The following is a 54,168-nucleotide window of genomic DNA, read 5'->3' on the forward strand; positions in this document are numbered from 1 at the left end:
TGTGTTATGGCATGCACTTTTATAGACTCGACTCCACTTCACCAGCTGCAGAAGAACACAGGTATCATCCCTCTGAAAGTTATTAAAGGGGAAGTCATCTCTCTCTGTGTTCATATCACTTACACCCCACTTCTGTATGTGGCTCCAGTGATCTCCCATCCCAGTTTCCGTCTGGTTTCATGCCTGCTTATCTTCAGTAGTGTACTGCAGCAACCTCAGCTGCTCCCAGACCATCACTTGTCTTCTCCCCAGTCCCCCCACCCCCTTGCCGCTCTGCCTCAGGAAATAAATCTGTGCTTAGCAATCTCAAGTCAATTCCCCAGGAGGCAGCAGCCATTGCAGAAGAATTAATGTAGAGTCCAGGCTGCACATGATCTAATGGGTGACGTGGTGCCTACCACCTTGGAAAGCAGCGCTCGCCTAGGATGCCCCCTCTCTCTGGCAGACTACAACTCCCATGGCCCCTCGGGTGGGAGGGGGTGCAGCGAGCATGCTCAGCTTCCCTGCTCTGCTCCCCCCTCCCCTCCCTGCATCTCTCTCTCCCTCTCGCTCTCCCTTTCCTGCATCTTCCCACCCTGCTCTGCTGCATCAGCACCAACCTCTCTCCATCCTTAGAGCATCTTCCTCCTCCCAGCTTGGCTGAGCAGGGAAGGCTCAGTTTATCCATTACTGCAATTACCAGTAGCCCTCCTTCCCGCCGCCCTCCTCCTCCTCCTCCACCACCACCCCAAAGAAGAGGGGTCTTCGCCAGCCACCGTGTCTGTCTGTTGAGCCACACGGAGGGTGGGGGAGAAGACCCACTGAGGACCCGCAGCCTCGCCAGGAAGCAAGCGCAATGAAGGATCGCACCCAGGAGTTGAGAACTGTAAGATGCAATTTTCTTTCCTCCCTTCCCCCACCCCCACCACCTTGATTTAATGCCTGGGGGCCTTGTCTCTTGTTTCCCCGCCACCCAGCCCCCAACCCTGTAGAGATGCAAGTGGGGAGATGAGCAATAGCCTTCCGATGTATTTCTTATATTCCCTTCCTTCAACTCTCCAAATTGCACAAAAACAATTATTTCAGTGAGCAGTCACTAATAGGCAAGGATTTAATGGTAGGAGGAACACTCTATATCTAAATTGTGGGGGGGGGTTGAGAGAGGGGGGGAGGTAGCAGCCAGATTATTGGGGGGGGGGAGAAGCGATCCACTGCGGGATCTGTCGAGAAGGATGTCTCAGGTTTCCAAGATGGGGGAGGGTTGGACTTGGCATGGGGAGAAGAGGGGCTCATGTCTCTGCAAGACATGGGAAAAGGCTGCCTGGTTGCATTTCAAGAGCGTTGAAATCTCTCCAGCGAAGAATTACATAGCCATGTATCTGAATGTGGGGGAGCGGGGAGAAGGTTTTATGAGGTTGTTCCATTCCTCCAGAAGTATGGGGAGGAATTGGGAATGCATTCTGTTAATGTACATGTACGTGTGTATATTAAGGCAATTTTCTTTCACAGTAAGGGGAGAGGGTGTTTAAATATCTCATTTTAAGTCTCTTATCATAGCCAGTGTAAGTCTACAGAAATCTGTGTGTGGGAAGACAGTCAATTTTTATAGGTCATCCGATTCCTCCCCTCCCCAAAGAGGAAGGGGGGTGGGTTGGAGAGAAAGGAATAGCCTTAAGGCGTCAAATATTTCAGGAAGTGTGAGAATGGAGGGGGGGGGAGAAGAAGAGGAGGAGGAGGAACTTTCTCCCTCCTCCCCCTTCCACCAGCTTGTTGGGAGAAGGACTGTGGTAGATGGTTTTTCTCCTTTCACCTCTTTGCTTTTATTTTTTGGGTGGGGGGGAGGGGGGATGGCTGAAGCTTGAGCCAAATTGGATGTGACAGATTCTGTCTCAAGGGGAGAGGCATTGGGAGGCAAAGAAGTGTTGTGGGATGCATGTGTGTTTTATAGCCCAGTGTGTTAATGCCAATTCCTTGATTAGCACAAAGCACACACGCACCGATATTTTAAGAGGGGGGGGGGTGTAAGGGGAGATCACCGAAATAATTTCTAAGAACCCCCTCCTCCACTTTGTGTAAGACCGCCCCTTACACACGAACTGCTGTGCTCCAACCTGCCTCTCCCCCCTCCCCATCCGTTTTCTGGTTTGCTGAGATAGGATGTGACTCTCATTTCCATTTAAGCCTGGAGACACACAGCAAATCTTTGGCTCCCCTCTTCCTCCCCCCACGCCGCTCCTTTCCCTCCCTCCCCCCACCCCACAAGGGGATGGAGTCATTCATACAAAATGTTTTCAGTCTGTATGTAAAGCAACAAGAAGTAAGGAAGGGGCTTTCTGTGATCTCGCTATGCCAAGTGGGCTGACGGAATCGGAGTGATCTACTTTTCTCAGATCCGTCTAATTTCTCGTAGCTCTTTTTAAAGTTGGGATTGTCCGCGATCTGGAAAAATAAAACAAGATTCGTTTTGTTTTATTTGGACCGAAACAAGAATCACAACAAACTCACCATCTCCTCCTCTCCTCCAAATGAGATGTACTTTTTTTTAAAAAAAAATAACAGTGCCTGCTGTTACATGGTCTGTTCTGTTCAATTTTAGCACCTGTGCAGTTGTTGTTTTTCTGGCCAGTTTCAGGGTCTTTTGTGTGAAAATGAGGAAATGTGCGCTTTTTAGTATCTCTCTGTGTGTGTGACAGAGTATCACCGTGTGCGCGCGTCCCTGTGTGTATAGGGACAGGGCTTTTGTTACATATTCATCTCTCTCTGCGTCTTCAACGCTCACCCTTCTCCGACAGAACAAACATTATTTTTGTGTGTGTGCAAAGCTAGGAATTGCTGGAGTTGCACATCCTCTCTGGAACCCTTTCGCCCCAATGGCTTGTGTGCATTTGTGGGAAGCAGGAGAAGGGGCCCCTGCCTTGGCGAAATAATCTTTGCAGAAGGAATATGTGACACTATCACCCAGCGACAGAGAACAGAAATTCAGCCATCCCCCTTCCATCCCAATTCCACAATTGAATTGCAACCCCGAAGAAATAATTCAGTGACCTTTTCAAGCGTTGGAAGGATTTCTCTCTTTCTCTCTCCCCACCCCCACCCCCAGCCTCAGTTTCTGTTTTTCTTATCAGAGTGGAGCAGAGAGAAAACAGTTATAATCACCATTCCATATGCTTCCATCTGCAGCAGCAACAAAATCGAGCTATTCCCTTCTCTTTTAAACAATTGGGGGGGGCAGATGCAGTGACAATAAAGGAATGTGTGTGTGTGTGTGTGTGTGTGTGAGAGAGAGAGAGAGAGAGAGAGAGAGAGAGAGAGAGAGAGAGAGAGAGAGAGAGAGAGAGAGAGAGAGTATACATGCTCCTCTCCTCTTGCCTCCCCTTTATTCTGCATGGATGGATTGGGGGGGGGGGGGACCAGACAGAAAAATTGTTGGAAAATTGTGCAGGCTCCCGATCTGGGAATAGCTTTAGTGACTGTTTATACAGGGTGCTGGTGATGTGCCCCATCAGATCTGCTCAAGAGGCAGATTTCTTTAAAAATGCCTTCTCCATCTCTCTTTCCCCCTCCCTCCCTATGCCCCCTGCAAAAAAACCCCCATTTCTTTGCCAGTTGGTGGTGGGGGGGAGAGAGACTGGGTTCCAGCATCGCTTCCTATCCTCCTGCCCAGGCAAGAGAGAAAATGGCATTTGCTTTATCGTTTGCGCATTGTGCGTTTGGGGGGGGGGTTATGATGGAGGAGACGGTTTTGCTGCAGGAGCCAAAGGCTTGTGTGTATGTGTCTGTGTCTCTCTGAGTGTCTATCTATCTATCTCTCTCTCTCGCTGCTCTCTCTCTCTCTCCCCCCCTCACTCCACCCCAGTGTTGATAGTGTTAGTTGCTGAATGCAGCTGAAGAGAAGGTAGGCGCGCAATAAAGAGAGATGTGGGGGAGATTATAAAAGCAGGTGTGTTGGCAGGAAGGAGCAGGGTGCTGCTGGGCTGGCATCACCACCAAGTGTGGTGGCGGCGGCGGCAGTCGATCTTGAGGGGGGCGAGGAACCCGCAGCCCTGAGGCAGTGTGTGTGTGTGTCCGGGGAGTGGGGGGGGGTTGTTGCAAGCGTTGCAAAATCCTGCAGTCTAGAGCCGGGTTAATAAGCCCACAGACAGACATAGAGAAGGGCAAGATTTCTTTGCAATGATGATATATGCACCGGAGGCGCCCAGGCGAGGGACTGTGGCCCCGTTGTCTCAAGCCTATTTGTTTATCTCTTCGCTACTTAAACCCATCCAGTCTCCAGCTGGGGGAGAAACATCACAGTCAAACAAATCAAATGGGGAAGGCTAACCCTCTGCTGAACTTCCCTCCCTCCCTCCTTTCAACCGCACACAGCGTACCCCAGCCAATTAAAAGCCAAACCGAGATTTGCTTTTGGTTTGTAGTAGTCTATCTTAAAGTTTTTATGTGTTTATATGCCTACCGCATTTTTAAACTTTAAAATCCATTGTTGTATATTGCTTTGGATGTTTGTTTTGCTTTGGGGATTGTAGTTCCATTTGTGTTTCCCAAGCTGGTCTTTGACCGTAATAAATTTCATGTTCATATTCTTTTGGTTTATTTGTTTGGGTTTTGTTTTTTTAAGGAGGAGGAGGAGGAAAGGTCTTCAATACTCCTAAAAAGATGCTCAGGTTCAGACTCTGGAGTGTCTCTGAAGAAGGAGAGTTGTGCGAGACAGGCTTGTTGTATTTAAAATGGGTTGGATTGTAATGAATGGGAGCTGATAGCGGCTGGGGCCAGAGAGAAAAGATGGACGGACATCCCTCCTAATTCTGCATTTGATTCCCTAGATACCCATAAAACAGACTCCACAGACACAGCTCCCTCCGTCCGAACAGTTTATTAATTGCCGGCAGTGTTCAGGGAGCATATCCAGAGGGGTTGGCTGTGTGTGCATTAAACGGGCAGGACAGGGCTGGAGGGGCTGAAATATGAGGCTTGAGGAGGCTGAGAGAACTCAGGCGGCAGGTGGAGACACAGGTAAGCTGAGATTCTGTTGAAGGTCTTGAAGAGGAGGAGAGCCAGGGGCTATTCTGGAGCATAGCAGATGATTTGGGAGAAAGGCATGGAGGGAGGGCGCAAAAGACTGCGGGCGAAGGTGTTCAGGACTGAGACAAATGTGAAGGGGAGCATAAGGAGTCAGCGGCGGAATACGGTTCTTTCTGCCTCTTTCCCGTGAAATCAATTTATACCCCACTTTTCTTGACTGATTGTGAACTCAAAAGCAGCCTGCAATTAAAAACACAAAAGCAACCGACTGTGCAAATTAATAAATAGTAAACAAGCGGCAATAAAAGAGCTAAGTCCCAACTCGACAAATAAAGCGGGGGTGGGGTTTGGAGAGAAACCAATCACAGTAGCAATAATGATTATCAGTCTGTAGCTGCATGGTGGGGATAGGCTAGACAGACGACATTCTTTTTTAAAGGCAGGTGGGGTTTTGGGGGGGGGGTTTGCCTGGTGTCTAAAAAATTGCAGCCTGGGATATTGCCTGCGTGGGGCGTTCTATAAATGTGGCACCACTACCAAAAAGGCACAGTCCCTGCTTGGTGCCTGTGAAACTTCCCCTGAGCAAGGCCTCAGATGCTGAATGGAATGTATGTGTGCAGACAAAAGTGGTCCTTTAAGCAGCCCAGGTCCCAAGCTGTTTGGGGCTTTAAAAGTCAAAGCCAGCACCTAAACTTGAGCCTGGAAACAAACAGGCAGGCAAATAATATCAGATTAATATCACATGCTGCAATTGGCTAGCTCTGTTCAATAAGCTGGCAGAGGCATTTTTTTTTGCACCAGCTGAAGTTTCCAAATATATTTTTTAAAGGCAGTCCCACATATAAAGTATTATTACAGTGGTCTCGTTCCTTGGGCATGAATGGCTGTGGCAAGGTCTGACTTAGAAGGGAATGGCTATGGCTAGCATGCCAGCTGAAGCTGGTGAAAAAAGCTCACCATTGCCACCTCCCATATTAGAATCCAGGCTCCCGGTTCATACAGCAGATTTCTAATCTCTAGGGTGGTCTGGCTGAGCTTTTAAAATGAGGACTAGTAGCTTGAACAACCCAGAGGTAAGATATAAGTCACAACAATGAGTTAGTACATACTGTAACTATTTGTTCCCATACAAAGCAACAGGGGAAATGGAAGTCCTCCCTCCCTATAATTGCTTGAGGTCTGTTTTGTGCATTTGGTTTAACAGCTGAATAGTGTGTACAGGGTAGGACATAAAGGGGTGTGTGTGTGTGTGTGTGTGTGTGTGTGTTCATTTGTTCTTCAGCATCTAAAATGAGAACTCACCTCTGTCATGAGTTTACTTGACAGCCTTAAGCAAGCCACTCACCCTCCAGCCACCCTTATACTATATGGAGATAATAATATTGGCCTCCCTTGCAAGGTTGTTGTAACGATTGTTGAGACCACAGCACAATGCGCTATAATTCCTTATTTCTTCTTGACTGGTTCTTTAAAAAAAATCCAAGGGGAGGATTTGAACTCGGTCCCACCAGTCCAAGCCCAGAGGGGTTCCCCCCCCCACACACTATAGTTCACAGTTTCTGCTTTATTGAGGTTTGGAAGTCTTGAACTGAGAAAGGCTCCTCAAGGCCAATTGCAGCAGAGTCCTTGCAGGATGTGAAATATACTGCTCAGTTTACCATTCTAAGTTGCATGTTGTAGAGTTAAGGCGGGGAGATACGATTGCTCTTGCTTTCCTCTGTTTGTCTCTTTCATCCTCAACTCAAGGGCAGAAGAGACATTTTCATGAAACCCTCACAACCTGAAAGGCACCATTCGGAGCGAGCTCAAAAGTGCCACCCTAAAACATACTTGTTTAAGGATGTTACCCACATTGAGCTCAGCAGAATTTGCTTCTTAGTAAACATTCCTAGGATCGCACTTCTTAACAGCGCAACCGCTGTATAAACTGAAAGCAGGTTGGCATAATGTTGGGAGATGCAGCGCGTTAAGAGGTGGACAATAGCGTGTTTTCAGCACTTCACAAAAACTACAGTTTCAAGAGTTGCTTTGTGGGCACAAGGAAGGAGAACCCACAGCACTCCTGCTGATTTAAAAAGCATGTAAATTTGCTGTAGAGATGTGCCTTAAGGAAGGACATGCACCAGATTAGCTGTTCCACTTTCCAGGTAGGCGGAAAGGAGGCTTGAGCGATGCGTAGGCTTGAGTGATGCTTGATTTTTCTTGCTATGTGGAGAAGGTGAGGAGGACTTGGTGCTAAGAAGGTTGCTGGGCTGGGAATCTTGTTACAGTCAGGGAGTGAGGAGAGGAAGAGTTTACAACTGGGGTGGGGGACATTTTTGGCCCTGTGGGCCAGTTCTTTATCTTCCTCCTCCACCCACTTTTGGCGTTACCCACCTGTCTATCACCTGATGTCAAGTGATTGACAAGTGGGCCATCCCACCTGCCTGTCGGATTTGACCTGTGGGGGGAGATAGCGCCTAAGCAGGACTGAACTCCTCACACATCATTTGAAGCCCCCTGCTTTCTGTAAACTTTACAAGGAATGGCGACATCTCAGGAACCCCTCTGCTTGACTGTTGCAGAACGTCTTAGGTTATTCCAGTAAGAGCTGTTATGTCAGAGAGAGGTGACTTACGGTAGGTTGGAAGGACCCATTTTGGGGAGGAACGCTCCAACTTCTGCTTTGGAAGCCCTTATCGCTAACCCCAGACTTGCAGAGAGCTAGTTGTAGCCGGGGGAGAAAGCATCAACTTCTTTGTTAACTCTTCCCATGTTCTAGGCTTGAGACCAGCCAGGATCTAGGGCTAAACCCTCAGTGAGATCCATCTCCAATTAAACCGATCCGTCACAGCTCTGCAGTTTCGTACACAAAAGTTACTAGCCCAACAAATGACAAAAAGACCTGCTGGACCAGCCCGAGAGTCCATCAAGTCCCACGGTGGCCAGCCACCAGGTGTCTCTGGAAGCCCCCAAAGAGGACTTGAGGGCAATAGTCCACTTGTGTTCTTGCTCCTACTAGTTATATTCAGCTGAATGCCACCTCTGAACCTCGAGGTAGCTGTTGCTATCATAACTATTAGCCATTGATAGTCTTGAGTGTGCTAAGAGAGATTCTGAAAAGATGAGGAATTTTCATGAGGCTTTTTCTTATATATATATATATATATATATATATATATATATATATATATCAAATTGCTTCAGAAAAGTTTAAGGTTCGAAATGTGAGAAACAGAATCAAAACTGATAGAGACGTTCACATTTAGTCAGGACTGCGCTAAATGGTTGACTAGGTTCAAGGCAGGTTCAGAGAACCAACTTTGACAATTGTTTTCAATCAATTTGTTACATTGATATCCCATCTTTTGTCCGTGACGGAACTTTTCAGCAATGTACAGCAGCCTTGCATTTAAATACTCACCTAGTTCCCAAAGGAGTCCAGGAATTGGAGAGGGGACTGTCAGAAAAGGGTGGCACACACACCCCTCCTCTGCACCCCATCTAGAAACCAACTGGGCTTCTAGAGAAGGGAAGCCCCATCCTCTATGCTGCAGCATAGAACTAGCCCCCCTCCATCCCTTTTCTGCCCTAACCCCCCAACAGGCTAGGGAAACTATTTTGCCAGTTAGGAAGTTTTATTTGTTGTATCAATTTCCTTATTTAATCGGTTTATATACAGTGGTACCTCAGGTTAAGGGACCCAGGTGGCGCTGTGGGTTAAGCCACAGAGCCTAGGGCTTGCTGATCAGAAGGTCGGGAGTTCGAATCCCCGCGACGGGGTGAGCTCCTGTTGCTCGGTCCCAGCTCCTGCCCACCTAGCAGTTCAAAAGCACGTCAAAGTGCAAGTAGATAAATAGGTACCACTACAGCGGGAAGGCAAACGGCGTTTCCGTGTGCTGCTCCAGTTCGCCAGAAGCAGCTTTGTCATGCTGGCCACATGACCTGGAAGCTGTACGCCGGCTCCCTCGGCCAGTAAAGCAAGATGAGCGCCGCAACCCCAGAGTCGTATGCGACTGGACCTAATGGTCAGGTCGCCATTTACCTTTACCTTACCTTTACCTTACCTCGGGTTACAAACACTTTGAGTTACAGACTCTGCTAACCCGGAAGTAGTACCTCGGGTTAAGAACTTTACCTCAGGATGAGAACAGAAATCATGTGGCGGCAGTGGGAGGCCCCATTAGCTAAAGTGGTACCTCAGGTTAAAACAGTTTCAGGTTAAGAATGGACCTGCGGAACAAATTAAGTTCGTAACCAGAGGTACCACTGTACTGCTTAACTACCACAGTCTCTAAGCAGTTTACAAAGATACAATACAAAGAATAAAAATCAGTTAAAACTATAAAATCAGACTTTTAATAAAAATGCCTGCTGGGGGTACCAGTAGGCACTGGAAGTTCAGTAGTGAGGGGCCCGGTCTGCCCTCAACTGGAAGAGAATTCTGTAAAAATGGACCCACAATACGAAATGCACTGCTCAATGATCGGGGATATAAGGGAGTAGGTGGTCTTTGAGATATCCTGGAAGCTTATTTGCCTTATTTGTATGGCCAGCCTCTATGGGGTTCCCATGCTGGCATTGACTTGCCCCATATCTGCTTAGCTTCACCAAAACTGCAGGACCCAACTGCCTTCAGGCCATGTCTGCTTGAAGTGTTGGGGAGTGTTTTGCCGTGCCCTGATCAAAATTTGGTTACGCTTCCAAGGAACCAAATAAACTTGTGGGGTTTTGGGGGGGGAGGGGAGACAGGGGCAGATTTGGCCTCGTGGCCATCTCTCCTAGAGAAAGGAGCCTGAGAGCTATCATGCCCCAGCCATACTGGGCGCCGAGAATGTCAGAATGACGACAATGGACTTTTGTTTTCAAGTTCCACATGCATTTGTGTCCCTCCACTGGTTATGAAACATCCATGTACTGTAGTCTCTTCCTCTCTTCCTGGTTTCTGGAATCTCACCCTTACAGTCTGAAGCCTGATGCCCCTTAAGGACTAGAAACATTATTTCCTTTCTAATGGAAGCTATTCCCCCCCCCAGTGCTGTACCAAGCAACCAATGACATATTGTGGCAGATTAGGTATACACCAACCTGAAGTGTACTTAACCCGAAGCATGGGTGTAATTGGTTCTGGAAGTCTGTTCATAAACTGAAGCGTTCATTAACTGAAGCGAACTTTCCCATTGAAAGTAATGGAAAGTGAATTAATCCATTCCAGATGGGTCCGCGGCATTCGTAAACCGAAAATTCGTAAACCGAGGTGTTCATAAACTGAGGTTCCACTGTACATAGACACTCAACCCTGCTTGTGATCTAGAGAAGACTAGGAAAGGAGGGTACTGTTGTTGTTTTTAAGGGTGGTGGTGTGCGCTATTTATATAACCATTTTGTGCATTCCATACTTTCGATATTTCCATCCCCATATTTCCTTTCCTTCTCTCTGTCTTTCCTCTGAGGTCTTGGATCAGGCAGCCGCCTCGAATTGTCACAGGACTCACTTAAACAACACCAGATGTTAAAGTGGTCATGAGTTCATTCTGTCTAGTTTGCTTTAATTTCCAAGCCTCCTGGGCCTACTTCACTCATATCTGCAAGCACTTCCAGGAGGGGCAGAATTTTAATCAAAGCTCTCTGGGTGGATACCTTGAAGCAGTTAGCAGTGGGATCCTAGGCATGTCTACACTGAAGCCCCACTGCATTTAGGACAGTGGCCGTAGCCTAAACCTAGCTTCACAAATAACTAGACACCATATTTCTAGACTTTTGTGTAGTGTCTGAAGCCATGCTAAGCGCCTGCAGATTTCCTGTGTGTAGAGAAACAACAAGGAACCTCAAAGAACCTTAAAGACTTAACAAATACAGGTGAAACTCGGAAAATTTGAAAATCGTCGAAAAGTGCATTTATTTCAGTAATGCAACTTAAAAGGTGAAACCAATATGAGATAGATGCATGGCATGCAAAGCAAGATATGTCAAGCCATTATTTGTTGTAATTGTAATTATTTGTCGTTAGGCGGGTCAATTATAAATGGAATGTAATTAATGAAATGTAATAGCGATGTTTATTTTTGTATTATTGTAACTATTTGTTTTATTACTGTGGAATTTCCAAAGGAAAGCATTTGTAAAAATAAAAATAAAAAATAAAAATAAAAAGCTGCATTATTGAAATAAATGCACTTTTCAGCGATATTCTAATTTTCCGAGTTTCACCTGTATATCATGCCATAGTCATTTTCTTAGGCTTAAGGCGCCACTAAATTATGCTGTTTTTGCTGCAAGAGACTAACATGGCTTCCTCTCTGGAACTTCTGCTTATACAAGCTAATTCTGTAGTTTATGTGAAATTTAGCACGTTAAAAAAATATCTTTCATTCCAGTCTAGTTTCTAGGCCTCAAGAGCATTGCTTACAAACTTGTCCAATCCCTCTGCCCTCCCATTCTTTGTCAGCTATTCCCCACCAAACATCGAAAAGATTCAGCGTGGGAAATTATACTACCAGAATGTGTTGTGATGACTGCCTAGCCTCTGCTAGCCTTAGAGGTCTACAGTTGTGGTGTCTGGTGTGTGTGTATGTGTGTGTGTGTGTTGGGGCTGGTGGAGGTTGGGGGATGGACAGCTTTCCAGACTGAGGAACTGGAATACTTGGCTGGTGGAAGGAAATACTGCCAGATCTCAGAGGCGCTATTTGCCTTAAGCAAACGGAATGACTCATATTGTAGCTACTTAGTTGTAGTTTTTATTTATTTCATTGATACGCCACCCACCCAAGAAGTTCAAGGTGTGCCCTTTGTCTTTGCAATCCTGTGAGGTAGGGGACCAGCTGAAAGACAGTGACAGACCTGGGGCACATCCACCTTTCCGCTTGTGCCATGCTTTCTAGGCTCTGGTCCGAGCATTTTTCCAATTGCCCTACTGCTCATAGCTGTCACATTTTCCCTTTTCTCATGAGGAAGCCTATTCAGCATAAGGGAATTTCCCTTAAAAAAAGGGAGAACTTGACAGCTATGCACTGCTTTCCCTGGGAAAATCCCATTCTTTAGTGCTGGATTAGAGCAAATATCAATCCACAGAAAACCCGATGGACATTCACTCTGATTCAGCAGTAAAGATTGGGTTTTCCTGGGGGAAAGCATTGGAAGTCTGGTTGAGCCCTATGATCACTCAACAACGATCAAGGCTGATCCCAGATCTCTTCTGCTGCAGTTCCAGTGCTCTGCCTTGTTTGGAAGCTTTCCCTAGCAGCAGTGAATCCCTGTGAGATTCTGAATTATACTGAAGAACCTCCCAAGAAGTTGCTCCATCTTTTACAGAATCACAGAATTGTAGAGTTGGAAGGAGCCATGAGGATCATCTAGTCCATCCCCCTGCAATGCAGGAATCTTTTGCCTAACGTGAGGCTCAAACTTACAACCATGAGATGAAGAGTCTCCTGCTCTAGTGACTGACTCTGGGGTTGCGGCGCTCATCTCATGTTATTGGCCAAGGGAGCCGGAGTACAGCTTCCAGGTCATGTGGCCAGCATGACAAAGCCACTTCTGGCGAACCAGAGCAGCACACGGAAATGCCGTTTACCTTCCCGCTGTAGCGGTTCCTATTTATCTACTTGCACTTTGATGTGCTTTCGAACTGCTAGGTTGGCAGGAGCTGGGACCAAGCAACAGGAGCTCACCCCGTCGCGGGGATTCGAGCCGCCGACCTTCTGATCGGTAAGCCCTAGGCTCTGTGGTTTAACCCACAGCGCCACCCGCGTCCCACCACTTGAAGACCTACTACACATCAATGCCTGAGTTTGATATTCGGCATCCTTGAATCCAAGTGTCCATGTTTCAAACAAGCAGTTTCATAGTTCATAAGGTTGCAGAAACAGATCTGGAAGTTCAGGGGCAATGATGGGTGATGTCTGAGGGCATTTCCTCAGTGGTGCTGAAGCTATTGCTGTATGCGTGATTTTCCTGTGCTACCTCTGTAATGTAGGAAACCTCCGGCCTCAATTGTGTTGAAACAACCAGGTTACAATATGAGCAGTTCATAAAACAGTGGCTTCTCCCCAAGCCACCGCCCCTCTTCCTGGGAGCTGAGGCAATGCCACTGTGGGAAGGAGCCACATCATGGGTACCTTCTGTGTGATGGAACTGTGTGAGAAGTAAGGTAAAGGACCCCTGGACGGTTAAGTTCCCGCCAAAGGTGACTATGGGGTTGCGGCGCTCATCTCGCTTTCAGGCTGAGGGAGCTGGCATTTGTCTACGGATAGCTTTCTGGGTCATGCGGCCAGCAGGACTAAACCGCTTCTGGCGCAATGGGACACAGTGACAGAAGCCAGAGCGCACGGAAATGCCGTTTACCTTCCCGCCAGAGCGGTACCTATTTATCTACTTGCGCTGGTGTGCTTTTTAACTGCTAGGTTGGCAGGAGCTGGGACAGAGCAACGGGAGCTCACCCCGTCACGGGGATTCGAACCACCGACCTTCTGATCGGCAAGAGGCTCAGGGGTTTAGAAGCAAGATCTGCCATGCCACTCCAGAAAGATCAACAGGGGAAGTCAGCAAGGGCAGCCAACTTGAGGAGGCTCAGGTCGAGGAGAGAGGTTTCCATGCCCTTGCATAACTGAGGCCGAGGAGGAGATAAATTATGCAAAATGAGCACATTTGCATAATTAATGCAGGTTGCATAATCCCAGTATTTCCCTCAGCAGAGGAATCTGGCAGGGAAGGCGCCCCCACCTCCCCCCTGCCTATAATCTTGCCCACCCTGCTGCTTTCTTTCACCTTCCTTCCTCTTCTCCTCTGCCTCTCCTTCAATGTAGCCCAATCATTTTTTATCTGTCCTATCCTATCCTGTCCTGTCCTGTCCATTCCTCATGTCTACCTTTATAATGTGGCATCTGCCCAGCCTGTCAGCAAAATTGGGAGCTTCCTATTCTTAACGGTAAGGAGAGAGACTGCACTCTGTTTGTCTTGTTCCAGCAGAGGAGACTGGAAAAGCCAGCGCAAAGGCTGCTTTTATTTCTTTTTATGGTTTCTGTGCCTTCGGGGCATACACTGCGGTCTTTCCACCCAAGCCTGTCTCTTCAGCTAGGAAGCAAAAATGCTGGGCCTATGTGCTTTCCTTTTTTGCCTGTCTCCTTAATCTCTCTCTCTCCCTCCCCCCTCTCCCCTCCTTCCTTCCTACCCTTCCTCCACACACACACACACACAGACACAGAAACTTAGGTTGTGTTACAGTGAAGGAAGTTACAAAAACAAGGCACCATCACGACATTTTAAAAATATAATTGCACTTCTTTCACTCTTCACCCCACTGCTCCCAGACCAGCCTCGAGTGGTTGCAAAAAGAGACACAGGTCTCCCTCAACCTGGTCTGCAGACAGAAATGAGAAAACAATAATTCAAATTAAAATGCTTTTAAAAGGAGGAGAGGAGAAAGAAAAAGGAATGGCAAGGGACGCATCAGGTTTTTTGGGTATGTGTGTGTGGGGGGGGGGGTATTCAAGGAAAGGAGCTCATCTTTCCTTGCTAAGAACCTGTGAATCCTTTTTAATTTTAAAATAATTAATGTACTGTATTAAATTTCCCTGTGGCCTTTCTTACCAAGGCCCAGTTCCTACATGGCAGGGGATGCTTTCGCCAGGCTTTGCCAGTTCACGTGGCAGGACGCTGCGTGTTGGAACATTCCCTCACCTTGAAATTCTCTCTGCATGCAGAAAATTAGTACTGAAAGGAGAAATGCTCAGTCTAGCCTTCTTGCTGGCAGGCTATATCTCCACATGCAGCGACTTATCCCTTTCCCCCTGCCCCCGCCCCAGGGGTGGATCCAGGCATGAACCTGTAGCCCAGGAGGAGCCAGTTTGGTGCCCTTCTGACATTGGGGAGCCAGGAGGGCCTCAACAGATGGAAGAAACAACTGTGTACTGTCGTAGTGTGGAGGGGCGTTGCACTGCAAAATGCTCCTGTTCAGGGGTCCATTGAGCCAACCCACGTTCTCTTCCAGGATACTCCATTCCATTCTTCCTCCCCCGAGTTTCTTTCTGTTCCTCCCCCAACGCCACACACACTCAGCATGCAGAGTCCTCCTTGGGTTGTTTGGAGTTTTTGCTTTCTCTCTCTCACTTAGGCTCCCTCCCTAAAGATTTTTTAGAAGACTTCTGCAAGTTTTGGGGAGCCCTGCCAATACCTCCTTTTTTGTTTCTCATTCAGCGCTTGAGATCATTATTCAAGGGAATGATTAGACACTTAAGTTCTCAGGCAATTTTAGGGGGCATGCTATGCCTTACCTTAGGGATGGGAGTGGGTTTTAAGAACCCACCAAAGCCAGTGTTGTGGTGGGTGCTAAGGTTTCCTTTCACAAATGCAAATTTTGTGACAGTGTGGGGTACTGTCACCTCTTTCTCTGTTGCCCAAGACAGTCATTTTGTGCTCGAACCCATGGCACTTTCAGCAAGAGATGGGTACCGGCGTGAAATATCAGTATCTAAAACAATATCCTGCCATTTTAGGAATTACTGTTTCAAACATTGGCATAAAATCGAGTGGCCACAAAAACCTTCATTACTCCCCCCTCCCGATGCCTTTGTGGTTCCTCGCTCACTGAAAATGGCTCCCTGTTCAGTGAGAGACACTTCACTGGGAAGGATTCCCATGTTCATGGTGCTACGATGTGTCCACTGAGGGCAGGAGATCGAGGCTCAGGTGTCGACCTGAGCACACAGGTAATTGCAGGTCGCATGAGGCAGTTATTTAGACATCCCCATTTCATAGCTGTCAACCCTCCCGTTTTTAGCGGGGAAACCCCCGAATTTAAATCCGTTTCCCGCTGCAACCCTGGATTGTAAAATACCCCGTAAATGTCCCGGCTCCCGGCTGGCTGCTCGCTCACTTGCCGATTGCTGCTGGAAATCAGACATGCGGACACGGGCAGTCTGGACATGTGCAGAAGTGACTTCTGGTGCCGCGCCACTGCTGATCCCTTATTTTCCAATCCAAGGTTTATATTGCCTGGGCCGGATCAGTCCCGTGGAGATCCCTCCGTGGGCCAGATTGCACACACGCCCGCGATTTCCAGCGTCTGAGTCTGCACAGACGCGATATCCGGCACCGCGGAAGCGAGTCCCGGCGCCCTGCCAGTAGCCCAGTTCGGGGGCGGCTCGTGGGCTGGCCATATGACCTCCGTGGGCCGCTTCTGGCCCACGGGCCTTAGGTTAGTGACCCCTGATTTAGAGCTTTGGTCATCCCGATGGCATGGTCTCCTCTAGGCCTTTAAAAGCTCAAAACCAACACTTTGAATTCTCCCCCGAAATGAATCGGTAACCAATGCCAAGATGGAAGAATATCAGAATGTGTAGTAAGGCCCCAGCTGCAAGTCTGGCTGGTGCATTTCAGACCAATGGCATCTTCGGAACGCATGTCAAAGGCAGCCCCACGTAGAGGGCACAAAGAAAGCCCTGGGGGAAGAAGCACATGTATCTTGAAAGCAGCTAAATAGCACTGCAACCAAGTAGGCTCTGGATCCTTGAAGGATACGGTCAAATACTAAATATTAATATATGCAAATAAATGGCAGAGAGATAGACTTAAGACTATTCAGTTAAACGTTTCAGCTTCCACCTTTTTTATTTGGGATTTCAAAATCCAGACTGTGCTGCTGAGGAAGGCAGAAACAGAAATGTGTAACTGTAAAGACTTCAAGTTACCTCTCTCTGGTCATTCACTCATTTACAAATGTTACATAAACATTTCTCTGAAAGAGGGATGGGGAACCTCTGGCCCGCCAGATACTGATGGACTACAACTCCCATCGCTCCTGATCATTGGCCATGATGGTAGGGACTGATGGGAGTCCTGCAACATGTGGGGAGCCACAGGTTGCCCACCCCTGCTCAAAAAGGTAATAAGACTTTGACATGAATAAGAAGGCAAAGGTAACTCACATGTACGTATCACAGCTTCTCCATGCGAGCCTGGAAGTGACCTCTCCAGACAACAGAACAACTCTTTCTTTTATCTCTGCAAACTGCGACCTCCTTGTTGACACAGACGCCATTAGGCTATTGAATGTGTCTGTTTCCCTCCCTCCCACTCATCCCCTCCGTGTGGCCCTGGGTGCTGGCAACCCACAGTATGCCACTGATCCCTCCCAGCCATATTTTAGCCAACGTTGTTCACCCAACGTTGGCCATGTTGGCTGGGGCTGATGGGAGTTATAACCCAACACCTTATGGAGGGCACCACATTAGTTACACCTGTTTTAGTCCATACAATGTGATTATTTTGCAGCAGCATCTCTGTCTCTGATTTTTATTATAGCCGTGCCAAGCACTCTTAAAATGCAGTGGGTCGTGGGTATCTAGCAGTTTGTTTATTTTGCAATTCAAATCTTCACCTTTGTTGCGAATCCTGTGGTTCCCCTGCCTGAAATCTCTTTCCTCCCCTCATTGAGGCTTTAAATCCTGTCTCGGGGACACGATCCACCATGGAAGTTCTCCTGCCCAAGACTTGTTGAAATGAATGAGATCTATGCAAGAGCAGGGGGCTTTCCTGGTGGATCAAGTCTCCCTGGGTCACCCCTTCTACTCTGCTGCCCTTTATGGCATCCAAAAGACACCATCGTTCTGCTTACAGTCTAGTTTCATCTAGGATTCAAGGACTTTATCTGGGATTTAGAATCATGGTTCCTAAAATAAGAATGTGGATTGTATGTGGGGTAGTGGTGGCGGAGACTTATTTTTGTCGGTGGAAGTATGGAGGTGCAGCTGCATAGAATTTGCAATGTTTTTTGGGTATGTGTGTGTGTGTGGAGAAGCTGGTTGAGGAACCCACACACAGGGAGAAAGAGAGAGAAATCTCAGCCTGCTATCTGGGTAAGAGAGCCGTAGAGGCAGATAGATTTTTATATAACCGGTGATAGTGCTGTCACTGCGTGCTCCAAACAATAGAGCTAGCTGGAGAGGCAGAATTATATAAAACCCCTATCTGTCGGTCTCTGTGTTGCCTTGTGTGTTTAGGGAAATCTGGATCTTTGTGGAAAGGCCCGTCTCTCATGTGACCACTTCTAAAGAGACAGAGAGATGGGGTTACCTAAAGTAATGAGCTGCTGTGACCTGCAAAGCTCTGCTTTCCGGAAATCGTAGGCTGTGGCCTAAAATGCCTTTGAAAACAGGATCGGGAGCCAAAGGCAACTTTGGCCCTTTGAACATAAGACGATTCCCTTTCCCCCCTATATACAGTCAGATGATTTGTCCCTCTAGTTTCCAACTGGCTAGAGCTAATGGAAGTTGTAGTATGAAACATCTGGCGGGCACCCAGTTGGTGAAGGCTGTGTTAGTTCCATGTTGTTGGCATGTCCTCAGAGGCATAGGACTTTCCTGGCACCTGTTGGCTAAGACACCTTTGTAATTGGTGGCGACAAGGGATTGAGCCTGAGGCATTCTCTGGGCACCACCGGTGGTGTATACAGGCCAATCTCATGCTCCATCCATGTATCTCACTGGGTGAGATATACCCTGTTTCTCCAAAAATAAGACGTAGCCATAAAATAAGCTGTAGCAGGATTTTTAAGCCCGAAAATAAGACATAGTGATAGGTGTAGCAGCAATGCCGGCCACGGCAGGAGGAGGAGGGAAAAATAAAACATCCCCTGAAAATAAGCCATAGTGGGGGGTTTTTGAGGGAAAATAAATATAAGACAGTGTCTTATTTTTTTGAGAAACACGGTAGATACAGTAAATAGATCCACACCTTCTCTGAAATCCTAGTGATAAAGGAAAGGACTTAATTCCTGTCAGGCCATACAGACCCAGAAGCAAAAGGTCAAATGCCAAGGAACACACAGAATAATGTTCAAGAAGGGAAAGCAGGCATACAGAGCATCGCCCTTTCCCTTCCTCCCTTGCAGCTGAGTACCGGTAACTACATCTACCCACTGTACATCTGGGATTCGGGAATGCAGCTTCTAGGTCAAGCTGGAGACCTGACACGTCTTTCTTTTAAAAAGGAAAGAAATTAGGTACAATATCAAGACACATCCATCTATATGTTGCGCTCTCTCTCTCTCTCTCTCTCTCTCTCTGTGTGTGTGTGTGTGTGTGTGTTTAAAGCCTTTCTAGGTGTTGTTTAACAGCAGACCTGGAATAAGGGCTATGACCTGAACTTAAGAAAGTACAAGGCCTTCTATAACACGGCACCTTCCCAACCACAGCTATGCTTAGGGCACTTCTCTGCATGACCCCTCTTTGAGGAAGGGCTGTAGCTCAGTGACTGAGCATCTGCCTTACATGGAGAAGGTCTCGGGTTCAATCCCAGGTAGGGATTGGACAGTCTCCAGCCCTGAAAACTTGCAGAGCCGCTGCCAATCAGTGTAGACAATACTGAGCTAGATGGACCAATTATTTGCTGGTTTAATTTGGTAAAAGGTAAAAAAATAGGCATGGTAGAATAAAAGGAAAATTCCCTGGGTGCCTAGATCCAGGTTTGGGGCAAGTACTCTTTAGTGAGAGTTCCCCAGCAGAGATTTAAAATCACAAAACAGTCAGCAAAGTAAAACGTGTAAATAGGGGCTGTTACACATTGAAATATCCCTTTTAAGCAGAGGTTGGGTGGTCATCTGTCATGTATGATCTAGTTGTGATTCCTGCATTGCAGGAAGTTGGACTAGATGACCCTTGGGGTCTCTTCTAACGATTCTATGATTCTATCCTGCCACTCAAATGACAATATTCAGATGTGAGCAGGAAGCAAAGTCTGTTGCTCTTGTATCATTATTTCTCTGACTCTGTTGTTGACTCACAGCATCCTTTTCTTATACATAGCAAGGGCAATACAAAGTGATTTCCCACCTCCTGAGGCGATCTGGTATTTTTGATATATAATCAAATCACAACTGAGAAAAGAGGGAAATGGCCTAGCCCCCTTTCTGGCAAGTGGCCTGAAAGCGAAAGAACCTTATTTTTCTGGCAGTCTTACATGCAACATGTCTTTATCGGTAAGAGCCAGCTCCGCCGCAATGTTTAGCATCAAAGAACGCAAATGGACTTGAATATTTGCTTCCTCATTTTCCCTTCCTCTCTCCTCTTAGTTTTTTTAACGTGTTGGGTTTCCTTAGATTGTCAATATTTGTTTGTTTGTTATTGTAAAAATTTACGAGCAGTACAATTTGAACTGATTAACAAGGAAATATCAACTGTGTGTGTGTGAGAGAGAGAGTTAAGGCATCAGTGCCAAGGCTCAGTCCTTGAAATATGGGAATTAACAGTGGTAACACATAACCCTTCGGTGATAGTGGGTGACTGGCTGTAATTTAAAGACCAACTAAGTTTTTATTTTGGTATGAGCTTTCGTGTGCATGCACACTTCTTCAGATACACTTGAAACAGAAGTCAGACCCTTATGTATACACAGAGGGTGGGTGGGTGGTGGGTGGGAATGGGTGATGGGCTGATGGGAGTGGTAAACCTGTAGATGGCCCACCCTCTGTATATACATAAGGTGCTACTGAAGGATTTTTTAAAAATTTTGTTTCGACTCCGACAAACACGGCTACCTACCTGTGGCTGTAATTTGTTTGTTTGTTTGTTACCTGCCCTTCACTCTGGGGTCTCAGGGCAGGTCATAACCACTGAAAATGCCACATTAAAAACAATGTTAAAAACTTAAAATCCTGAAGAATACAATCACTAAAATATACATGCATCTCAGGTGTTGAAGACCAGTGCAAAGAGGTGTGTCTTCAGTATTCACTTAAAATTGTAAAATGAGCTCAACAGCTTAGGAGCTAGTCCTAGAGAATGCCCTCTCCCAGGCTTCTGCCACCCAAGTTTTTGAACTACCAAGAGGAACCCCTCTGTTGGTCTTAGCATCTGAGAGGGTCTGTAGGGAAGGAGGCGGTCTTTCCGACATTTGGGTTGGGGCCAGAGTCCTTAGGAGTTTAAAATACGCACATCAACACTTTGAATGGGCCCGGAAACAAACTGGCAAGGGATGTGGCTGTTTTAAAACAGGGGTTATATGTGATCTAAATGGAAACCTATCCAGTAATCTGGCCGCTTAATTGGGGCCAATTGAAGTTTTGAGTTATCTCCAAGGGAAGCCCCATGTAGAGTGCCTTGCAGTAATCCAATATGGACGTAACCAGAGCATGGACTACAGTGGAAGAGTCATATCTGTCCCAAAGGGGCTGTAGCTGGCAAACCGATCAGAGCTAGAGAAACACCCTCCTAGTCACCGAGGCCTCCTGCACGATCAATTAAATACCCAGATTGTAGCCCCTTCAAGGGAAAAAGCTAGGAGGCCAGTTCCTGGACAGGTTGACTCAGAGACATGTGCTTCCACTGCCCCAAAGTGGTAGGATGTCTGGAACAGCCTTTACAAAATTAGGCTCTTTTGGAGAAGACTATGAAATTTATAGTGAGTTGTATCCAAACTTAGTCCTGCCCAAAGTACATCCATTAAAATTAATGGCCTTAAGTTAGTCACATTCATTCCTTTCAATGAGTCTACATTGGATGCAACCTAGTGGAGGAACTTTTTGGCCCTCCAGATGTTGCTGAACTATAACGCCCATTGTCCCTGGCTGTTGGCCAGGCTGACTGAGCCTTATGGGAGTTGCAGCTCATCAACAACTGGAGAGCCAAAGGTTCCCTATGCCTGACCTAGCGCCTCTGCTGGCATCTGTTTCTCTAGAGACAATGGAGTGCGCCTCCAGGGTTGAAGCCAAACTACTGCATTAGCAGCACTGAAGTGACCTGCCTGGGGTACAAGCATGGGCAGTGTGTATGGAGGTCCTGGGCTGCCCAAATTACCCACACACCCCCTCGGTCTCGCTGATGTGTCCCAAAGCAACCCAGAGCAATAAGTTTGGCACCCACTTGGCTGCAGGAATGGACGGAAAGAGGCATACAAGGCACCGTCCAACCATCTTAGAGACTCCACTCCTGACCTGTGTAGGATTTACTCCCGAGACTTTTCATCTCCTGAAGATATCCCAACAAGGCAGCAAAGGTTTAGGATCAGTTTTCCCCATATGCTTCCCTCTACAGCACGTGCGGAAACTGCCTTCCTGACCGTGGGATTTTTGAGACCCATTGGCTAAAGCTATTGATTTTAAATGTACGTGTTGTCCAGGTATTACAGGTGGGCGGGGTGGAAGCACACAAGCAAGCTTGTTCACTGTGAGATCATCTCCGAAGGTCCCCCGAAGTCTCCCCGAACTGGCTTTTCCCTCTAGATACCTTCTAGCAGTTTTGCCAACCACCTCCATCCTCACTCTCCTCAAATCCAGGTGTCTCCTGTGCCCACTTTAACCCAGATTGTTTTCAGCCCTTGCTCAGGCAGGTGGCTGTGAGTCATATTTCAAAGTAGCTTTTTCAGCAGCCTAACGACCCATCAATGACCACTCCAAGTGACTAAGACTCATCAGGGCCAGGGAGGTGTGCAGATGACGTTTGCTTCATACTGAATCATCGAGCCCACTACTATCTAATCTTGACTGGCAGTGGCTCTCCAGAGCTTTAGAAATGTGCCTTTCTCGGTCCTTCTGCTTGCAGTATTTTGAATCGGAGAGATCAGGGATTGAACCTGCAACCTTCTGCATGTGAAGTATATTGTTCACCACGGAGCCGACATTCCACCATTCCTAATAGGGCAGTGTAGCTACAGTACAATACATTTTTTAGTATGCCATTAGCCCTGCTTTGAGCAGCAAACTTATCAAGGATAGGTGGGTGCATTTCAAATGAAAATCAGGAATACATTCCAGGTTTGTAAATTGCAAAATACTTTGACAAAGTCCTTCTGTTGATCTCCTGTTGAAATAGATTCTTTTATCCAGATGTCTTGAAAATGAAATTGAAATCTGATCCCCCCCTTTTCTCCCTGGTTCTCCACTCCCCTCTAATAACTCTTTGCACTCTAGACAACCTTCTGTAGGGGACTAGATTTGATGCCCTCTGGGTGTCTGGAGAGAGGAAGAGCTTTCTCCCCTTGAAAGGCAAGGCAGATGACTGGTAAATAATATTTCAGAACACCAGAACAGACATTTTTTTCGCAGTAGTGGTTGTTTCAGAGAGAAAGAGAGGCTGTGCAAGATTACTCTGGAGAACTGTGTATAATAACATTATCTCTGGGGATTCAAGCTTTACTCTGCTTAATTGGCAGATTAATCAACTCCTGCTTTAGTTGATTAAAACTGCCCCCCCCATTATTCAGCGATGGTAAATTTTAAGTGGTTGGACTTAGGAGCAGATGTGTTTCTTTTTGGAAAGCTGTGTGGTACTTAAGACTTTCCTGCCCAATGAATGAAATAGCGAAGGCAAAAATGGCCTCCGTGAGTTGTGACTTTTGTTTACGATTGAGCTGATAACCATATTGAATTGATTGCCAGTGATATGCTGATTTACTTTTCTTCGGCAAATTTGCCAGTTCTGTTGATTCAACCACTTCAAATTCTTCTCAGTGACCGACAGAGTTAATTATATGGAATTTTGTAAAAGACGTTCTGATTTGTTGGAAGTAGGGGGAGGGGAGAAAGAAAACAATTCTTGATTCCAGTCTGATCAAATATGATAGAAAATGGGCACTGACTTAGACCAACAGGCTTTCCAGTGGTTAATGGCAAGTGCGACTGAAGTTATCTTCTTTTCTGAAGCGGTCAAATGGTGCCGTGCCCCTCATTGTCCCTACCCCCAACTAGGATTTTTAAAACTTTAAAAACTCTTGTTTTACTGCTCAGACCCCAGTTCCTGCCTTCATCAGACATTCTGCCACCCCTGCCTCACCTTCAGGTCCTGCTCGAAGTAGGATAATAATAATAATAATAATAATAATAATAATAATAATAATAATAATAATATTTTTATCCCACCCTCCCTGGCTAGAACTGGGCTCAGGGTGGCTAACATCAAAATATAAATATATAGGATGCTCCCCCCCCCCAACAAGAAAGGGGAACCAGGATTCAAGGGTGCCCGGAAGTGATGCCGTTAAGACTGAGGGCCCGCAGCAAGGTCTGGTCGTAAGAGGAATACCCTCTGCCCATGCTCAGAGAATTTTACCTCTTTATGAGAACATGAATATTCAGGGCTGGCTCCTGACTTTGAAAACAATTATGGAGCCACAATTAAGCTTTCGACAAAAGCTCCGGCCCAGTTTAAGATGTGTTTTTCAGTTTCTTAATATCACTTCTTGTTTGACACCCTGGGTTCCTTTGGGATACTGTATATCAGGGATGTCCAACCAGTAGATCCCCGGCTGATCCTGGTAGATCGTGGGATCCCTATCGTGTACAAAAAGTTATGGGGGAAAGCTAAAAAGCTGTGGGCAATCCACCCAACCTATGCACGCTCCTCCTCCCTCCAATGACAATGGGTAGATCACTGCCAGTTTTTTTTATACTGGGAGTAGATCACAGTCTCTTGGGAGTTGGACATGCCTGCTGTATATCACTTCTGTTTTGTACATACACACCTGTCTGTCCTTCCCTTCATCTACTCTCCTTCCATTCATCCTTCTGCCATTATATACAATCCTGTGTTCCATCAAGCATTTATATGCTGCTGAATCATTTGCATTTCTGTGCTGTGTACATAAACCACGCAGAATAAACCAACAACATTATCCTAAAATGAAAACAGAAACCCGAACATGACCTTAAAATGCCTTCTGGAATAAAGGCGCCCTTGCCATGAGGTTCAGCAAGAAGGGGGTCTCTCTCATCTCACTTCAGTGCATCAATCCTACTCTTCCTGTGTTATATATTAATAACAAAGATTCTCCGAGCGTGGATCCCCTTTGCGGTCAAAATGGCGCCATTCACACCGAAGGGGCTCAGCACAATTGGGGTGGGGGTGGGGGATCCCTGAAGTTTCCAGCGCTACAGAAAGCTTCTAGAATAAAACCCCTAAGGGTGGTTTTCATCTAACTGGTACTCTCCACATGTTCTGGACTACAATTCCCATCAGCCTCAGCTACCAGGGCCTGGAACATTTGGAGGTCACCAAGTTTGTGAAGGCTGCCTTAAGGGGAACACACAAATGCACACCCAGCTCAATGAAGTCTGGGATTGCTCAGTGGGCATGAAATGGTACGGTGAGGAAAACAGAAAACCAGGGTGGGGAATGGAATGGAATCTCCCACAAGAGGGCATGGCCGGCTGGAATTCTGGATTTTGCTGCAGTAGTCGCCTGTGCATGTTTGTTCAGAGGCAAGCTCCACTGCTTTCTGTGGGGTTTATTCAGTGGCAAGTGTGTTTAGGACTGCAGCCACCCGCAATTGTTCTCCCTAGCGCTACCCCCCTTCTTTCTCCGCGTTGTTGAAATACTGCTTGCCAGCTCATTATTCATATCTCTCATCCCTGTCTGTCTCCAGCTCCATCTATCCATCAGTCTCCTAGCAAATATCTCTCTGCCCAAACCTGTCCCCATAAATACTCCTTTGTCTCTGCAGCCCCATAAACAAACACACACACACACACACACACACACACACACACACACACACACCCTACTGAGTCTGATGGTCTCCTCCTCTCCCTTATTTTCCTCCACCTGCATCCAACAGATTAAGCATTCTGTTGGGATTCCTCCCCCCCCCCCCGCACTGCCCCTGAGCTTGTCAGATCGGAGGTTCCTCCTCTCGCAATATAGGGGGAGCCCGTATTTGCATGGGGTGTGGATGCGTTCCTAGGGCTCGAATACTTGCATTTCCCTTCCCCAAAAACAGCTGCAATGCAGGAATGATTGTGTGAGTGGTGGAGACGGACGTGGGCTTTGCTCGCCATGTCTCTTGTTCGCTCCCTGGTTCTTTTTTCCCAATTTCCAGCAAATGCTATAACTCATGTCAGCCAGGGTGGTTTATGGGCTGCAGGCAGGAGGCTGGGCTGCAGTGGGGTGAGAGGTGACGTGGGGCTCTGAAGTGCTGGCTTAAGAATGCTAGATCTAGCTCTCTCTCTCTCTGATGGTTTATGTGAAACCAGGATATATATAAGTATCGGCAACCAAGTTCTCTGTGCTTGGACTCTGTCACGCAACAAAAAAAATGTTATTAGTTATGATTAATTGCAAGCGTAATGTCCTGCACCTCCCTGCAAGACTGCCTGTCGGCAGAGTTACCACTGGAAGCTGGGAAGGAGAGGCAGGTGATAGAAAGGGTTGCCAGACCTCCAGGTCTGAGTTGAAGTCTCCAGGTTTGCCCAGCCCCTTTCAGGTGGCGAGCTTGAAGCAGGCAAGAGGTATAATAATAATAATAATAATAATAATAATAATAATAATAATAATACTGTACATGCAGCTTGCAATTGCAAGCTGCAGCCCAACAGGAGCTGGCTGCAAATACTAGCGTAGAAACTCTGGCTGTCTGCCTTCCTCTGCTCCCCTCTCCCAATTAACCTCCGTCACCAGGACCCCACCCATGTGACATCACTATTGGCTGGTTTGGCCCTGAAATCTCTGGGACACTCCTGACGTGGCAGCCATAGTGGCAAATGATGTTAGGGGCTGTGGCAACCGGAGCCAGTGAAGTCTAGTGCAGTGTTTCTCAACCAGTGTGCCTCCAGATGTTTTGGGACTACAACTCCCATCATCCCTAGTTAGCAAGACCAGTGGTGAGGAATGATGGGAGTTGTAGTCCCAAAACATCTGGAGGCACACTGGTTGAGAAACACTGGTCTAGTGGTTAGTGTTGGTCTAGAAACTGGGAGATAAGGGCTCAAGTCCCTGCATTAAGCTCAGTGAGTGACCTTGAGCCAGCCACGGTCCCTCAGCTTAACCTACCCCACACGGTTGTTGTGAAGATGAAATGGGGAGGAACAGAACCATGTGCACTACCTTGAGCTCCTTGGAGGAAAGGTAGGGTATAAATGTAATAAAAAATAACGTATCGGGGAGGACAGTGGCTAAAGCGGAAATCTCCCCCCCACACACACACAATGGGTCACATCTCCAGAACTGCCCTCGCAAAGAACAGCGATCAAAGGGAACCCTATGCAATAAAAGGTAAATTTTCTACAGAGGAGAAAAGCACCACTTCATCACCTTTTGACCTGATGCTGGTTGTCAAGAGATGGCTAAATAATTTCTGTATAACACACCCTCCTTCAGTATCACCTTCATAGTATATTCCTAGGCAAGTTCCACCTGCTTTTTGTTTAAGCGGCAACTTTCAGACTTTGGGGAGCCCTTTGCCTTTCCAGGAACCCCATTGCTGTAGGATAAGGAACACGTCTGAGATGGTGCAAAGAAATTACAGGGTGAGCTCCTGTGTTCACGCAGGATGGCTTCTGTTGTGTTGCTTACATCAAAATTAGCAAGTACATACAAATTAATTTTATGTAACCATATCATGCTTCATAAGAACCAAGCTTATCATCTTTATCTCATTCCACACTCTCTAACGTTCTTAAAAGAGCACACGGCTGAAGATTACCCTGCGTTTTATTATTCCAAAACATAGAAAAAGTATAATTTTTTTCAGTGTGGTTTTCCATGCAATGTGTCTTTCAGGGATCTTGCTGATCTGCTCATTGAGGAAATTCTGGTGCACTCCTGAATGTTGGGAAATAAATGGGGAATACCATTTAATCCTGAAGTCACACATGTGTGGGGAACTATGAAGAAAAATGGCTGACTGCCTGGTTTCAAAAAAGTATTTTCAGGGCTTGATTCCGGTTTAGCCAAAACAGCTCCCAGCAGAGTTTAAAACACTGGTCTATGTGGTGTTTGCAAAGTGTGGGAAATATAGGTTGCTAGATGTCTAAATGTCCCAGTATTAAGCTCTTAAAATGTGCTCCCTCTACCTCTCTTGGAGTGAATACACCACAAACTTTAGTAAGTTTAAATGCTTTACTTACAGATCTCACTCATGCATTGTTCAATGATGTAGCTGAAACAACACAGTCCAAGTACAGGTATTATTGGTTGCAAAATACAGAAAGTATCTTCAAACTTGGAGTCTGGGCATGGAGTGCACCGTACTCTGCTTACATGGTTCAAATAGAGGAGGGAGGGAGGGAGGGAGGGAGGGAGGGAGGGAGAATGGAGCAGGAAACATCCCTTGCTTCCTCTCCCCTTGGAAAAGAGGGGATGTGACACCACAGTCTAATCTAGTAGTTTAGTACTCTGTGGTCCTTAACCCCTGCACATACTAACTAGCATAGATGTGCATTGTTAGCTTTGACTGCAAAAACTCCCACAGTGAAAAACCCCCAAGTATCCTGAAAGACAGTTTGAAAGTGGAAGGAAGGAAGGAAGGAAGGAAGGAAGGAAGGAAGGAAGGAAGGAAGGAAGGAAGGAAGGAAGGAAGGAAGGAAGGAAGGAAGGCTTCTTTGTTTTTAAATGGCTAGGTAAAACCAGTCAGCTGCATAACAGGAACTGTTTTCTAGCATTCAGAGTAGATTTTACCAGTGGGCACCAGGTCTTATCACGAGTAGCTTCAACTTCCTGCTTTGGAGCACTGTTGGGGAAGGACCAAAGCTCAGTGAGTAGAGCATCTACTTTGCCTGGAGAAAGGCTTAGGACTGGGAGAGACTTCTGCCTTAAACCTTGGAGTCCCACTGCCAGTCAGTGTAGACAGCACTGAACTAGATGAACCATTGGTCTCACTTGTCATAAGGCAGCTGCCTGTGTTCCATTAAAGATAGGCAAACCTCTGGCTGTTCCATACCCTCTAACATTTCTCTGGTGAAAATAAAGATGTTGCCTCCAACATTTCTCCCTCACCTTGACTGAGGTACTTTGGTGGTAAACGGAACCAGGCATGTTGCCTCTGTGCCTGCCTGCCTCCAGGAGGTCACAGGAAGGTGTCACTGCGGTCCAGGAACAAGCGATGGAGAAAGGTGTGCAACCTTCTCTGTCGCAAGCAGCCAAACTCATTTTTCAACATCTTGGCTAGAGCACAATCTCCGCCTCCCACCACTGCCACCCATTCCAATTTCTCATTCCACTGTTGTTCTCATCACTTTGCATCTTTTGCTCTTTCTTCCTCTGTCTCTCTTCTTTTTTATTTTAAAAAAAACACCAAAATAAAAATAGTTATGCAGCACTTGCTGTCAGGGAACCTGTCAGGAGAACACGCCACCTCCTTTGCTGCACTGTAGCCCTGCCTTAATGAGGATATTTCTGCCTGTCTAAATGGCTGGGGGTGGGGGAGATTTACTTATTTATCTAGAAGCTCAAATGTGCGGCGTTTGGGGGAAAGCAAAGCCCTGCTGCGATTGCAGTCTCCTCACGTTCCTTTTGACTGCAAACAGGGGGGGGGTTGCGAAAAGAGGCCAAGTGTGGACAGCAAGAGGCCTTTCTTCTGGTGGGCGACAAATCCCTGGAATGCATTCGCATTTGCAGTTGCAGGAAGGGGAGCAGCGAGACCTGCGAAGGCCAGAGGGTGAGGGACGAGGCAGGCCCACAGGGAGAGGCTGGGAAGGATGCATGCATAAGCCATTAAACTAAGTGGCTCTGTATTTGGGCAGCTGTGTCTTTTTTTAGCCCATTATTTTGACGCTGTTGCGCCGGGTTTTCCTCGGCCAAGGGAGCGGAGTGGAAGCCGCGGACGCTGAATGTGGCACTTGCCAGTAGTCTGCGCTCTCTCTCTCTCTGTTCAAGAATAATGTTCATTATAATAATCTCACCGGATTCCACGTCTGCTGGTGTCGCTGTGTATTTGAGGGTTGTTTGCCGGAACTCAGGGGAGCTCTCCCTCTGCCCCCCCCCTGTTGATTGTTTTGGGCTCCAGTCCTTCCAGCTGAGGCTCTAAAACCTGGTGGCCTGGCTCCTAGCCATTCTGCCTCTTAACAAACTAGACCGCGCTTAAATAAAAGAGATGGGGAGGGTAGATCACCGGCTCACAGCTCATCTTCCCCCTCTTAACCCTTCCCTCTGCTTTCTGAGAATCTGCGATCACACCAAGAGTCCTGGTTTCCCTGATTATAACCTCTGGTTTCTAGGGAAAGCCCTGTTTGGTTTGGTTTGGTTTGGTTTGGAATCCAGCAACCCCCACTGAGGCTGAACAGGGACAGAAGCCTGCATCCTTATTACTCTCTGGAATGATAGTTATGCAGACACAGAGCCTCTGAAGGTTACGTTCTTATTTTTCATCCACATCCTGAGCAGATGAGACACCCCCTACCAGCATATAAATCTTGTCTTACATTAAAAAAAGTTGTGGATATGGGGTGGGACAACTTTAGTGTTGCCACCATTCCCTTCCTGACACAGCTTTTGAACAGACTTTCCCAATAAGTGCAGGTGATGAAGAAGGAAAGCTTCACCTGTTGACCTTTTTTTACCTGTAGTGTCATTGTTCAAATCTCAGAGGGTAAGTCGGACACAGACACAATCTTACCCCTAAGAATATATGTGTGTGTGTGTGTGTGTTGATGAAACCCATTCTGGCCAGCTTTGCAGCCAATCTGGTCTCTGCCCTCTGCTACTGCAATCTCATTGGCTAGAAAGCAGCTTAGTCACTCTGGATAGAGCGAGCCTGATGGCCAAAGAGCCAATCACACTTGAAGGAGGCTGGTGGTGTGAGCTTTTCAGGCATGCAAGCAAAGGTATCGGAAGCAGCCAATCATGCCGGAATGGCAAGCCTATGAGAATCCTGAGCTTTTAAGTGAGGGGAAGCAGTCGCCCAATCTGCTGTGAACGCAGGCTTGCGAGGGACCTGGTGGAGGGTGGAGGACTGCCAATCAAATCTCAGTAGCCTGCAGACAAGCAATATAAAAGGCTAAATCATTCCTTCATTCCGGTGAGGAGGTCTGATCTTGCTGGGGATCTGACTTTTCATCTCCAGGTCCTGTTTTGATGTGTGTATGCTTATCTTTATAGTCTGGTTTACAGTGATATTTTCCTGCCTGCCTTTTAAGCTTTTGATAACCTTGACGTCCTTTAAATGTGCGATGACCCTCAAAGACATGCCTAGCAAAGGATATGGACTCTAAAAGCACATTAACACACACGTGCACACACACACACACACACACCTGAGCAAGCCTTGGCTTCCTCAGGGCCTGGATGGGAAAATGCTTAGGTAGCCCTGTGCTAAGCCCTGCTGAGTATGTAACAGATAAATATATACGGTATGTCTGTTAGCTGCAGGCAGCAACTAAAGCTGAGTCCTTCTGAGTGTCTCCTTCGCTCAGAGGAGACCTAGGTTTGAATCCTTTGCTCACTGGGTCACTTTGGGCAAGTCGTCTTCAAATATCTCAAGGGCTGTCACATGGAAGAAGGAACAAGCTTGCTTCCTCCTACTCTGGAGGGTAGGACTCGAACCAATAGCTTCAAGTTACAAGAAAGGAGATTCCTACTAAACCTCAGGAAGAACTTTCTAACAGTAAGAGGTGTTTGACTATGGAACGGTCTCCCTCGGGAGGTTGTGGACTCTCCTTACTTGGAGGTTTTCGAACGAAGGTTGGATGGCCATCTGCCATGGATGCTTTAGCTGAGATTCCTGCATGGCAGGGGGTTGGACTAGATGACCCTCAGGGTCCCTCCCAACTCTACGATTATGAGATTCTAAGACACAACACAGCCTCAGCGCAGGCCCAGTTTTGGGATTAAACAGGGTTACAACTATGATGGCTAAATAAATAGATTCCATTCCTTCCATCACTTGGGTATCTTTCCCCCTATCAACATGCCTAGGAATCCTAGAAAACAGAGGGAGATAGCTTCAGGAGCAGAATGTTCCCAAACTTTGAGCCTGCCTTCTGAATCAAGATAGCCTCTGAAGTGCCCTGTGGCTGCTTCTGAATCATCCAGATCTTGCCACTGTTGCAGCAGGACGAACCATTTGCCTGGCCTGATAGTTTGCCCATTCTTGCCAGGAGATGACCTTGGCCTGCATCTCCTTTTGTCATGCAAATTAGCAACCTGAGCTGCGTTTGAGAATATATGGGGGTGCCAAGAAGGTAGGTTAATTGCCTGAGCCAGCCAGGAGTAACACAGACCATCAATGCAAATGGCTCTGGAGAGGAGCCAGTCATGCGCCCAGCATCCAGCCACATGGTCCAACAGGAAGATGGCTGGAGGAGCCAATAGGCTCACTATAGAATCCTCATATTCAAATAAAAGAGGACAAAAGGAGAGGTGATTGGTTGTACGTGGACTATAAGGTAAAGGCACACGATACAGCAACCTTGCTGAAACTAAATAGGTCTAGTCATGCCTGGATAGGGGATGGTTTCAAACCCTGTGCATTATTATTATGAAACCCTATGTTTATTAGTGTAGTGTAGTGTAGTGTAGTGTAGTGTAGTGTAGTGTAGTGCAGTGCAGTGCAGTGCAGTGCAGTATTGTATAGTATAGTATAGTATAGTATAGTATAGTATAGTATAGTATAGTATAGTATAGTATAGTATAGTATAGTATAGTATAGTATAGTATAGTATTGTATTGTATTGTATTGTATTGTATTGTATTGTATTGTATTGTATTGTATTGTATTATATTCCCTGTCTTTTTCCTTTACAGGGGCTCAAGGCATCTTACAGATAAAATAAAAACAGCTCAACAGATAGAGGGGGAATAATTAAAAATCATTTAAACATTAATAAAATCAACACACACACTCACTCTATATGACCTATTTAAAACATACAGATAATCACAATAAAAACAGCACGGCACTAGCCCTTTCATTAAAAGTCTAACTTCTCTAGGGAAGGAGTTTCAAAGTCTGGGAGCAGCCACTGAGAAGGCCCTCTCCAGCCGCCTTGGGGATCTACAGTTGCAGAAAAATAAATAAATGTGAACTAAAATTAAACTTTAGCAGTGTTTAGGTAACATGCTTACCCACTGTGGTCTCCTAACCTCCCCTGTAGTATTTCCCCAGTGGACCTGCTGTGATTCTGACTTCTTCTCCTTCTTCTTCTTAAAAAGCTGCTAGTCCTCATGACCATGGAAGAAAACGTTAATAATCAGTGGGCAATGTTGCCAGTACTGCCCATGTATCCTCTGCTTCGCTGTCACTCTTTGCTGTCATTCCTAGTTGAGAGGATGGGGCGGGCGGCTGCTACTCTTTAAATGGGTTTAGAAGTGGGAAGGGGAAAATATTCTCCCTGTGGCCTGCAGACAAGCAGACCGCCACAACTCCACCTCTCTCTGTTTGTGTGTATTCCTTCCCGCCCCCACTTGCTCAGATGTTTGGGGGGGGGGGTCAAGAAAGGAACATGAGAAGGGACCATGTTTGGTTTGAGGTTGGTGAGCCAAACCGACCCTTTAAAACTATCACAGAACCTTCTGCTGCAGAAAGAAAGGAGAGGGGAGGGGAGGATTTTTATTCTTATTTATATATTTTATTTTGTCCTCTGTGACCAGGCTGGTTATTTTGGGGATGGTTGTTTTCCTGGAAGGAGAAAAGGAATCTGATAGTCTGCCGAGGAGATGTGGCGCTGACCCCAAGCCACCCCGTGCACACGCATTCCCAGCACACTGGAAGTGCGAGCGGCTGTTTGTGTGCATGTGCTATTATGTCACTGTTCCAGCTCGGTTAGCTGTGACCTTGGACAAAAGGAGAATGCGATGAGAGAGCTTCGTCACAAACTGCCCTCCAGGAGACGGAGCCAGGCACTGGTCCAAAACACAGCTTCTCCCTCCAAATCCCTCTCTCCAATTCCTTTCCCCGTGGTGCCAGGCCGGAGAGCCATCTCCATCGCTATTCCTTCCCCGCCGCCCTGATCGCCAGCTTTCTCCTGCCGTGTGGAGCAACGCAAGTGGCAGGCACCCGGGGGGGAGGGGGGGCTGCTTTCCAAGTGGCTGAGCCCATCTCCCTCTGACTTGTCGCCTCAGGTTAAATCAAGTTTTGGGGGGTTGCACTTATATAAGAAGAAATGTGGCATCTCGGAAGAGAAGACAGGGCCTTTTTGGCCTTGACAACTGCTGCAACGAACGATGGGATATGAAATGGGAGGTAAGGGTGGGGCAGACAGACAGACAGATCACAATTTAACTCTTAGTGCTAAGCTGCCGTTCACATAGGAGATAACCACTTCTGGACTTTAAGTGGGGCACCCATGATTGTCTTTTTTTCCTAAACCAAAAAAATGAAATGCTCTGCTCCTAGAAAGCCAGGTGTTTAGAAAGGTTATTGCCTACCAGTAGCTTTCGTTGATAAGGAAGTTTTCTATGTGAGGGTTTGTTTTTGTTTTTCTCATGTGGAAACATTCAACCCTGAGATGCCCTCCGATCATCCAAAGCCCCTCCAGACTGGTGTGTGTGTGTGTGTGTGTGTGTGTGTTTGCAAATGTATCCTGCCACATGTCATTGGTCCATGAGTTGTTCATTGGTGGTGGATTTCTACAGGACTGTCCAAACACCAGTTCGCTTCATTAGTGGTCCTGTGGTCTCTGCTGGGCGCTGTCACATTGCCATGATTTGGAGGGGCAAAAGCAGGACATAACAAACACACACTTCCCGGAACCGGGTGGTATAATAAAACGTTGCGGGATTTCAGGAGGAAGTTATGAGACCAGAAACAAAGCAATATGCATGCCCTCAAACTGTTGCGCCTGCAAACAGTCGTGAAAGTGAGATTGTGAATAACCGCCCCATGCCATCATGAACACAAGTCATCACGACCACACAATTAAAAGGAAGCTTGGAGGCTGGGCCTGTCTAGTCCACGAATAATTTTTCCCCCTGCGTGAGGCAACTGTTTGTGGTATTTCCTTTGGGTTCTCGAACTCGACTCTTCTGCTCTGGAATGGAAATGAGGCCTTGTGGGATGGAAGTGTGGGGAACTTTTCCTTTTAGATCCAAAAGGAAACGGGATGCATTTCTAGAAAACAGGCCCTCAAGTTTTCTCCTCAGCTCTAGGAGCCGGAAATGGGTGAGCAGGAAGGCATGATTCCTGGATTTCGTTGCCAGTTTGAGAAGATTAATCTGTTACTTCTCTCTCTCGGGGTTTTAGACAGTTCTTAATTTTTAAAATGTGAGTTGTGGCATTTCAAGTTTGCCTAGTCAGAGCATGTTCTATGTTCCCCCATCACCCTGTTTTTAATCCCAGATGTCTAGGGGCCTTATCCACACTTTTGTATATTCCACAGGAATCAGTTGACGAAGGATGGTTAACAATATTTTTAAAATAAATGAATAGGGGCTGGTTGTGGTTAACCCATGGCAAAGCAGACACCTCTGCATGTGGTCGGCTACAGTCAAGTCTTCGTTACTGCTTCGCTTATTCCAGGGCTGAGCCTCAGATTTAAAAGGGAGATGGAATGAACCCAAAGCATGTAGCAATCACAAACACTCCTCCATCTCTTCCTTCTCGTTGGATTAACGGCATTTTCCTGGCTCCCCTGGTCATTCCCTTTCTCCCTAGCAAACCTTTGCTGAAGTGTGAAGTCTCACACTTGCCTTTTCAATCATGTTTTCTTGGCTTGTTTTCTGCTGAGGATGGAGATGTCATGTTACAAGAGTCATGTTAGGAGAGGCATAGCAATGCCTCCTTTCAGAAACCAGCGCTATCTAACTCTTCCTTTCTGACGGTTGGGCGCATCTCTTAATTGGGCTAGGAAGAGGGGATTCACCCCAAGCATCTTTACTTTTGATGATGCCGTATGGGCTAGGGCGAAACTGCTGCTCTGCTCCACCGAAAAATAGATAAAGAATCAAGAAGTGAATGCAAGAGGCAATGGGAAAGAGCAGGCATCTCCAAACTGCGGCCCTCCAGATGTTTTGGCCTACAACTCCCATGAACCCTAGCTAATAGGACCAGTGGTGAGGGATGATGGGAATTGTAGTCCAAAACATCTGGAGGGCCGAAGTTTGGGGATGCCTGGGAAAGAGGATGGGAAAGAATGAGGCCTAGAAAGGAATGTAGATATTTGCAACAGAAACAAGGGCCTGAAATACTGGTTGGGGGGAATCTGCTGAGTGTCTGTGTGCATCTGCTTAAATAGGGGAGATGGGGCAATTGGGAAAGGTTAAAAGCTTGCTTCTTTGCCCCAAATAGTTCCCCCTCCCACTTTTCACTGTGTAGTGAAGAAATGGCTATTGGCTACATGATATGGGTGCTTTGAAACATACAGAAGAGGAGAGCATCAGGGTATCTTTGAGGACAGAGCCAGGAGGGTGTCCTAACCTGTGGAAATGTTGTCTCTTGGGCAGGCCAAAGACAGCGACGATGAGGAAGAGGTGGTGCACGTGGACCGAGACCATTTCATGGACGAGTTCTTCGAGCAGGTAAGAGGAAGGACAGCCTTGAAGGTGTCACAGCAGCATGGTCAGTGGTCGGGGTTGCTGAGAGTTGCATCCCCAAACTCAGCCCTCCAGCTGTTTGGGGGCTACAACTCCCATCATCCCTAGTTAACATGACCAGTGGTCAGGATGATGGGAACTGTAGTCCCAAAACAGCTAGAGAGCAGAGTTTGGGGGTGCCTGGTCTAACATCTGAGAGGCTGCAGGTCCCCCATCCCTGGCATGGACCTTGGTGTGGTCCAGCAGAGCTCTTGTAGGGTCTGTTGTTATGCTCTCATTTATCTTGTGTTCTGCTTGAATTACAACAGCGTTCGCCAACCTGGTGCCTTCCTGCTTTTTTGGACCACAACTCCCATAAGGGCATGGAGCTGATGGGAGTTGTAGTCCAAAGCAGCTGGAAGACACCAGGGAGTCGAAGGCTGCACTACGTATTGTACCAAGTCCTACCTCTTGAGTAATTGTACCCTTTTCCGGCTTCTGACATCTCCCCAGGTTTTGTCCATATATTTTGAAGCTTATCTCAACAGTCATACAATCTTGACCAGTGGCAGAGGACCTGTGGCTAATCCAGATGATGCTGGACTACAGTTCCCATCATCCTTGCCCTTTGGCTGTGCTGGCTGGGACTGATGGGAAATGAAGCCCGACAGCATCTGGAGGGCAAAGGGTCCCTCTCCCCTTTCTGTAGAAGCTTAGCCTCCTGAGCCATGGCTCTCAGGATCTGCGGTGTGTATCAAATTCTGCTTCTGTGAATCCGGATTGCAAGTAAAGGGAACACCCTGAGCTCTGGCAATAGACAGGCAGCCACTGCAATCTCCGGAGCACTGCTGCAAATTTGCTCCGAGTTACAAACTCTAGGAGGAGGTAGCCTGCCATGTTCCACATTTGGCTCAGCTTCCAAAGAGTTGTCAAAAGCATGTCAGAGCAAAACCCACAAGCTGGATCTGCTCTCTGAAGTGATGCTAACAGCCCTCTTGGCAATTTTTTAATCTACAGGTCTCAAATCTTTCCTAAGGGAGGTTGCACTGAAATATAGCTTAAGAACCCATGGCTCTATGGGCTAGCCTTTGCAAACCTGGTACCCTCCAGTTTTTCTGAACTACAACTCCCATCATGTCTAGGACTAATGGGAGTTGTAGTACAGAACATCTGGATGGCACTGGGATGGCTGATTTGGCATATTGCAGGCTATACTCATCACTTGTTTTAACACTTGATGTCTGCTACAGTCTTACCTTGAAATCCAAACAGAATCTGTTCTGGAAGTCCGTTCGATTTCTGAAATGTTTGGAAACCAAGGCGCGGCTTCCAATTGGCTGGAGGAAGCTCCTGCAGCCAATTGAAAGCTATGGAAGCTGCGCCAGATGTTCGGGTTCCAAAAGAACATTTGCAAACCGGAACACTCACTTTCAGGTTAGCAGCCTTTTGGAGCCAAAACATTTGACTCGCAAGTCGTTCATCAACCAAGGTACAATTGTACTGGTAAATACTGTTGTCTCATTTGTGTGGAAATCAGCAAACATGAAAAGGGCACGATAGCAGCAGGCCCACCTCTTTAAACCTAGGCCTCACCCAATCTCTCTCTCACACAAAAGCAAAAGAGGAGGAATGAGGGGAGAGGGGCTGAACCTCGCCCCCCTTGCCTTCTTCTTCTTCTTACCCACAGCCCCTTGCCTGAGGCATTTCGCCCTTGGCCAAAGAAACAGACTACAAGGGAGTCAGCGGTGAGCAGGGAAGCTTACACCCCCTCTGAAAACTAAACCCCTTCACTCAAAACACATTTTTTAATGATCAGGGCAGACACACATTTAAGGAGACCAGCTGGTGGCCATCTAGGGGTTATCTCCAACTTAAATTTCCTCAGATTTAGGGATGCCAACTTTGAATAAAATATGGGGGGGAGGTAAGCCCTGTCCTGCATAATTGATCACATGATGTGTCACATGCACACCATTTGAATGGCAATGCCCATCAATTTTGGGGGGCCTTGGTCCCCTCAGATATTTTATTGGGAGGGCCAAAGGGACCTTGGCCCCTAGGACTTAGTTCCTATGCTCAGAGTAAAAGGTAAAGGTAAAGGTACCCCTGACCATTAGGTCCAGTCGCGGACGACTCTGGGATTGCTCGCTCATCTCACTCTATAGGCAAGGGAGCCGCCATTTGTCCGCAGACAGCTTCCAGTTCATGTGGCCAGCATGACTAAGCCGCTTCTGACGAACCAGAGCAGCACACGGAAACGCCGTTTACATTCTTGTCAGAGCGGAATCTATTTATCTACTTGCACTGCATGCTTTCGAACTACAGTGGTGCCTCGCTAGACGAAATTAATTCATTCCACGGGTCTTTTCTTATAGCGAAAAATTCGTCTAGCGAATCCCATAGGAATCCATTGAATTTTTTTTGAATTTTTTTTTGCCCATAGGAATGCATTAATTGAATTTCAATGCATTCCTATGGGAAACCGCGATTCGCTAGATGAATTTTTCGTAAAACGCATTCGTCTAGCGAGGCACGCTCCGCTCGGAAAATCCTTTCGTTAAGCGGAAATTTCGTTAAGCAGGGCATTCATTAAGCGAGGCACCACTGTACTAGGTTGGCAGGAGCAGGGACCGAGCAACGGGAGCTCACCCCGTCGCGGGGATTCGAACTGCTGACCTTCTGATCGGCAAGCCCTAGGCTCTGTGGTTTAGACCACAGCGCCACCCACTCAGAGTAGACTTACTGAAATTAACGAACCTCAGTTAGTTGTGTTTATTCATTTCAATGGGTCTACTCTTGAGTAGCATTGGATACAACTCTAGGTTTCAAAGCATAAGGGAAAGAAATAGTTTCCAAAAGGGGTGTCTGTGTGAGGGAGGGAGAGATTCTACAGTTTAATGTTTCCTCTTGTTTTGGGTCTGGTACGTCATTCCTCAGCCATGCCTGAGCCTATTTGCCTCTGAACGATGAGGTCCTTTCATGCTGGAGAGCTCTTGCTTCATTATAGAGTCTGAGAACCCATAAAGAGGTTGGTTTTGTGCAGCAATACATACTTCCAGCTCCCAGACCGCTGTGCGGAAACCAAATGGCTGCCAGGATTAGAGAAGGTGGCCACCCTTGTTCCGGGTCCTCTCCTTCCCCTTCCTCCCAGCTCTCATTCCCACTTCTCTGCAGCCTGCTTTTGCATAGGAGACGGAGCCTACGAGCCGCCATGCCCTGAATTAACTCCTGCTTAAACACGTGCCTGGGATCTGCACGAGAGCGGAGGGCATTAATATTCAAGCAGCATGGCTTTTAGTATGCAAGAGCATCTTCTTAATGATTCTATGCAGCCTCTGTGATGTGCAGGCGTCAGAGGTGGAAAGATTGGAGGGGGGGGGCAGAGAGATGCCACCGGGATGGCTGCCACCCACAACTGTGAAATCCACGTTCGCTTGTTGGGTCTTGTTCACAAGTCGCAACTCGTGGCTGAGATCATCGCACTACACCCCGGAGAAATCTTGCCATTTCTCTGAAGCAATTCCGCAGCGTGCTGCTGTGGCTGCTTGCAGGAGATCCATGCCTCAGAGAGCTTTGCCTCTCTTTCCTTTGAATTCACCTACAGCCCACTCACCCTCCCTCTCTCAAATAAGCGTACAGATTGCATCATTTCATGCAAAATTAGCAAATGTTGTTGCGTAGCTTTGACCCAAGTTTGTAAACATTCTTGCAGTCTTTTCGGTGGGTGCCTGGATTCTTATCAGCCTCAGCACTCATCAGGGAGTTAGTTACCAGTGAGATCCGTAATTTAATGATCCAATCTTATTTATTGCTTTTGTGGCCCCCCTTTTCTCTCCAGTCAGCTCGAGGCTGTGTACTTGTTTCTTCTTCCCCCCCCCCATCTCATTTAATCCCCACAACAACCCTGAGAGGTTGATTAGGCTGACAGGCAATGACTGGCCCAAGGTCACCCAGTGAGCTGCATGGCAGAGTGGGGATTTGAACCCTGGCCTCCCAGGTCCTAGTCTGAGCCTCTAACCACTACGCCACACTGGATCAATTTGTGGACATTTGGACTCAGGCTACATATGATAGTGGAAGACCCATCTGTTTAAGACCTGGGCCTGCTCCACTCATGCTTAGACTGGCAGCTTCCCCCAAAGAGAGCTGCTGAATTGGTGGCTGCCTCCTTGAAACCTCTTTTATGAGGTCATTTCCCCTCAGCTGTGCTCTAGCTCTGTAAGTGGGTCTGAAGGGGAGGAAAAGACCACACAGGGGAAAACTTTGCGGGAGTTAAACTATTATGGGTGGGGATTCTTACACCCATGAACTCCATATGTCCTACAAATCCTCTTAGTTCACACCCCTCTTTATACACGACTGAGGCAGACCTGAGTTCGAAAGCTGCGCTCTATTCCAACATAGAAGCATAGAACTGTAGACTTGGAAGGGACCCTGAGGATCATCTCGCCCAACCTGCTGCAAGGCAGGAATATGCAGCTGTCCCATCGAACCTGAAACTGTGATACTGTATGGGGCGGCTGCATGAGGGAAGTCAGGGTTGGCTCAGGAATTGTGATGCTTGATTGAGGGGCACCAGCAAAGCTATTGTCTGTCGTGGGCGAGTCGGCTGCAGATTTCAGGACCTTGGAGAGCGTCTTCTGTTACTTTGCCTCCAGGCCCCGTAATTTCAACTCCTTTCTGCAGCACAGTGCTCCCTGGTGGCCATGCTGAAGCCTTACAGTCATTTAACTGAGGAAAACTACTCTATCAGACTGACAAAAAGGTATTTAGGGACCATTTAAGTCAGAGTTCATGGACCACCAGAAGTCCCCAAGCTTCATTCAGCTGCTCTGTGACATGTCTGCATTAAATATTCCTATTGCTTTTTTAATTGGCTGCTTTGTTTATTTCTTATATTGCATGTTATTGTATTACCATCTGCCAAAGAGATCATAGTCTCAGTGAACTGTAGCAAAACTACCAGTGCAAAGAAACATTTGTTTTTATTCATTTATAAAAAAATATTTATATACTGTTGCTCATTTAAATTGTACATAATTGTACATAAAACAATGCAATAAAGAGCATTTAAAAAGTTTAAATCAGCTAAGTATTATGGACAGCTGTATCATTAATTGTTTCAAAAAATTAAGCAGAAGGCGCCCACTGTATTTCCATAGGCAGATTATTCCACAATCCTGGCCCTATGGCACCGAAATCTCAGTTCCTTGTTGTGAAATGAGCTCAGGGAACTCAGGGAACAACCATCAACACTACTGCAGATGATCTCAGAGGTTGAGCTGAGATATAAGGGTTCAAGCAATCCCCAGGGTACCCTGGACCTAAGTTGATCAGGGCGTTGTAAATTAATGCAAGGACCTTGGTAGTGCACCATAGATATTTGGTGACAGAGGTATTTCCCCCTCCTGCCTGATGCTCTCGCTCTGCACATGGCAACATTCAGGCGGAATTTGGAAACGAGGCCTGTGTATCGCTCTCTCCTTTTCCCGCCTCTGTGGCTCCTTCATGGAATCTCCTCCAACCTTAAGAGTTCTGTGGCTCCACGGTTGGGTAAACGCAGCACAGAGGACCCGTACTGACCGTGGCAGCCCTGGGTCACCATATCAATTAGTGGTGGGCATTCAAGGAACTGCAACAGGAGGGAGGTCCCATGCTCACGTCTTGCTTCTCTATCTTTCCCCAGGTGGAGGAGATCCGCGGCTGCATTGAGAAACTCTCGGAAGATGTGGAACTGGTGAAGAAGCAGCACAGTGCCATCTTGGCTGCCCCCAACCCAGATGAGAGTGAGTGGAACACCCACAGGCTCACATCTAGTGACGGTGTCCCATGGCGCTTGCACACGCCCCGTGTCATGCGTGAATGTGCCCGAGATGGGTGCGCAGGGCTCTCTCTCTAGATCCTGTGCAAGGATGAAGGCAAACAATGCATGTTGGGGAACAGACACATTTCAATCATCTCATTTCAATGTAGATGAAAGGTCTACATTGGCTCCCAGTACGTTTCCGAGCACAATTCAAAGTGTTGGTGCTGACCTTTAAAGCCCTCAATGGCCTCGGTCCAGTATACCTGAAGGAGCGTCTCCACCCCCATCGTTCTGCCTGGACAGTGAGGTCCAGTGCTGAGGGCCTTCTGGTGGTTCCCTCGTTGCGAGAAGCCAAGTTGCAGGGAACCAGGCAGAGGGCCTTCTCAGTAGTGGCACCCACCCTGTGGAATGCCCTCCCACCAGAGGTCAAAGAGAACAACAATTACCAGACCTTTAGAAGGCATCTCAAGGCAGCCCTCTTTAGGGAAGCTTTTAATGTTTGATGCTGTATTGTTTTTAGTATTCGGTTGGAAGCCACCCAGAGTGGCTGGGGAAACCCAGCCAGATGGGCGGGGTATAAATAATTATTATTATTATTATTATTATTATTATTATTATTATTATTATTATCTCCCGGGTCTGCTGTCAAAACACACACACCCTTTTTTTTGCATTTTCCTTGTAGAGACCAAGCAGGAACTGGAGGATCTCACAGCTGACATCAAGAAGACTGCCAACAAGGTGCGCTCCAAGTTGAAAGGTAAGAGCTGGGTCTCCCCAACATAAAGTTAATATATATACAGTCATACCTCGACATCCGAACGCTTCAACTTTCGAAGGTTTCGACTTCTGAAGTCGACAACCCCCGGAAGTTCTTTTGCCATGTGCATGCGCCGTAGCAGCGCTTCGACATCCAAAAACCTCGACTTACGAAGACAGCAGCGGAAGGGATCGTCTTTGTAAGTCGAGGTACCACTATATATATATATATATATATATATATATATATATATATATGACCGAAAGTCCAGAGGTAGCACTATAATCCATATACGATGCTGCAGTAGAAGGTTCGCAGGCTATGAAGGACTTGCTCACAAACTTATTGACAACTGCACAAAATATTATAGCCAAGAAGTGGAAGGAGCAAGCAGAATATAAAATGGAAGAATGGTAAAAAGAGGTGTGGGATATATCTATTAATTAACCAGTCCCATTGAGGTAGGATGGGGAATATGCAGGAGGAATGATTCTGAGGAGATATGGAGGGCGTTGGTAGAATTTGTACTGTTAAAACGGAAAAGGGGTCAAAATAAATAAACAAAATAAAAAGAAATGCAAGAACTGGAGCTGCAGCCACGTGAATCAGGATTTGTTTCTATTCTTCATAACACCATCAGTATTTATGTAACGCCTTTGGGGTTCACGGAACTTTGCTCAATGTTGTGGGTTCAAGCCCCACGTTGGGTAAAAGATTCCTGCATTGCTGGGGGTTGGACTAAATGACCCTCATGGTCCCTTCAAACTCTACAATTCTGTGATTCTGAAACTGACTGGATTTGTGGGGACTTTCCACAGCCCAGAGAATGACCTAGAGTCCTAGCCCTAGCCCTTAGGTAGCTTTGAACCTGCAACTTAGCGGCTCACCACTAGAGGCAGCAGAAGAAGAACCCAGAAACTTCAGGCTCTAACCTAGACAGCGAAAGCTGCTCTGATCTCTTTGCCCTTGTCATCTCTACAGCGATTGAGCAGGGAATCGAGCAGGAAGAGGTGCAGAACCGATCCTCGGCTGACTTGCGGATCCGGAAAACACAGGTACTTGTCTTTGTCCCATATATTGGATTTCACCTTATTTCTCCCTCAACCCCAAAGTACTTATATTTAAAATAAATTGCATGTTGTTGTTGTTGTTGTTAAAAAAACTTCCTGGTTAATTGGGGGGCACACTTTTAGCTGACCAAATTGTTTTTAAATCCATGCACATCTAAACCCCGGGGGGAGACCTGCAGGATCAGGCCAACGGGCCTGTGATCAATAGGTTTGGGTCTTAAATTGAAACGGGGGAGCAGAGGGAATAAGGGGTATGGCCCGCTCTCTTTAGTGCCTTCCTCTCTGACTCCCCATTTCGCTGCCTAGCACTCGACCCTTTCCCGCAAGTTCGTGGAGGTGATGACGGAATACAACACAACCCAGTCCAAATATCGAGACCGATGCAAGGATCGTATCCAGAGGCAGCTGGAGATAAGTACGTTAATGATCTCTCTTTTATATATTTCCTGCCTTCCATCCTTAGGTCTGGCCTGTTATGTACATTTCCCCCGAAATATTGAACTCTCCGATGATCTAGGAAGGTGGAGGACTCTCCTTCATTGCAGGCTTTTAAACAGATATCGGGTAGCTTTCTGCCAGGGATTATTTAGCTGTGATTCCTGCATTGTCTGGGGGTGGTCAGAATGACCCTTGGTGTCCCTTCCAACTTTGCAGTGCTATGATCCTACGATTGCATTCATCCAGTAATTAGTGAGCAAAGAGCTGAAATATACGACATTAGCGATAAGGACATAAGAAAAGTCCTGAGGATAAGACCAAAGGCCCAGCCCTCTCTCTGAAACAAATTTTTATTTGATTTCCCAAAATATAAACATACAACTAAAACAATTCCCAATCTAATTATCAAGATTACCCTGAGTCTCCTGACTCCCCACCCCATCCCTTCCATAGGTCCTATTGATTCTATTTTCAACTGCATATCAATACTTCTCCCATTTTTCATCTTCCTAAATTATCTATACGTTCTGTTACATTACAAGTGTGTTTAAAATCCTGCTAATGTTTTGACCTGTTTACAATGATTTTGTATACACATTATAAACATTTCCCATTCTTTTTAAAATTTATTGATTCCTGAGCTTCCCGTTACAGGTAGGTAGCCGTGTTGGTCTGAGTCGAAACAAAATTTAAAAAATTCCTTCAGTAGCACCTTAAAGACCAACTAAGTTTTTATTTTGGTATGAGCTTTCGTCTGCATGCACACGAAAGCTCATACCAAAATAAAAACTTAGTTGGTCTTTAAGGTGCTACTGAAGGAATTTTTTTATTGAGCTTCCCGGTTAGTTTTGCCATTTCAGCATAGTTTTGCCATTTCAGCATATTCCATCAACTTGATTTGCCATTCTTCTCTGGCTGGGGTTATCTCTTCGTTCCATCTCTGGGCTAGTAGCAGCCGAGCGGCCGTTGTAGCGTACACAAACACTTTCCTCTGGTCCTTTGGGATCTCGGCAAAATGACCAGAAAATTCTGGACGTATGGCAACTCATGTCCAATTTCTTTGCGATTTTGCAAAAAAGAAAAAGCTCAACTTTTCTGTCCGGATAGTCACTTTTCGAAATATGGCAACTCTACCCTATGGTAGGGCCTGAGCACAACTCTCCCCACTTGCGATTCCTGACAACTAGCATTCTGAGGTATCTTGCCTCCAACAGTGGAGGCAGAACCTATAGTAGCCACTGATAGCTTTGGTCTCCATGATGAATACAAGAGTGCACACTGAGCATGTGCAGAGTAGTTTTTCTTCACTGCCTTGTGATGGCCACTGGCCTCTTATTATCTGAGATCAGGGGGCTGGGCTCGCACGACAACCTCGAGCGGGTGTGAATGCTGGCACCTTTACAACCCACACATCAACCCATCCTCAGTCATACTTCGTTACGGCTGTTTTTTTGTAGCAGCTGCCTTTGCCTCATAGAGGCGAGTAGCCACTGTGAGTTTTTAAAAGGCAGAGCTGCTGTTTATAGCTAGGTGCTTTCTTTCTTTTTTTAAAAAAAATATATTTATTGATTTTACAAAATAAAACATACAACACAAAAAAAAACACACAAGATATACACAAAAACAAATTACAAACACTACAATAAAAAATATCAAAACATTCTTCTATCAAAAAATTCCATCTTTGTCGACTTCTTCCAATCCCTCCCCACTACATTTCATTATATTACTTCCTTAGTACTTCTATATCTTGATTCCAATCTTCTTAATAATTAAACATATTATATCACTTACTAACTTATCAATCTTATAAATCTCTTATAATTATCTCAAAATACAATTCTATTCTAATTAGGTGCTTTCATCCTATTCCATAATAATAATAATAATAATAATAATAATAATAATAATTTCATTATCCCCATCTAGCTGGGTTGCCCTAAAAACTTCCCTATAAAGGGCTGCTTTCAGATGTCTTCTAAAGGTTGCATAACTACTTATCTCCTTGGCTCGGGGGTCTCATAAGTCCATACCCTTCAACATTTCTCCGATGAAAATAGGGACATTCTGGGGTCAAATCAGAAACTGGGGCGGCTTCTGTAAATCTGGGAACTGTCCCTGGGAAATAAAGATATGTGGAGGGTCTGATGCAGCTGCCTCCTTCCATTGCTGGGCTCCGTTGAAAATGGCTTCTCCATGCAAACCAGGAAGTGACCTCTCCAGACAACAGAGCAACTCTTCTTTTCTTATCTCTGAGACCGCGATCTCCTGAGTGACACGGACGCAATTAGGCAGTTGAATGCACATCCGTATTCAGTGCGTTTCCCTCCCTTCCACGCGACCCCAGCTGCCAGCAACCCATGCTACGCCACTGGGCTGTCCTAAAAGCATATTCTCCTCCCACCCTCTTGCCGGTAGTTGCAAGCCTCACTGGCGGAAGGGAGCCTGCTCACTTTTACATGAACTGGAAACGAGGAGATCAAAACCAACAAGATGCCAGTTTCCTCAAGAAACCAACAAGAGGCCAGGGTGTGAATGCTTTGTTGAAGCAATAAGGGGTGGGGACTGTATTATAAAATGTGGCGATTCATCATGGCTCTGGTCTTCCCTTTTTGCAGCTGGCAGGACAACAACTAATGAGGAACTAGAAGACATGCTGGAGAGCGGAAAGTTGGCAATCTTCACCGATGATGTATGTATCCCAGAGGCACTCGCAAGCATGTCAGACATGGCTGTCTTGTGGTTCCAAGCTTAGGAAACGACAGGGTTGTGATGCTCTGCTAGGAAACTGCACTGGGGGTCCTTGGGATTTATGGATCGGGCTGGGAATGAAGCAAGCAGGTTCAAGGAGGGGCAGAATGTCAGGCAGGATGCTGAAACCCCAACCACTGATATTACAATGCCCTGTTCTTCCCTGCTTCCCTTCATAGTCATAGGGAATAGAAGTTGGCCAACATTTCTTAACATATAAGAAGCAGGCTCTCCGGGTTCCTCCTCTTAACCACTTTGGTCCATTGTTCTAATAGGGATGGGGCTCTAACTTGGGTGGGTGCTGTTTTATTTGGGGGTGGGGTTCTTTTAAATTGTTTTCAAATGTTATATGTTAATTTGTATTGCGGATTGGGGTATTGTTTGGGGGCTTTTGTTGGAGTGTACTTTTTATTAGTTTGTATACATTAGTACTGTTAATTGTTTTAATTATTTCTATCATGTATTTTGTACTTTTATATTGTAACTTTATGTTGTGAACCGCCCTGAGACCTACATGTATAGGGTGGTATACAACTTTTAACAACAACAACAACAACAACAGAAGCTGTGATTCTTGGACAACAGCCACATTTAACAAGTCTATGTGGTTCTGTCTTTCAATCTGTATCACTGCTTGTCAATTTACATTGTTTACTCAAAATGTGGGGTGGAGGCTTCCCCATAGGGTTGTGGGGGGCATTGGAGTGCAGGAGTTTTCCTTAGTGCAGAATTCTGTCTGTCTGTCTGTCTGTCTGTCTGTCTGTCTGTCTGTCTGTCTGTCTGTCTCGTCTTGACTCATGTTGTTTCCTTCAGATCAAAATGGACTCACAGATGACGAAGCAGGCCCTGAACGAGATCGAAACCCGGCACAACGAGATTATCAAACTGGAAACCAGCATCCGGGAGCTTCATGACATGTTTGTGGACATGGCTATGTTGGTGGAGAGCCAGGTACGGCCGCAGGGTCAATGTGGAGCTGCTCTTTGAAGACGCCGTGTAAGTCAGTCAGTTCACAACACAGCTGCTAGACAACGGAGAGGGACCAGGAGATGGGATCATATCATACCCCGCTTGGAAACCAATTCCAGTGGCTCCCTGTTCCTTACCTTTAACACCCTGCAGGGCTTAGGACCCCGGGGCATTCTCCTGCATTGACCCACCTGCACTTCTGGGGTCTCCACCTGAGGCTCTTCCATGGGTGCTCCCACCGTCGGAAGCAAAATGGCTGGCAGTGATAATAAAAAAGGCAAAAATAAAAATCTGGAATCTTGAACAGGAGCACTCCACACAGCACTTCTAGGTCCTGCTTATAAGTAAATAAATAAAATAGTTTCATTGGGGACTACATACTTCATCACACACACACACACCAGAAGCCAGTGCAGAGGGATCACCGTGATTCAGTATAGTAGCTTCAGTATCTGTAATTCTAAAATTCTAAAATGAGAAGTCTCAGGGCTCAGTTACCTGGAAACTTCTCACACACACCCTCTTTTACATTGCCCTGTATTCTCAGGTGAGTGGTGGACCCTGAAGCTCCTCTTTGCTGAGAAAGAAAACTTTGTACATGTTCAGAAGCACATTTTCCAAGCTGAGCTCTGACAGCCAACCTCCCCCTGTCCCCAACCAAGAACTAGGATTTCACGTTTGTATCCCTTTGCTCAACTTAAACCTTGGCTGGGAGTTATTTTGTGTGTGGAGTACTTCACATGAAATATGTACAAACCAAATCAATGAGAACAGAGGGTTGGGCTTGAACTGGGAAAGACTTGGGTTCAAAATCCATGGAGCCATAAAAACTCATTGAATTGTTTCTGGCTCGTTGTCCTGGGCCTTGCAGGGTTGTTAACCTTAGAGGAAAGGGTCAGGATGATCAGCCATAGCCGTTGACCGAATTAACTCGCCTTAGCTTCACAAGCTGCCGCTTTCTGCCATTTCAGGGGGAGATGATTGACCGCATTGAATACAATGTCGAGCACTCCGTTGATTACGTGGAACGAGCCGTCTCTGACACCAAGAAAGCTGTAAAATACCAGAGCAAGGCTCGGAGGGTAAGTAGGAGCGGTTGGGACACAGGGTATGGTAAGAAAGGCAGAGTAAAATGTGTTGGAGAAGGCATGGCTGAGATCAGAAACCCGAGGAGTCAAGCCAAGCTCAGGAGAAGGGGAGATCTAAGAGAAAATCTCCACAGTTAGGGAATTATCTATGGGTCCCAGATTCTAAACGTTGGTTTGGGAGCGAAAAATAAAGGATGGAGGAGAAGCAGCAACAGGTGCAAGAGAAAGGATGTGGGCAGAGGTGGAGAAGCCGGATTTCTCTCTCAGCTTCCTGTCTCTTGATCAGGCCTTCTGCAAAGTGTTTGGACCAATCAGGGTTTGTGTGGCAGGCAGCTAACAGCTACCGCAAGGGCAGGATCCAGCCTTCTTTGGGTCATGCAACTGGGCAGCATTTCTGACTTAAAAGACTGAGACTGGGCGTTGGTAATGTGTCGGTGGGCACAGTGGCTTCTGTCGCATATTTGCCACATACAGTCGTACCTTGGAGCCCGAACGCCTTGGAACTCGGACGTTTTGGCTCCCAAACGCCGCAAACCTGGAAGTGACTGTTCCAGTTTTCGAACGTTCTTTTGGAACTGAAACATCCGATGGGGCTTCCGCAGCTTCTGATTGGCTGCAGGAGCTTCCTGCAGCCAATCAGAAGCCGCGATTTGGTTTTGGAAGTTGAGCGGACTTCCGGGGCGGATTCCGTTCGACTTCCAAGGTATGACTATCATTTTGACCCTAAGTTAAACTGCCTTACTTGGAACCAGACCTTGTTCTCCTTCTCTTTTGGTACCGTGTCCTCTGACTCCTACGCTTCAGGAGGAGGAGTTTCACAGCCGTACTAACCGAAGCCCTTTTAAATGGAAATGATGGTAACTGAGGGGTGGAGAATTCCCCTCCAGGCTTATCTGCCCTGGCCCTCAGGAGTCTCGCAAGGCCACTTGTGCTGACCATGCATCACTCTCTCCCTGACTGCTTCTGCCAGCCTGGAATGTGTCATTGAACTGCAACAAATGTTTCTTGCTTCCCTGGATGAAGTGAGTTGTGTGTGCATGTTGTGTAGAAAACTCTGGCTTGTGGCACATAGGCGATTGTAGACAGGTAAGAGTCGTAGGTCTTGCTCCTCCCACTTCTGCCTCTGACCCCTCCCACTGCTGGCAGGTGGCCCCCAGAAGCCTGCCCATGGGGAAATGTGGCCCTCAGCCTGAAATTTATTTATTTGTTTTTTAAAAATTAAATTTCTATAGCTTCCCCACCCCTGTGGTAATGGAACCAAATGGGTTTCTTTCCCCTCTGTTCCTTCTTTATTCTTTATAATATTGTTAGGCTGCCTCTCTTGCAAAGCATCTGACAGTACATAACATAACTGTTTATAAAATCGAGCAACTATTTTAAACACCACAAACTGACAGCCGTTAAGAGCTTATTATAGCTCTTGGCCGAAAGATTTAAAAATACATTTCCACAGCATCAACCTGAAATCATCAAGGAAACGCATGTTGGAATGAGTAAGTTTTCTTACAAGAAGAAGAAAGCTTATGTAGAAACCTGAATAGAAAGGGCTGGTCATGTATAAACAGGTGAAGAGTTTCATAGAAGAGTGACCAGAAATAGGAAAGTCCTCTTCCTTGCCTCCTGCAACTTGATGGACCTTCCTTTCAGGCATTTTTATATGCAACTCTCAAAATTTTATGCACACAGATACTGGAGAATTAAAACAGTTAACAATTATCATAGGGAGAGAACTGGGATTAAGGTTGTTTTTAAAGGAATCTGTGAATATGGTCCTTTTACAATAAGGCTATCAACAAGGACTCTTGCAAAGAGCCCTTGATTTAAATCTGCTTATTCATCCTAAATCACACGTTTATCAAAAATGTCAGCCTGTGGATCACAACAGGCTTCAGCAACCTGCGGCCCTCCAGATGTTTTAGGCAATGAAGTCTGAAGGGGGGGTTACAGGCAGTGTTGAGATTGGAGGTACCAATTGACCAATCACCAAGGCTTGCCTAGCTGTGCTGTTGACGCTTTGCAGACCTCAGCAATCACAGCCTCATTCCTTTGCCTGAACAGCTTGGTTTCAGACCATGTGGGTAAAAAGAGGTTAGCTGACATCATTGTTACATCAGGTGATTGACAGGTGGGCAGCCCCACCCACCCATAAAACTTGTCCTATGCGGAGTGAGGGAGATAAGGAATTTGCTCACCAGCCAAATCCTCCCCAGGCCCATGTCTGATACCAAGCCATCAGCGTTCATGGAATCCTACAGAGCCTGAGAGCTAGGAACGAACTTTTGTTCTAAAATAGGTAACGGGGAAGCTGACAAGTGCAGAGAGAGCGGAAGCTGGCCTATGAATGAACGCGGTGGCAAATGCTGTACTGAAAACCTGGTGGTGGTTGGGAATGAGGACAAAGGGGATAGTCATAGAATCGTAGAGCCGGAAGGGATCCTGAGGGTCATCTAGTCCAACCCCTTGCAATGCAGGAATCCTGCCCACAGCCATCCTTTGGCAGGCTCGAACCACCAACCTTCTGGTTACTAGCCAGACGCACTGACCCATTGCGCCACAGCCAGGATGGCCAAAGGCCAAGATGGAAATTAAAGACTTTGAGGAGGCATTCAAAGAGAGGGAGGGAGGGAGTCTACTTCTTGGTTGCTGTGTTAGTCGGTGATATCAAACACCATTTGTGATGGGTAGCTCTGCCCTGTCCTGGGCCTGGCCTGGTGTAAACCTTTCCGAACCTGATGATTTCAGACTACAACTCCCATCAGCCACAGCCAGCCTGGGTGTTGTCATCCAAAACAGCTGGAGGATGACAGGACAGGGAAGGCTGGTTTGGTGGGTCTACAGCCCACAGTCAGTTCCTTTAAGGTTTGTGGGCTTCCCTTGCATCACAGCCACTCGTATCTTGCTGAAAATGTGTTGCTTCGATTGTGTACTGTGCAGGAGTGCACACCATGGCGGCCCACAGTTTGAGACCCAACGCCTCACCTACAACAGCCCGTTACTAATGCTTGTTTGTCTTTCTTTTTTTTTTCCCTCCCTCCTCTCTCTCTCCTTTTCCATATTGCTCCGTGGATTTGCTTGGGTAACGTAGAAGAAAATTATGATTATAATTTGTTGTGTGGTTCTCGGTATAGTACTGGCCTCCTCCATTGGGGGCACGCTTGGGTTGTAAATTAAAGCAAAAAATAATAATAATATTATAATAATAATTTAAAAATTGTACATGCAGTGGATATAACAGCACATGTTCCAGCTACCTATAGATAAAAACAACTTTATCGGGTCAGCAAATCTAAGTTTGTTGTTCAGCATCATCTTTCTCATCCATTTTTACTCATTTGCTGGACACCAGGGTTCTGCCCAGAATTTCCAGAGATTCTGGGCCTCAACCGGGTGTCTTGTAACCGCACCTCCTCTCCCCCCTCCCCACCACCATGGTCCAAAACGTGTAATTCCTGCCCACCCCGGCGATTTCCCCCTTCATATCAATGGTTAACCCTGAGGGAAGAAATGGTTTGCGGAGCTCTTTTCCCATCTCAGCGCGGGAAAGGACCCAGCCACGAATTGGGCAGTCATCTCTAAATGGGCCGTTGTTTAAAGTGCTAGGACAGGAGAAATACCTGAAAGGGGGGGGGATAGGTGGAAGCATTAATGCTGGAGTAGTAGGCACTAGTGAGGGCCGCGATCTTGTGCACAGCTGTTTGGAGCTTACTCCGTTTCACACAGGGGTAGGGTCCCTGTTCAGGTTCCCCCTCGTTGCCTGTGGAAAGGGAATGGTGAACAGTACACCTTGTGCAACTAACAGACACTCCCTTTTCGTAGCTGGCAATGGGAAACTTTGGGGAAAACAGGCATGGGTTCCAGGAATAGCATTCGTTGCAAGTACAGTCGTGCCTTGGTTCTCAAACGCCTTGGTACTCAGACGTTTTTGCTCCCAAACGCCGCAAACCCGGAAGTGAGTGTTCCAGATTGCAAATGCTTTTCGGAAGCCGAACGTCCGTCGCAGCTTCTGCAGCTTCCGATTGAGTGCAGGTAGCTCCTGCAGCCAATCAGAAACCGCGCCTTGGTTTTCGAACCGTTTCAGGAGTCGAACGGACTCCCGGAACGGATTAAGTTCAACTGTATCTCCAAAACACACACACACCAACAACAACCCTGAAGTTTTCATTCTTAGGTACCTGGAAAAATTGAGTCAATTCTCAGGGCACAAACTTTTCATCTGCTGCATCTTCTCCCTTGTCCGTCCGTCCTCCCCACCTTGTGTGTGGTTCCACAGGCAGAACTTTCCTGCCACAGGCCCCAACCCCACCCCTTGCCGCTGACAGAGAGCTGCCCACACCTGGCAGCACGTGTAAGAGACTAATCAGATCAGCCCCTCAGATTTCAAGGATTATCACGGCGCTCCAGGACACTTGGGTAGCAGTAAATCGAGTCGCTGCGTCCAAAAGTTCCCGCTGCTCTAGCTTCCAAAGACACTCAGTGTGGACTACGGCCACGTTGAATTGGTGTGTTGATAATGACCACCTTTTTAAAAGATTGCCATATCAGCGGGGAGCAAGCAACGTGTCAAAGCTCACATATCAGCACAGTATTATCAAGCAATATTTGCAGCAGCCAGGAATCTGCTTTAGGGACGCTAGGAAAGGGAATGCTTGGCACCGAGCCGTCAGGAACGCCTCAGCATTGCTCCTCTCTTACCTCAAAACTTGTGATGCAAATGTACCCAAGACTAGAAAACAGAGACGGTGGCATCCAGCTGCCCTGTTTCAACACGCGCCAGAAAATAGAATTCTGAACTACTGCTAGCTCATGACTGTGACCAGCCACTCTGCCATTATCCCAGCCTTTGCACATAGGACTGGATTATTAATTCAGTTCATTTGTATCTGGCAATAAAAGAAAACCAGAGCATACGGGGCTCTTCTGGGCTTCAAATTAGGACCACAACTAGAGGTGATGATAGTCGTACACTTTGTCCTGGTGTGCATGATGTTTTTAAAAATCATAAATAGCTATTAGTAGGAATGGGGGTTTCGACGGATGATCGGGGCTGTGGAGAAGGAGCTTTAACCATTTGCTGCTGCCACCGTCTCCACTGGAATCAGGTGCCCTGAGGACCTGCTCTCTGCAGTGGGACGAAAGCCCAGCGGCCAGTGGGTGCTTCCCT

The 54,168-nt window shown here is 46.7% G+C and overlaps 1 protein-coding gene across 1 annotated transcript; it reads left to right on the top strand.

Moving 5' to 3' along the window:
• The first annotated feature begins 335 nt into the window (after positions 1-335).
• Positions 336-52,318, top strand: STX1B (syntaxin 1B). Its single transcript, XM_035135447.3, has 10 exons — positions 336-865; positions 36,057-36,131; positions 41,812-41,911; positions 42,617-42,691; positions 43,673-43,746; positions 44,068-44,176; positions 46,818-46,891; positions 47,764-47,901; positions 48,891-49,001; positions 52,093-52,318. The coding sequence occupies exons 1-10, from the start codon at positions 836-838 to the stop codon at positions 52,171-52,173; spliced, it is 867 nt and encodes a 288-aa protein (XP_034991338.1). The 5' UTR covers positions 336-835; the 3' UTR covers positions 52,174-52,318.
• The last annotated feature ends 1,850 nt before the right edge of the window (positions 52,319-54,168 follow it).

The sequence above is a fragment of the Zootoca vivipara genome, chromosome 12, assembly GCF_965207765.1.
Source record: "Zootoca vivipara chromosome 12, rZooViv2.hap1.1, whole genome shotgun sequence".
NCBI lineage: Eukaryota > Metazoa > Chordata > Lepidosauria > Squamata > Lacertidae > Zootoca > Zootoca vivipara.

Excerpts from the sequence above, each read along its gene's own strand:
- STX1B (XM_035135447.3), top strand. The coding sequence starts at position 836 with ATGAAGGATCGCACCCAGGAGTTGAGAACT. Across the intron at positions 44,177-46,817 it reads CCAGAGGCAGCTGGAGATAA|CTGGCAGGACAACAACTAAT; the intron begins GTACGTTAATGA and ends CCCTTTTTGCAG. Across the intron at positions 49,002-52,092 it reads ACCAGAGCAAGGCTCGGAGG|AAGAAAATTATGATTATAAT; the intron begins GTAAGTAGGAGC and ends TGGGTAACGTAG.